Below are 64,422 nucleotides of genomic sequence, written 5' to 3'. Positions count from 1 at the left end.
TGGTGTCAGAAGTGCTGTGTGACTTGTAAGACTCCATACATCTGCCGAGTGTGAGGAGAAGGGGAAGGTGGAAACAAGAGCCGAATGAGACTGTTGATGCATTCGTGACTGCCTTGCATGCATTAGCAGAGCACTGTAACTACGGACCGCTCCACGATGAGCTGATAAGAGACAGAATAGTAGTGGGCTTGGCCGACACGAGGCTGTCTGAGCGCATGCAGATGGAAAAAGACTTGGACTTGGATAAAGCTATAAATATGGCCAGGCAGTCAGAAGAAATCAAAAAGCAACAGTCAGCTTTGAGAAGTGAAACAAATGTAATGCATGTAAATGCGAAAACAGTTGACAGAGTGATACAAAAGCACGACAAAACAAAGTTCAACATGTTCAAAAATAAAACTGTCAAAACACAACAGCAATATAGCAAGAGACAAAGTAAAAATGCTACAAGTGCGGAGGCTCTCCACATCCGAAACCTGAGTGCCCAGCAAATGATGCAAAATGTCATTTATGTGGAAAAAAAGGTCACTACCAGCGAGTCTGCAGACAAAGCAAGACAGTGCAAAGTATTGAGGAGGAAGAGGAGCAAGGTTTCTTCCTAGGCTCAGTTTCCAGTGACGGCCAGGCGTGGACAGCCATCATACAAGTGAAAGATGCAAAAATCACTTTCAAACTGGATACTGGAGCAGATGTGACTGTAATAGCTGACTCGGACTTATCAAAGATTTTTGCTAACGAACACAGACCAGTTCTCCAGCAGCCAGAAAAACCTTTGTTAGGCCCTGGAAAAACACCACTGGACGTTGCAGGTTTTACAAAGCTACAGCTCAACTACGGAGCGAAACAGACAACAGAGAAGGTCTATGTTGTAAGAAACCTGAGCACTCCACTGCTAGGCCTGCCCGCCATTACAGCTCTTGGCCTGCTGGTGCGAGTTGACGCGGTTTCAATGGACACTCTGAAGACTACTTACCCTAAACTTTGCAATGGTCTAGGGAAAGTGCAGCGGGCCTATCACATTAAACTCAAACCGAATGCTGTGCCGTACTCACTCAAAACTCCGCGAAGGCTTCCTCTGCCTCTGATGGGAAGGGTAAAAGAGGAACTCCAACGAATGGAAGAGCTTGGTGTCATTACCCGAGTTGAGGAACCAACGGATTGGTGTGCCGGCATGGTTGTTGTTCCAAAGAAAAACAGCCCTAGGCTAAGACTTTGCGTAGACTTTACCGGACTAAATGAGTATGTGTGCAGGGAAAAATATGTGCTGCCATCGGTTGAACAAAGTCTCGGAATGCTCGCAGGAGCCAAAGTGTTTAGCAAACTGGATGCCAACATGGGCTTCTGGCAGATTCCCCTGTCCGATGAGTCTGCCAAACTCACCACCTTCATCACACCCTTTGGGCGGTTCCACTTTAACCGCCTACCGTTTGGGATCAACTCAGCGCCCGAACACTTTCAGCGCATGATGGCGGAGGTCATCGAGGGTCTCGAAGGAGTGGTGTGTCACATTGACGATGTGTTGGTGTGGGGACGTAACCATCAGGAGCATGATTCCCGTCTCCATGCTACACTGCAAAGACTGGAAAAAGCAGGCATAACGCTGAATGTTGAAAAATGCGAGCTCTCCCAGAGCAAGGTTGCTTTCTTGGGTCACATCATAGCGGATACAGGAATCAGTCCTGACCCGAAGAAAACGGAGGCAATTACAGAAATGACAGAGCCAACTAATGTGTCAGAGTTGCGCAGTTTTCTGGGCATGGTGAATCAAGTGGGCAAGTTCATCCCCCATTTAGCTGAAAAAGACAAAGCCCTGCGAGATCTTCTTTCCAAAAAGAACGCATGGTATTGGGGAACTGACCAAGTGAGAGCTTTCAAAACATTACGAGATGCCCTGACCTCACCCCCAGTGCTCGCAATGTATGACCCCAACAGAGACATTAAAGTATCAGCAGATGCTTCATCCTATGGTCTCGGAGGTGTTCTTTTGCAGCTGTGGGAAGAAGGATGGCGACCAGTGGCGTATGCATCGAGGTCCCTTTCTCCTACAGAACAACGATACGCACAAGTGGAAAAAGAGGCACTGGCATCTACATGGGCGTGTGAGCGTTTTCGTGATTTCCTGATTGGTAAACATTTTTGTCTTGAAACGGACCACAAACCTCTCGTTTCCTTACTGGGAGGACAAGCTCTGGATCTCTTGCCACCCAGGATCCAGCGATTCAGAATGAGACTCATGCGTTACTCGTACACTGTGCAGTACGCCCCAGGGAAATCGCTCTGGACAGCAGATACTTTGTCCCGCTCACCTCTGAAAAAACCAATGAACCTGTCAGACAAAGAGCTAATGGAAAGCACAGACATATATGTCGACAGTATTGTAGCAAACATGCCTGTCAGTTCATCTTATATGCAAACACTGAAGGAACAACTGAAAAGCGACAGTGTGTGTGCTCGCGTCATGGACATGTGCACCGAAGGCTGGCCAGAACATGCAAAACAAGAGCCTTTACTGCGAAATTACTGGCCTGACCGAGCCACGCTCACTGTTGAAGACGGCCTTTTGTTAAAAGACACACGGCTTGTCATTCCTTCAGCAATGAGAAACGAGGTGCTGGAAAAACTACACGAAGGACACCAAGGTGTTGTAAAATGTAAAGCTCGTGCACGCCAAACAGTGTGGTGGCCCGGGCTGAGTCAACAAATCTCTGAGATGGTGCTCAAGTGCAAAACGTGTATTCAAGAAAGACACAATAACAGTGAGCCACTCATGCCAACAGAATACCCTGCCCGCCCATGGCAGAGAGTGGGCACAGATCTTTTCGAGCTGGGAGGGAAAACTTACCTTCTCGCTGTTGACTATCACTCTAGATTTGTTGAGATTGCTTTGTTAAACAGGACAAAATCAAACGATGTCATTACTCACCTGAAATCTTTCTTTGCCCGTCACGGCATCCCAGAGGTCCTCATGTCTGATAATGGGCCACAGTATTCAGGTCAAATCTTTACAGACTTTGCAGCAGCATACGGCTTCAAACACATCACAAGCAGTCCCAAGTTTCCGCAAAGTAATGGAGAAGCAGAACGTGCTGTGCAGACTGTAAAAAATCTTCTGAAAAAAGCAGCTGATCCTTATCTAGCTCTTCTTGCCTATAGAGCTACACCACTGCAGTCCGGATACAGCCCTGCAGAGCTTTTAATGGGCAGACGTCTGCGAACCACACTGCCGATGCTTCCATCGCAGCTGGAGCCCACACTGCCGGACAACGCACTGCTCGCTCAAAAGGAAAGGGAGAAGAGGATGATGGACATGGCAAACTTCAACAGGCGCCACCGCGCAAAACCTTTATGCAGCCTGTCCCCAGGAGAGCAAGTTTGGGTGACTGATGTCAAAACTACAGGCACTGTTATCCAAAATCACTCTACACCCCGATCATACACAGTGGAGTTACCACAAGGGACTGTGAGGCGTAATCGTGTGCATTTGATTCCTTTAAGTTCACCTGTGCATGAACCTGCTAATGTGCCTGTGTTGCAGAAGCCTCAAACACCCAGTGTGATCCCTGCTACACCTGTTAACACTGATGTGGTCAGAACCAAGTCAGGGAGGCCAATAGTTAAACCTAAAAAGTTAGATCTGTAAGAGAAAAAAAAAGTTGTTGTTATATAACTGTGTTATAATGGTTTTGTAGAGCACAGTAAAATAAATCTAAAAAGAGTTGTTCAAAAAAGAAAAGAAAAGAAAAACAAAAGGTTAAAAATGTAATGCAGATTGTTTGCCAGATGTTCTTGTATGGCTTTGAAAAAGAAAAAAAAAGAATCAAGAGGTAGTCTGGTTGGAAGTTCTGTCCTGAGAAAAGTAATATTCTGTTTTTGTTTAAAAGGGGAGATGTGGTGTATTCATAATTGTCTCTGGTACATTTGTTGTATGGGCAGTATGTGTTCATTGTTTGATTGTGTAATTACGTGTTACGCACTGGCAATGCATGCCGGTAGAGGGTAATACAGGAAGTAAAAGAGATGGTCTTACCGCACACAGTGGTCCCGCGTACTTATTCAGATTCAGAGTAAGAATCACACAATGAGTGCCTGTTATTGAAGTCTGACCACCTGTTGAAGGTAACGTGCTAACATGGCTAACGCTAGCATCACCTTATGTAGCCCCGTTATTTTAAGGTCGCAGCTGTACGAGCTAGCTACGTGTTTTGTAAGCTGCTGTGCTCTTCACAAATAAAGCTGGAAGCAGCTCAGACTATTAGAACCAGCACTGAGCCTGTTACATTTATACAGTGTTAGAGCAAGGCTGCAGCCTACAGCCTTTAAACTAGCGATTAAAATGCTGACAGTAAACTCGTCAGTCCAGATGTTACCACATTACTTTATGATACTTAGAGTTAAAACAACTGAGACAGGCTGATTAAAATAACAGCTGTCAGTTCTCTCATTCCTTATATCAAGACTGGAGATCACACTACTGATTTCAGTTCATTTAATATGTGAGTGCACAGATTCATTCTCAACTGGACATAAACGATGATCAAAGGTTGTATATATGATGAATTCATCAAATCCCAGCCTCTAACACAGTGCGCTGAATCTTAGCTTTGAATGTCCAGTATATTCTAATCAGTGCAATTTAAGCATTCACTGAACCTACAGTATCTACACCTGTGTGGCAAAGACACAGATAATGAAATTGAATTATTAATACAATTAGGGCTGGGCGATATGGCCTAAAATCATATGCGATATAATTTGAAGCATGTGCGGTAACGATATATATCGACGATATATTCTTTTCTTCTGTATAACGTATTTTCCACACTATAAGGCACACTTAAAATCCTTTCATTTTCTCAAAAATCAGAGTGTGCCTTATGTATGAATTCTGGTTGTGCTTACTGACCTCGAACCGATTTTGGCGTGCAGAAATCTGTTAAAAAATGTTTTGGTTGATTGTCAGAGCATTACGGCTGCCATAGTGAGAGCTTCGCGAGTAATCTGGGTCCAAAACATGAAAGACAGAAAACTAAACAGCAGTGGCGTTTGCAGGGTTACTGAAGTTGGACTACCTGGTATATAATGTTGTGCTACGTGATTGCTAGCGACACAGCTATGTTAGCATAACATTAGCACTAACTAGATGAACGCAATTTTTTCCACTCGATAAAAGTTAACGTGAGGGATTCTGGTGGTCAGGGACAAATGCAATCGCATAGCAGGATGCTATACACGGGCCAAACTTCAGTCAGGAGAACAACTGAGATTATTCATCCACAATACAGGTTAGTTATTAATATACTGCAACAACATGGGAATAGAACAGCTGCGAGAGAATTCAACATTAATGAATCAATGTTACGGAAGTAACATTGATTCTCCTCCTTGAATCGCTACCTTATCGTGGTGGAGGGGTTTGTGTGTCCCAGGGATCCCAGGGGCTATGTTGTCTGGGGGCTTTTGCCCCCTGGTAGGGTCTCCCATGGCAAATTGGTCCTGGGTGAGGGACCAGACAAAGAGCGATTCAGAAGACCCTTATGAAAAGAACATCGAGGGAACAGTTTACCCTGCCCGGGATAGGGTTACCGGGGCCCCGCCCTGGAGCCAGGCCCGGGGAGGGTGCCCGAGGGCGAGCGTCTGGTGGCCGGGCCTTAGTCCATGGGTCCGGGCCGAGGGACGGGCCATGCAGGCACACCAGGCGCATAGGGGTTGCTTGTAGCCGGGTGGCGGCCAGGAGCGGAGGCCCTGGCGGACTGACCCCCGGCTGCCAAGACTGGCAATAGGGACATGGAATGTCACCTCTCTGGTGGGGAAGGAGCCTGAGTTAGTGCGTTTGAAAAGAAAAATATGAAGACGTAATATTAGCATGAGCTATATGCTAATGTTAGTCACCAGATGTTTGCTTGAGTGATTTGCTGCTTTCTAATATCTGTGTTTATTTCCTGGTATACCTATACCTATGTGTTTAGTATACATGTTACATAAAGGCTGACAAAGGCAGTAAGTATAAATGATCATGAATTAACTGTAAATGACATTGCGGTGAGCTCCATTTATATAGTTGTAACCATGGCCTGCAGAGGGTATATAAATGCTGCACAATGTTCCATTCGTCCCTTTACACTTGCTATTGGACTTGTTTTGACTTGCTCCAACCTCAGCCGGTGGAAAGCTAAGTTTTGGAAAATATTTTTCTGAAAGCGGAGTTTACTTGCAAGCCACAACAAGTACTTCATCTTTGGATTGTTTGTACTCGTTTTTCATCTCAACAGCAAAGCCTGAAAATGGCTTGTCGTGGACCCCGACTCCTAGACAGTCCCCTGGACTTCGCTGCAGGTACTTTTAACATTTCTTCAGTTATTTTAAGAGTCACTAAATGACTGTAATAATTTATAAGTTCGAGTGTGAATGTCACGTTTTAATGTTATCAAAATATGTGTATTCCAAGATTTTTCCCCATAAATTGTTTGTATGCTTTAAATTTTCTGGGAGAGGTGTATAAATTATTAACGACTGGTGTATGAATTTGAAAAAAAGTTGTTAGTTTGATTTGAAGGCTTCAAATTTGACACTTTTTTAATGAAATGGTTAAAAATAGCTTAATGGACAAAAATTTGTAAAATGCCCCAAAATCAGTCTCTGTGGTAACAGCATCTTCAGGATGTCATGACGTCAGAACACACAGGTGTAAACACACCAGATCCCGGTCTTCTCCTAACATCCTGTTCTTCTCCGGATCAAAGGCTTTATTGAAATAAACTATAACTTTTTCCCTGCTACAAAACGTGATGATAAAAAATAATAAAAATAAAAGAATATAAAAAAGAATATGAAAACAGTAATCATAGTATAGTAGTAATAATGGTATTAAGACCTATCTTATGTTATGGTAATACTTTATAATATATCTTATTTTATAGCAGACAGATATATTGTATTACACAGGGATAGCATGTGGTAAAAAGATTTCATGTATCTGTCCTTATGGCAGATACAGTCCTTGTGCACATTCCTAATAATGCAGATTTTGTGTTAAGAGTTTTTATTTGTTTGTTTTTTGCTTGACCATGGTTTTGAGACATACCTGCACAGCTTTGTGTGTTTGCAATTTTTACTTCTGCCAAGGAGGTTATGTTTTTAGTAACTTTTGCTTGCCTGTTATTTTTTTGTAAACATCATAGCTGAAAAAAATTGAATTAACCCTGATCAAACTTTGTAGGGGTGTAGAGTGGGGTTATGTAAATTTAGCTTACATCTTCTTCAAGGTTAACTTTATTATTGGTCAAAAATGAACAAAAACCTTTATAATTTAGAAGCTATGATTCTTAAAAGTGTGGAGTCTGTGGTCAATATATAAAGGTACTGTGTAAAGATTTAAAATATCCCATTACATCTGACCTCTGACCTCTCCTTCAAGGTCAAATGAAGTCAAACTTGTGTCATTCAGTCTGACATAAATGTACCTAAAATGCTTTTCTCTCATCATCTGCTGAAACTAACAGATGTAGCTCTGTTCCTTTAGCACTTGGTGTTTATTACATTCCTAATGTTATTTTAAACTTGTTTCCTCACATGTCGTCTTGACTACGTGGTTGAACATCCTGCAGAAGAAGGCCTTCCTGAAGTCATCAGGATCCTGGATGACAGTCTCCCGAGCACCATCTCTTCTGATGAAGAACAAGACACTGATACCCAGAGTGTCAGTTATGGCGAGTATATCCTTCTCTCATCCTCCCCCTCTTCTCACGAAGCTTCTCCTTCAACCTCAGTTCTCACCTCCTCAGCAAAGAGAAGCAGAGAAGACATCTGCACTGAAGAGGTGCAAGGTAAGTGATGACACGTTCTGTAACCCTTCTACATCATCAGGTTCTTTTGGTGTCAGACGCTTCTGGGAAAGGCCTTTTAACCTTTCACTTGATGACAGTGACTCTGAATAAGTAATGTTAGAACCTGTTTTTAAACGTTAAACGTTTAAGTTGGCCTTTGCGTCTTGCAGTGTTTATAAGACACTTTCTTGCTTTGAGGACAGCTTCTTGTAAATATCCTTTACTTTTTAAATAACTTTGTAATGTTTAAGTTAAGCCTTTGTGTCTTGTGATGTTTGTAACACAGCTAACTAAGAATATCTGACTTTTAAAGAATATTAACTAACACATGTGAAATGTATTGTTTTTTTCTTAATATGTGACATTGCCTGTGCGACTGTAAGGTAGTGTTTTAGGTGTTGTTACTTCTATTTTTGTTAATATCACAGGTAACTGTTTAAATGACTTACATATTTTTTCTCAAGCGCTAGCTCACCATGCAGGACAAAGGTAAGTCCGTACTTAATGTCAACACAAATGAGTAGAAAAGGTTCAAAAATGATGTCGTGAACTGACTGTAGTCTCTTGTTTATACATAAGGTATAGCCTGTGGCTAAGGGATCAGAGGTAAGGTAAAAACACATAACAGAAGAAAAGTAAATCGAACAAATCAGTGATCTGTGAATTCATCCTTTTGTCTTTGTCTTTTTGTCTTCAGGTGCTTTACACTTGTCCTCTCCCAGCATTCTAGACGGCGCTAACACAGAGAGATGCTCCACCCAGAAGACAGCCTTACCCCAACCCGATGAGAAGGATGGATGACCAAATGACAAACTGGAGAGTGGTGCTGTGTTCCAGCTATGTAAGTTATCACCTCACATTGGCTACAAACTGTCTTGAAGACTAAATCCTTCCAATAGCTGGTGTAAATCATCGTCCTACAGTACTGTAGGTTTAAGTTTATTTATAGTTATTGTGTGTATATGTTGAGTGTAAAATAGCATTTTAACAACATGCTGCAGCTACCAACAATGGAAATGCTGTTTTGTGTTAAAATGACGTCTTTCTCGTGTTATTGCTTTGCAGGGCAGCTGAGAGTGGACAGAGCTGCACAGAGGACCAAAGATCCACTCTCAGCACTTCATACCTGACTGGCCACAGCACCACCCCTCTTCACCCAGGGTGAGGAGGGTCCTGACCCCGCCTGCACAGAGGGAGTTGTGAACACCTGTGTGATTCTTACTCTGAATCTGAATAAGTACGCGGGACCACTGTGTGCGGTAAGACCATCTCTTTTACTTCCTGTATTACCCTCTACCGGCATGCATTGCCAGTGCGTAACACGTAATTACACAATCAAACAATGAACACATACTGCCCATACAACAAATGTACCAGAGACAACTATGAATACACCACATCAGTCAGAGGTTGGGCTCTCCGTTGCGCTGCAGGGTCCCTTCATTCTTCACATATCCGTGTCGAGCCGAGTGGTCATCCTGAGGCTGAACGGCCTTTGTACAAGCACACATACTTCTTAGCAGGGCGAAGCTATGAGCTAGAAAAATCCAGGCAGACAGCCTGTATCTGTCCAACCAATCAGAGAGCTCCTTACATCCCATGGTGTGGCTAATTTGAATAGCCGCAAGGAAGTTGTTAATTGAAAAGGTAATCCAGCAGCTAATCCCGGAGCGAACAGGAAAAAGAAATGGATTTTGAAATGCAGTTTATTAAAGTGCAAATGGAAAAAGGGTTTTGAAATGCAGATTATTAAATTGGAATTAAAAAATATATTTTGAAATGCAATTGGAAAAATGATTTTGAAATGCAGTTTATTAAATTGGAATTCAAAAATGAATTTACAAATGCAGAATTTATTCTACAATTCATTATTTAAGCACAGAATTCTTTATTTCGATGCGTGGCTCTTGTGGTCCTCCATACCATAAGGATTAAGTACAGCGCTATAAAAATACAGGCAATTTAATCGAATCAATTATTCCCGTTATTCTGGTACATTTAGGTGTTTTTGGTTAATGTCACATCTGTCTGATTTTATGATGCTATACTGGATAAAAGACGCTGTAGGCTACAGTTACTTTAATTTGCCCGTTTTATTTGGCTTTCATTTTACTTTACAACGTTTGCTGAAAGAAATTTTCAATAAACGCAGCATCTTATTTAGTTTAAATACTAACCTATATAGGTTATTGTAAAATCGTAACCAGTAGCGGTTTTTACACGGTTGCCCAGGGCGGCATCATGGGCATCGGCAAAAAAGGTGCTCATACTTATGCTGCCCCGACATCCTGCCAGCGCATTTTAGGGATGGCAAACCAATAGAAACCAATCGGTTTTCTATCGCCCATTTGCGGGGAGTAAGGGCGCCCTCCGTTTGCGAGGTGCGCCTGCTGCTTGCGGCACAGGGAGGAGAGGGTGGGGCGGCGGGGGATTCACTGGCTGGCTGGAGCAGCATCTAATAACCAGCTCACAAAATAAAACAAAATAAAAACAAAACAACAAACACGAAAACACCAAACATTATGATACAGACTTATAATTTGCACCGATGTTTTTTCGAAATTCTACGCGAAAAGTGAGCGCGAGAGCCCTCGTTGCGACTGCTTGCTGAAGTCAAAGTAAACTTTATTGTCATCTCCGCTACATACAGTCCAGTATATAGAGAGACGAGACGACGAGGCTCCAGTTACAGCAGTGCAAGAAAACAAACAATAAATATAAGAAGAGTAAGAAAATAGACTTTAGGACTCGGGGTAGGGATCAATAACAATTTTAAATTTATAATTTACAGTTTGATGATTTAAAGTCTCGCACACAACCTGTCGACAGGGCAGGGGGGCCGGCTGCTGCCAAATAGAGCATTTCATTCATAACGCTGTAAATCCAAGCCCATTATGTATTCATGATTTGAATCCTGGTTTGTTTGAAATCCCAGAAATAAACCTTAGACAAAGCAAATCTGTGAACTAAGGTGTAGGTCTATTAGGTTATCTTGTGGTGATCCTCGGGTTGGGGGATGGGTGTTCATACTGGAGCGCAAAATTAAAACCAATGGAAGATGGACAAGAAAAGTTCAAAGCCATCAGGTGCTCAGTTTAGAAAAAGGAGAAAACAAGAGGATGAGAAACAAGAAAAAGATACAGGTAAGCGGACGTGTCATTGGATAATGGCAGGTCATCCTGAAACAATCAGAATCAGAATACTTTATTAATCCCTAAGGAAATTATGTGGGTTACAGTTGCTCCAAGACGAAATTGTAAAAATAGTAACAGTAACAGACTAAACTCCAAACAATACATTATGTTACAGATTTTACACATTTAAGAAATAGCACTAATATATACAGATCACTCAGTTATAAATATCAAGGATTAACAGAGGCGATTATAAATAAATATCAAGAAAATTGACAAGAATATTACAGAGTAGGGTGTAACTATTGCAATGTTTACAGTGCATTAGATGGAGGAGTTGTCCAGGGAGATGGCCACAAGCCACAGATTTCCTGTGTTGTTCAGTGGTGCTTTTTGGTAATCTCAGTCTCTCACTGAACATGCTCCTGTGGCTAGCCAGTAGGTCATGGAGTGGGTGGGGGGTATTATCCATGATTGTCCTTATCTTGGACAACATCTGCCTCTCAGACACCACCCTAACCACCCTCCAGAGGGAGTGGCACCAAACAGGCTAGGACCGCGAAGTTTGAAATTCGCGTTTGTAAAATAGTTTAAGGTGTGGTCAGAATCCTCAAAAGTTGCGCATAAATCACTATACACAAGCGTTTGTAACACATGCAGCTAAATTTCACTCTGAACTACAACGGAAAAAGGGCGAAACGTCTTTATCAAAGGTGCAGTTAAATGCTGCGACAATATTTTACAGTACGACAACTTTATTGTATATATTCATTTTTTATTCGTTTTCTGCATGAAGATGATATTTTCTTTAAATATTTTTTAAAAAGTGATCGACTAACGCAATTTGTTTTAACGAAAGAAATAATCAGACTTAATTAACGTGATGAGTTTTCGTTACGATTTTCAGTTATTGATACTTCTTGTTTATAAAGCGATGAATTAATGATTAAAAATACAAATATATATATAAAATATTACAACAATACGTTTTTAAAAAAAAAACGTTTGAATCGAAACTGTGAAACTAAATGAGAAATAATTTTTACGGGAAACTTATTCTGAATAAATAAAGCCGACATGTTTATCACTCCACTTTGCTTGGGTGACACTGGGAGTCAAGGTGATGAGGATGACGTGTTGAGCGGCAGGTATAAAAACAGAAGTCAACAATCGAATGTGACTTTTGTGAGCGCTTCCAGGAGCTTTTTCTACAAGTACTTTGAAAACTCTACACCAACGACTTCCAAAGTTCAGCCGCCTCTTAGCCGCCGCATAACATTTCTTGCGCTTCTACACTAGCCTTTACGGCAGCGCCTTTTCTCCTTTACCGATCGCAGACCCGAGCACACTTACACGCGCGCACACATTGCATTGGGACAGCCTGGTTGCATCACAGGAAAAATTCATTAAAAATCATACTTGATAGTTGACATCAAACTTTCAACACATTCCTCCTCTGGGCCACCTACTGTCCCTCTGAGACAAGTTTCATCTATATCTGCTGTAATATTCCACAAAAAATAAAGGAAAAGTCTGTTCACATTTAACAACTTTGAAGGAGTGTAATAGCGTTTTATTAAAAATATAATAAAAAACATTTGTGATAGTTGACATGAATTTCTCAACAGATTCCTCTTCTTTGACACCTACACAATGCTACACATGCTAAAGTGGCAACTGCTAACAGTACTCAAGCAAATTTAAGTAAATGTAAGTTTTTGGAAAAATGTACTTCCAACAGTACTTTATTGCACCATGTTCATTCACTCATGAGCTGCTGTAATATGAATCAAATGGCTGAATTGCCACCTCAGCATGCAGTCAAGTTCTATACTCTTGCTAATGACCTACTAATTATATTCAGGTGTGTTGCAACAGGCACACATGGTTTCAGAGACTGGAGTTCGAGACCCCTGTTGTCATGTAATGCTTATGTTTTCATTTAAAAAACAGACACAATGAAAATATAAAAAAAAACGACAATTTATTTACTTTGGAGACACAAAAATTGTCTAGTAGAAAATGTTTGCCAGCTGAATGAATTCATTTTTTTATTGTCTTGCCCTTTAATGTACATGCTAGTTTTGTTTTGACAACTACCTATTAAAACTGAGACATTGTGTTCATCTCCTTTAACTCTACAGTTTGCGTTACAGCAGCTTTCTTCATTAAATTTGTCTTCACTAAAGAATTTCTGGTTTGCATTTGCACTGATACTCAGAGACATCTGCTCACACGAGCTCTTTCAGTTTGTGGCGTAAAAGTTGCACATATTACTTATAGAGATTGTTATATGACTCACATCTAATGTTACAATGATAATGATAAGACACAGTTTAATAAGATTGTTAGTCTCTAATGAAATGAAGATATATGGTTCTAGGCTCGGCAAGAACCTGGTTTTACACAGAGAAATAACGTGTTGTTAGGAGAGGGATTTGCATTGGTGAAAGTGTTGAAGTCACTGATGATGAGAACTGTGGATTGCAAATGGAATGATTTTATCCTAGCATGCTTCCTTGAGTCCTACAGTTGTAACATCAGTTGCAATTAAAATAAAGGGTTTTAGACATGTCACTTCTGTCTCCTGTGAACAGTCACAGTGGGTGAGTGTAATCGGTTCTGTCCTCTTCATGGATCTTCAGATGTGTGTTTAATTGGCTCTTCCTTTGAAAAGTTTTCCCACAAAACAAGCACGAATGAGGCCTCTCCCCTGTGTGCGTCACCCTGTGAGTCTCCATGTCACCTTTACGATTGAAGCGCCTGCCGCACTCTGTGCACTGGTAAGGTCGCTCTCCTGTGTGGATTCTCATGTGTAACGTCAGGGCTCCGCTCTGCCTGAAGTTCACGCCGCATTCCTTACAGCGGTAAGGCTTCTCTCCTGTGTGGATCCTCACGTGATCTTTCAAATGACTCGACTCTTTAAAACGCTTAGCACAAATGGGGCATGTGTGCCTTCTCTCCCTTATGAAATGATTTCCATCTTCTTCCATACTGTCTCCGTCCTTGGAGTTCAACTCAGAGATTTGTCTTTTCTGTTGTCTTGTTCCCGATGGTTTGAGCAGCTTAATCCCCACACCCTCTATGTTTTTAGTATGCTCACTCTGACCAACAAGCTGCTCTGGCTCTACAGAGTGGACAGACTGAGACTCTCCAGACAGTGTACAGCCTTCAACATCTGTCCTGTTTTCTGTAGTAAGTGCATTGTTGCTCAGACTGCATTTGGGGCTCAGGGTTAGAGAAGGAGCCTCATTATAATCATCTACTGGCTGATGAGGTAGTGTACAGTCACAGTCCGCCTCTTCCTGAGGTTTAGATGATGTAAACGCCTGCACTTTTATGATCTGAGATGTATGACGGTTGTAGCGGTGCTGATACTGGCTCTGGTCTTGTTGAGTCCCATGATTCTTAGAATAAGTGATCTCCAGTGGATCTAAAAAAATATTATATTATTATTATAAAATATTATATTAAAATATTAATAATAATTTGCCATCATTTTTAATTATTTATATCTAATTAGTACCACGGTTATCAGTATATTTGAACATGAGAGACGGCTGCGTTTGACATTTCCTTTCACCTTTCTGTTTAACATTGAAACACAACATGAATGTAAAGGAAATCTGTCGTTTACTGCAGTGATACACTTGAGATTTGGTCACTCAGACAGGTATTAGCTCATGAATGTAAACAAACCTGCTCATTATGGGAAGCATCTCCAGCTCATGCAATGAAAAACACACTATTTTTCTCATTCCAGCACTCGGACTGATATAAGAACAAAATAACTGATGCCAGCTTTTGCTGGATGTGCTTTTACTCAGTCCTCTCCTCACCTTCTGGGTTAAGTTGTTGAACTTCTGACTCCACGTTTATTCCGCAGGTAGATGTTAAACACTCATCTCCGTGTGGCTCAGCTTTGATAGCTGCTGCCTGCTCAACAGTTAATACAGTGTATAGGTGCAAGGGTGGATCCTCGTGATCTCCTCTTGTCACAACCTCAGGTGACACTGTGGCATCACTCTGCTGCCTACAGGAGGCTCCTTGCTGAGCATCCCTTTGATCATGCTCCTCTTTAATGTGCAGGATGCTCTGGGGCTTTGGGCTCACGTGTGAGCCCTCAGGAGGAGCCTCTTCATCACTGCGGGCACTCAAAAGATGATCTGCTGAATGGTACGACAAAAGTCTAGAGGTGAAACAGCTGCAGCCTTTAACATAAAGTAATGAGTATTACATTTACACACCTGATCTGTGTAGCCTGACTTCAGGCCAGGAGAGCAGTGATCGCAGCTGATTTATCTCCTGCTTGGATCGGCTGATCTCTCCCTGGTAGTCTATTAAGGTTTTCTCCACAGCCCCGAAAATCTCCACCGCCGCCGCGGTGAGCCGCTCGGTGATGAGCGCGTTTAGGTGGTGCAGTGTGCCCATGTCTGGTCTGATCCGGTGGAGGTTTCACTGATCAGCTCCAGACATTGGCTTCCTCGTCGGTGTCAGCGACAAGCGTTAAGCTGTTGGGATATCTCCCTCTGCTGGTCACACGCGATGTTTTCTGCACCACATGCTCGCAGTGGAAAAGCAAGTCACAGCTGACTTGTAGCCATGTTAGCGCAGATAACTGCAAAAGCCCTGTTTTTTTTTTTTTTTTTACATGTAATTAAAATTACTTATTGGGAAGAAAAAGCAAAGTAAAGTGTGTTTTTAGATGACACAGACTATATTAGACACACAAATAAGAAAACAAATACTGCAAATCTTGAATTAGGAGTATAACTTATGAAGAAAAGCAAGAGTTCAAACAAACTACTGCGGTTTTAATTTTCATTTTAATATATTCCTGGTCTTAGTGGAAACTCCTGCATCATTTGGAGGGGAGTGAGTGACCTTTTAGAGAGAGAGACCTTTAAAAATGCACAGGCTTACATTTCAAAATACTGTTGAGACAATTCATTTTATTATTGATGCGCAAATTCCTGAGACATAGACTATGATGTTATAATTCTGTATTCATTTGGATTTTAAGATTTGGACTTTAGGCCACTGAGTGCTACAAAGGAAAACACACTAAATCATGAGGAGTCAAAGGAGCTTGGAAAGAAAAGCGTCTGGACTTCTTTAAGTTGCTTGAAGACATTTTCTTTCCAAGCTCCTTTGACTACGATGACCTGGATGACTGAGAACCTTCACAGACATAAATCATGAGGACACATTACTGTTATTACTATTACTGTACATAAAACTATTTAAATACACATTTTTTTAAGTAAACATTATGAAGACACCAAAACATTCAGAAATCAATTTCTAGGAATTTCAGAGTGGTATGATGAAATCCATGTATGTGTTTATTGCTCTTTGCTTTATTTTCTATAGTGTAGTTCAGAAAGTGAATAAGGTACGGTAAAAGATGAACTGTTACACTCCAAAACCTACACGCAGAGACACCACATACATTTGTGTCTCAGTTTGCGTTTCTTATGTCAAACAGAAAGACAGCCGTGTGTCCTTGCTTTGTTCTTGGGAAATCAAGGAAAAGGGTCAGAGGTTACAGATCAAATCAAGATATCAGAACAGATGAAGAAGTCGTTTATGGACAAATTTATACATTTTTATTAGGATGAATTCCTGAATTCCTGACCTGTACACAGTCATCAAGGATGCCAGATTATTATACAGTGCATGGATGTTCAGTCTACTTTATTACACTGATGCAAGCCACATGCTTAGAAGTTCAAAGAACAGGGTTGCACAAGTCTCATTAATGTAAACAAACAGCAACCACGCATTATCCTTTGATTTTGACTTTACCATACACACAGTCACACCTCTGTGGTGCAGAAAGGAACTGTGATTTTTAAAGTAAACTAAAGCTCAGTAGCCGTTATATACAGATGAATCTAATATTCACTAGTCTTCTGTTGTCACTATAGCTTTTTTGCTGGGCTTTATTAGTGTGTGTGGATGCTCTGGTCATGCTTTAGAGAGGTGGAACTTGGATATGGAATTACTCATCAGTCTGACGATGGCATAGGAAGCAGTCCCAGGCATTTGTAGCAGGAGCAGCCACTTGCAAACAATAAGGGGAGACAAACTCCCTCTTTACAAATAAAATGCCAATGTGATGCTGCCTGTGCAGAAGAAATGAAAATGAAGGGAACAGAAACTACATGCTGCAATGGTTGCATATACAATTTGGTTTTCTTGCACATTCCCTGTATGTTTTGCAGAATGAAGTTATTGCCTTAGTTTTTGAAGACTTTTTGACATCGTCAGTAGCCAGTGTTAGAATGAAGCTGGAATGCGTTTGTGTCACAGACAAATCACTGAATTTATTCTGAATTGATATGTGAATTCCCATTATCAAAATATATTTCTTATTAGATTAAAAAGAAATTACACTTGTAGTAATACTTAACTGATGAACGTCTAGTAATCAGTCAGGGTGTAAACTTTCAGAGATAAAATGCATGTCTCCCCCACCCCCCTTTGTTTCACAGAAAGCGTATTAGAACACATAAAACATCATGCACTTGGAAACTTTGGAGTATACAAACACGGAGTACTTTTTCCTTCCACAACAGAATGCAAACCACTTTGGAAAAGACATCCAATCAAAACATTGTATGTCAATTACTGAGCACAGAGAGAGAGAGAAACTGTTACTAATGTGTTTCAGACTACAAGAAATACAGCATTCAGCAAACAACACCTCTGAAAGAGAAGGAGTAAAAGACTATATCTAATAACTTTACCCAACAACACTTGTATCTACAATGAGTGTACTTGGACACACTGACATTGGTTTTATGACCACCGTTTTGCATTCTGCACAGACAAACTTCACTTCCGTCTTCTTCTATCACGCCTGATTGCCCTGCTTAAAGACGCTGAGGTGCTACTTGCAAAATGAAAAGAGACAATTACATTTGACTGGGGTAGGAAGTGGGCCCTCCCACCTGGCTATACTCAGATGGCTGACCCATATTGCCCTGGGTGTTGTAGCTCCCTGACTGGTCAAAACTTCCCTGGTTGTATGACTGCTGGCTAAATGTGCCGCCCTGCTTCTCAGACGCCCCGGCTGCAAATCTTGAAGCACCCTTGTGCCAGCCGGTCTCCTTGAAGACAAACCAGATGTTTCCAGCCCATAGAACAAAGTTGAGAAACCCAAAAACCTGAAGAGACAGTGAAAGAAACAAATTTACAATAAACATCAAAACATTCAAATAATCTTGGCATAACTGCCCCCACATATTCATTCAGCTTGAACCACAATTTCTGCCTTTTTCACTGGTTACATCTCCCATACACTACCATAACATCAGTCGTTCACACTGTTCAGCTATTTCAGGTTCCACACATCAGTTTAAACATGTTCAGAAAACTGAGCTTTTCTAGTTGATCTTTTCATGCATTTCCACATCTTTTATACCTACCACTGAGGTGTTGAGTCCAGACCAGCGAGGTCCATGCAAAGATCCACATTTGTTGGTCTGGTCTTTGCAGGCAGAGATGAGGAGCTGCACCTCATCTGGATCGGTGGCCACTTTGACATCGGACAGGGCCTTGGCCCAAGCGGAGGAACTGACCAGCCACAAGAAGGAGAACACTACTGTCACTACAAAATCCTGGAAGAAACGAGAGCGATCATGTCCATGAGAATTCAGCGCAATAAAACTATAGCATTACTTTAAATGCTTACTTTAAATGAGTGAATAGTTAGTTTGTGAGTCAATGGAAGACGTCAACCTGGAAGAATAGAGGGTCAGACTATGTGCATAACGTACTCTTGATAAACTACCTAATAAGGACTGAGAAAGTGTTTCATCGACTGTACTCACAATGAGTGGTGCTCGGCTGTTTTCGTGGTACTTGTTTAAAAAGAAGATGTAGATAATGGCAGCCGTGAGGGAATAAAGGAAGGCGAAGACTGCAATGGTGACAAAGAACTCAGCAGAGGATGAATAGTCTCCGGTCAGGAAAACACGCTCCCTCCTCATGGCTTCACACATGGGTGCTTCAAAGGACACCTGGTGCAACCTGGTGCACACACGCACGCATGCACGGGTCAAGTACAAAAGCAATGAACAATTAACTTTCACTGTCAGCAGTTCATACATTTCATATAAAGCTCTTAGATCCCAAAATGTCAGCAGGCTGTCAGACACATGAAGGCCAATCACCTGAAAGGATAACCAAAGTCAATGCCAATGCTGAGGTTGCTGCTGGCCTTCTCCATGCAGTCCACGCTAACCTGCAGCTGCCCAGTATAACCGCCACATGTTGCAAATGCGAAGATGGAAAAGAGCTGCAGAAACACAAAGAAAAAAGCATCACATGCTCATCCAAAAAAGATACTACAAGTAATATAAAGGGGACACTCTGAGAAGAGAACAATCAATTTTCTTCAAACACATTAACAAAGGCCTCAGTACAGGGTTGGGCAGATGAGCAGGCTCACCCGGATGAGCTGGAGGAAGTGGCTGAGGAGAGGGAGTTCTGGGCTCCACTTAGGGTGCTGCCACCACGGCCCAACCCCCCAAGCAGTAGAAAATGGATGGACGGTTGGGTAACGTTTACTTTTTCCTTCTCAGCTTGATAACAATCATTTACCAAAAACTTAAAGTTACAGTTTTACATAGAAGAAAGTTCCAATGTGAAGGAGACTCAGTTTGACTCATCTGCTGCATTCTATCACTCCACACTACTGTTGTTTTTACTTTGCAGGCTATTGTGTGACTCAAGTCCAGCTAAACTTTACACAGGTTAACACTGATTAGCAGTAATTGAAATCATGGCTGGGGAAAAGCCACATTGCAGATTTGTTAGGACTTTATTTTTAATTTGTTTGCCATTTGGGGGCAGCAGAACACCATTTAAGTACCAGAGACTGTATCATCACTTTATGGTCTGCTGTCTGTTTAGACATATTTTATAATCTCACCACTATCTCATAATGCCTGCAGATACCTATCTGGGGAATCAGGGTTAGAAGAAGCATTATCTAAATTAACTTTAATTCCACTGGTCACTGGGGGAAAAAAACAACAAAAAAAAAACTACATGCATACAAACAAGTGGACAAAGGAAAATCTACTCAAAGATGGTTTGGGAAGCATTTGAATATCCTTTATAGTGAAATGCTATTGTGTGTGAAATGTGTCCCTCAAAAACAGAAAAGTAGTTGATCAGTGCAAATGACTTTGTCTTATGGATATGTATATATGAGTCATATATAACATTTTCTTTTGTTCTTCAGGTGTCCTGTCTAGCAAAAAGATTAATTGCATAATTGTGCTGGCAGCCCTTTGATCTTTTAGTGGTATCTGTAGTTGGCTGGACACTTGTGTTAACAGCATGACAGGAACAGGTGTTGAATGGCATTAGGCCCTGAGAAACACAAGAAAATTGTGACAGAGTGATGCATATATAGTTATACATATATAGTCACAAAACATGCATAGAGAGGAAAAAAAATCAGACTTATAACAAGTTTTCTCTTTAAATCTAAACTCAGATGTTTCGCTAAACCTAATCTAAACCTAAAGTTATATTTCTGTGCAGAAAAAGTATTTGTGAGTTATAAGTCATTATAGCAAAAATAAAGTATGTAAGTTTCCTCCACTTTTCTCTAGATGATGGTGGAAAACAATATTCCAAAATGTCGAACTTTTGTACAAGGAAGGGACAATTTTATAAGGAATGGCCCTCTCGAAAGGATACAGAATTAACAAGAAGCAAATGTGGTACTTGACAAAAAAATTTACTACGAAAATGTTAAGCCACAAGTCATACTGATATTTTTAGGAAGCCATAGAACTGGCAAACTCTCGCACTATGTCAGCTGGGACCAGCTCAAGTCCCTTGCGTACAATGAGATCAATAAAAGGCTAAAGAAATGAATAAATGGATGGATAATACTACAGTTTATCATCTTGAATATTTGAGGGGCTAGTCTTTCTTACAAGTTTCTTTCACTAAATACTCCTGAAGAGTTTCAGTCAGGTTTCAGAGCTCATCACAGCACAGAAACAGCTTTAGTGAAGGTTACAAATGATCTTCTTATGGCCTCTGACAGTGGACTCATCTCTGTGCTTGTCCTGCTAGACCTCAGTGCAGCGTTCGATACTGTCGACCATAATATCCTATTAGAGCGATTAGAACATGCTGTAGGTATTACAGGTACTGCACTGCAGTGGTTTGTATCATATCTATCTAATAGACTCCAGTTTGTGCATGTAAATGGAGAGTCCTCTTCACACACTGAGGTTAATTATGGAGTTCCACAGGGTTCAGTGCTAGGACCAATTCTGTTTACATTATACATGCTTCCCTTAGGCAGATCATTAGAAGACATAGCATACATTTTCACTGCTATGCTGATGACACCCAGCTCTATCTGTCCATGAAGCCAGATAGACACACACCAATTAGTTAAACTGCAGGAATGTCTTAAAGACATAAAGACCTGGATGGCCGCTAACTTTCTGCTTCTTAATTCAGATAAAACTGAGGTTATTGTACTCGGCCCTGAAAAGCTTAGAAATATGGTATCTAACCAGATTCTTACTCTGGATGGCATTACCTTGGCCTCCAGTAACGCTGTGAGGAACCTTGGAGTCATTTTTGACCAGGACATGTCCTTCAACGCACATATTAAACAAATATGTAAGACTGCTTTCTTCCATTTGCGCAACATCTCTAAAGTTAGAAATATCCTGTCTCAGAGTGACGCTGAAAAACTAGTTCATGCATTTATTACTTCCAGGCTGGACGACTGTAATTCATTATTATCAGGATGTCCAAAAAACTCGCTGAAAAGCCTTCAGCTAATCCAAAATGCTGCAGCAAGAGTCCTGACAGGGACTAGAAAGAGAGAGCATATTTCTCCTGTTTTGGCTTCCCTTCATTGGCTTCCTGTTAAATCCAGAATTGAATTCAAAATCCTGCTCCTCACATACAAGGTCTTAAATAATCAGGCCCCATCTTATCTTAATGACCTTGTAGTACCATATCACCCTATTAGAGCACTTCGCTCTCGCTCTGCAGGCCTACTTGTTGTTCCTAGAGTATTTAAAAGTAGAATGGGAGGGAGAGCCTTCAGTTTTCAGGCCCCTCTTCTGTGGCCGCTTCCTTTCCAGTCACCTTTTCACTCACTATGTGTTAATAGACCTCTCTGCATTGAATCATACTTGTTATTAATCTCTGTCTCTCTTCCACAGCATGTCTTTATCCTGTCTTCCTTCTCTCACCCCAACCGGTCGCAGCAGATGGCCCCGCCCCTCCCTGAGCCTGGTTCTGCTGGAGGTTTCTTCCTGTTAAAAGGGAGTTTTTCCTTCCCACTGTCGCCAAAGTGCTTGCTCATAGGGGGTCATATGATTGTTGGGTTTTTCTCTGTATGTATTATTGTAGGGTCTACCTTACAATATAAAGCGCCTTGAGGTGACTGTAGTTGTGATTTGGCGCTTTATAAAAAAAATTGAATTGAATTGAATTGTGTCAAATTCCACTTACTACAGTACCTCAGTGGTTCTGCTCTATGTGCCTGGGGCTTTCATGACTGGGGATTAAAAAAGGTTGCTGACACGACACCGCTTCCATTGTGAATAAGTCCAAATGCATAAAACACACATGAAGTGAAAACAAGCTGCTCATTACAGTCACCAAACATGAACGTGCAGCGAGCACATAATCATAGTCACACACTTCCCCTGCCCTTAACATCTTTCCTCCCCTAGCCCAGTTGTCCATATAAAGCTCTCATAGCCTCAAGAGTTCTCACAACCATAATCACCATAATCAGACCTGACGCCTGGTTAGCATTAGCCTCCCCTCTCCCATATTACAGGCAGCTGGACATGCAGCTTGCCAGCAGCTGTGGAGGTTATGCAGCATCTCTGCTTGTCTGAAAGAATGTCAGCCTCTGGAGGGCACTATCAGATCACTGAGCTGGACTATGCCACACTGAATGGATGCTTTCATGTTCGTGAAGGGAACAGGGGCTAAGCACACACATGTCATCTTGCAAAGAAAAGATTTATGGGTCATGCAATGAGAAATCAGTGAGTGCGTCCCAGATGAGCCGCTAAAATTCAGCAGATATTTGCAAATGAAACTGTAGACATTAAATGAAGGTGTCAAAATGTTTTAATTGATGTCATTTTTTTAGTATTTCTGAGTCCCCCTAACTTTATAAGTACTAGAAAAGTTGTATGAATTTTATTTTACATTTCATTTACACCCCCACCCTTCATTCACTGCTTCTGCTGTGTTATTGTTCAAATTTATAATGTAGCCATAAGCTTCATTTCTTTCATTTGGTTTGTAGTTTATAAGCAGCTATTTATCATTTTCTACCAGTAGAAACTGAAGTAACAAAACTGAGTAGCACTGAGACCGTTTGATAGGCTAAATTTTTGTGTCATAATGCTTTAAAAAAAACAACAACAAGATTTTTAGTATCATTTTCTTCTTTTTGCATTTTTTCAACATTAATTTTCTGTTTATACACCAGAATGCAGTTACAGGTGGAGTTATATTTACTTATAAGTCATGAATAAACACATTTACTGATCATAAACTGATACAGCGACACTTGACCTTCTTTTTCTTAAGAAGAACTTTTTTCATAGTCCTTGGAGGAAGTCCTTCCTGTGGTTCTGCACAGCAAAACTGGGGACGGCTACAGTTCCTGGAAACCCGTTTTGGGGTCTATTTCAGCATCTACTTAAGTTTAGGTATTCTTCAACACAAGAACCTTTGAGTGACATAAGTGCACTGTGAGTCATTTAGACACAAGCTTATACTGTTGCGGCATGAGTAATCAAAAGGAAAATGAAATATGGATATGGGGAAGTTAAAGATCACACAGTGTGAGAGAAGAGCTACACCGACAATGCTTCACTGTCCACACGTGGCACACAGCTAGCGTGATATTGGGTGAATAGCCCTACAAACCACTGGTCGCATTGTTGTCTATTTAGCTGTTGTTATATCAAACACTGGGTTACTGTATCATTTTATTATTATATTTTGGTTGTTTGAAAATAAATAGGAATAAGCCCTTTAATGCACGTAGTATAGGAGGGAACTCATTAATGGGCAGTTTCTTACAAAAGGTCCCTAACACACTCCAGTCCAGAAACATTACAGCTGACAGTGGCAGCAACGTAAACTACAACCAGAACCAGTCGTTATGATACCTTTTGATATCATAACTCTGAAATGCAACAGTTACAGTGTTGGTAGCACCGTATGTACTGTAGGGAGTGTATCTTACCAAGGCTGCAGTTCCTCCACAACTGCTGCCAAGTGGTTTGTCATTTCTGGTGTTTTTCTGTTTCTATTGTTATTCACAACCTGTGTTTTATTCTTTATGTATATGTTGTAATTGAGTTCTCGTTAGTTTTATTGTTTGGTACTTGAATTTAATTCTTGTCCCTTTTCCTTCCCATTACTGTTCATAATTCTAAAAAAGTGTTTCCCTCTGTCGAGCTAGTTCTCATTTTTGTAATCAGGTATCTTTAGCGTCTTGTATTTACCTTTACTTCTGCCCCCGGCTGATTGTCCTTGTTTACATCTGTGTCTGGTTATGCTCCTGTGTCCAACCCTCTGATGTGTATAAAAGTCTTCTCTTCACTGCAGCCTTTGGTGGATTGTCTGTTTTGTTGTTATCCCTGTGTCCGACATGCTTGTTTAAGGCAAAAGAGTCAAGTGATAGCTGACTTGCAGAAGGCAATATGCAAATTGTGCTTTTCAGAGCAAGCGAGGAAATACAAAAGAGCAGCATCCAGGTCTGTTCAATGACTGAGTGACTGACTGACTGAGTGACTGACCGAGTTTTCAGTTCAATATCCAAAGTGTTATCCCTGTTATGTTATCCTGAAAAACACATTATCATTTGTTTAAAAAAGCGGCCATTGCCACGGTGGTGTGAATAATATTCCATTTGCAATAGCTAACATTAAATAAACCACTGACTGTAGAAAATGTTCTACTATCATTTATATAAATGCATTGATATAAATGTACACCAACATAATGTATCTAATGTTATACCTTTATACCTGTCAACAGACGTTAACATGTTTACGAATAACAAGTATACTGGATCATCTTTTTCTGGTAGCAAATTTGGTGTCGAGAATTCTGTTATTTTAATGGTATTGGTATTTGCTACATTTCTAGTATGCTGACATGCCTGATGAAAACCATCAATAGATTCAATGAAATTGTAGAAAAGTGAAGTTATTCTCCAAGTTTCCCTAGTTGTATAATCTGATCTTTAAGGCTAAGTGGCAACAGTGAGCTCACAGGGGCATAAATGCACAATACTAGATGCTGCTTTGCCAAGCTAATCAGGGTCACAAAGGACCCAGCTTGGTTTGGCAGGTTCAGGTGAACCGAGATTACAGCCAGATGATAAACAGGGGACTCCACTTTCCACTTGCAGCTTCAGGCCTCAGGTGATGGCTGACTGCTGCTTACCTAGCTGTCATGGTGCACAGCTGCAACCTCTCTTGGAAATCCCTCCACTGAAGTGTTTGTTAGTGCATCACTGTCTTTAGCTTTGTTCTGTTCTGAAATTTGCCGGCCTATAAACAAACATGCCCCCCCCCCCCCAAAAAAAAAAAAAAACCCCAACCAAACAAACAAACACACGTTTAACTAATGTGCATGTGCTGCTTAATCATATGCACCTCAAAGTGTTGACAGATATTGTACTTGCTGAGTAGCGTATGTGCATTTCTGGGTAAACAAACAGTAGAAAAAACAAGTGACCAGGGGAGAGACAGAGTAAATGCTCCATCGTAATTATCAAAGACAGCCCCAGATAAACATCACTCTCTGCCTGTCTCTCTGCTTGTGTATATACGTACTCCTACAGCTGCCTCCCCTGCTTGTGATTTTCAGCTCGGGTTTAGCCCCTCTCATTTCTGGCTGGGGCCTTTGAACAGGAGAGCGTGGCATTGTGGAAGTAGGGTGGATGCTAAGCCTCGCGCTCCCATGTGTTTATCTGCCTCTCCCAGCTGGGCTCCTCAGGGAACAAGAGATAGAGAGAAGGGGAATGAGAGAGGAGGGGAGAGAGGGAAAGCAAAAAGGGAGAGACGGATACAAAGAGAAGAAGAGAGAAAAGCCAGGGCGCAGGAATGAAACCCGCCTGCAATGCAAACAAAGCCTTTAAACATCTCCGTGTTTGCCGCCATCTCCTCTACCCAAAAAGGTACTGAAAAGCACTAATGTGAATATTTTAATTTGCATTCAAACCAGTGTTAAGACATATTTGCACTTCAAATAAGAATTAAGAAAAAGCAACTGTGATATTATCTACAGTTTTAAACGAGCGGTAGTGGATAAGAGTGCAATGGTTTTGTCTGAGAGTGTAGCTCGAGCAGTGTTGGGGGCTTAAATGGAGATGTGAGCAAGCACTGTGAAGGAGCGTAGGCTGGCTGAGGATTATGAAACTGATACACTGGCTTCAGGCTTGACCACCAGCAATTCGACCCACTGTCCAGTAGACATACTCTCTGTTGTGAAAAACAGGAAAATAACTAGGGAGCAGCAAAAAGATGAACCAAACATGCAACAAAATCAGGGGTGGATAATATTTAAAAGAATGGTATCTGTGGATGCAAATGAAAAAAATGAGGAGAATTACGTGAGAAAATGAAGGAGCTGCTTCAACACAAGGACCTGATAAGAGCGGCAGAGGAAGTGACACTGAGTGGGGGAGGTGAGGATCGGAAAAATGAGCTGAAACATGAGTTCGCTGATGAGCTGCACTTGACATTTTCACAAACCTCGGCACAGATGCAACACATACAGTCATACACAATCCACCTGCTCCATTCAAGTCAATAGGAGTCGGTGCAGTGTAAAGTGGCTGCCTCAGGAGGAGGAAAAACGAAATGATGAAATAAAATACAGTGGAGTTTGGGTTCAAAGTCGGGACAGTTTGATACGTCCTAAGAGTACAGTAAAAACATCTTAAGCCACCACTCATTTCTTGAAATTTTGCTTTCAAGCAACCAGACTTTATTTTTAAAGTAGTCTTGAACAGTAATTCTCTAAGACAGCGGTCCCCAACCTTTCTTGCGACAGGGACCGGTTTATGTCCGACAATATTTTCAGGCCTTTAAGATGTCGCAGATAAATACAACAAAATAAAACCAGTACCAAAAAAAGAAGATTTATTCATAACGGGAAAAGGCCCAGGGAAACTGAGTTAACGATAAAAATGATAAAAACCCTGAAAACCATAAATTTCACACATGAGCCTCAACTCTCGTGGCCCGGTACCAAATGATTTACGGACCAGTGGGTTGGTGGGTTGGGAGGTTGGGGAGCGCTGCTCCTCTAAGATATCATAAGAACTTTCAAAATCTTTCTTTGGGGGCTTTTTCCACTTATTTTTAGTCCAGTGCTGGAAGCCATGTCCTTAAGAAAAAAGAAATAGTCCACCAAAGACCTGACAGAACCTGAAAAATGCATCTGGCCCTCCATTTACAGAAATAGTCTTAGTCGTAGGGTGGCTGTCGAAAAGAAAAGGAAACAGGGAATTTTTTTTGGTTCAGATCATTGTAACTATGTGCAGAGAATGCCAGGAGAAAGATACAACAGTGAGTGTCTACAGCCATCTGTGAAACACAGTGGAGGCTGCATTTCAGCCAGTGGTGTTGGAAATCTTATCAAAATTGATGGAATTATGAACACGGAAGTCCAATTTTAATCCAACATGATACACCTTATGGAAAGCATGTGATTTGAAATGAAATGGAACAGTTTCCATCATGGATAAGCGTCCCCAGAGCCCAGACCTCAACATTATTGAAGTGTTAGATCATGTTGACAGAGCACCAAACAAAGGCAGTCAACATCCAAAGAAGAGCTTTGAATGTCCTTCGAGAAGCCTGCAGAACTATCCCTGAAGACTACTTTAAGAAATAAGAAGAAAGTTTGCCTAAGAGATTTCAGGCTGTGAGCAAAGGTGGTCAAACCAAATATCAACTTTCCCACTGCTTAGAACGTTTGCTTATGTACAATTTCTGTGTAGGTCTATTCATATTTCATTAAATTACTACCTATTTCTCATTTTCCTAGAAAAAATGTAAAGAACAATAGGGGTGGCTCAAGATCTTTTTACAGTATTATATTTTATATTTCAATCATAGAAATGTATCTGGGACAAATATAACACTTTCAAATGAAAGTTATACTTCTCACTAATAATATCATTTGCTTATCTTTGAGTCAAACCAAAGTTAGCCTCATCCATGTAAACAAAACAGCATGTGCAAATGAATAGCCATCTTTTGCTTATGTGACAAGTTTCCTTGAAAGTTATTCCCAGTGGCGTTAGCTAGTTCAGCTATCGTTCAGCTAGCTAGTACAAAAGCTAGTTCAGCTAATGTAGCTAATGGTTTTTCCTTTAAATATAGTTGGAAAAATGTACTGGATCAAAGACCATTTGAAGAGATGGCAGCAAAAATGTTTTGGATCTGAGAGCTGAAACACCAATTACATCGTGTAACCTGTTCCAGAATGTCCCAGACAATCAGGAAGTCTCCAAATCTATCCACAGGTCTGACTTTCTCATCTGTTTTCTATTTTCTTGTGTATTTATACAGTATTTCCAGTTATTTAGAACTCCATGTCTGCATGTGCATGGCTCCACATGCGACTCCAAATTAGCATAATCACTCCATGGGCATGTGTGTCAGAGTGTTTGCCTAGATGGGTCTAGATGTGAGCATGCAATGTGTATGTATGTTAACACAGAGTAAAAATATCTCACTCTCTCCAGTCAGGCAGAAGCATTGGTTAGCATCTATGCACACACCAACACAAACACACATACTTTCACTTGCTCTCAGTACTGCAGCTTGCCAGTGTGCAAACATGAGCAATTTTATGGCAGCTAGTTAAGTACAAAACAAAATTACAAACATGTAACAAAAATAGAAGCACATTTGAGGAAGCAGACAGACACATATGTGAACTTTTACGCAACACTTGATGATGGCTATCACTCAAAATGACATTCCAGTGCAAAAAGGTAACATAAATCTAATTTTTCTGATTTATTTGTTTTTAATTTGCAACAAAGACTCTCTCTCTCTCTAATAAGACTTTTCGGTTGATGGCACTGATGTGTGACTTGAGCACTATAAATGCTGCAGAGCAGAGCTGAATGTTTTCTATCACATTACATACATACATGCTTTTTTCTACCAAAAAAACCCACGTGATTATACTTCATTTATTGTGATTTTCACAACTGCATTACAAAAAAGACCCACCTTCTTCACTTACTAAGGATCAGGTCACACTAAGAAGCAAAGACTGCAAGCCCTCAGTGAATCACTGTCTGATCTTCAATAGCAGCACCACAGAACAAAATCAGTAGCTCATTTAGCAGTGGCCGATCCCCCTCCTGCACAGGGAGTGCTTTGTGCCAACCACAGATCCACCCAGATTCATCTTTCTTTTTATCTCTCTCCTCTCCGGCTCTGTAAGCTTGACTGACCACAAGAAAATTTCAATTTTTTTTTTTTAACAATGTCTCTTCGTGGTGTTCTTCGTGTCTCTCCATGGCTACTCAGTCAGGTGATCAACTGGAACCTGGTGCCGTATCCTAGGGCGACACTTACTGTCCCTTTGAAGACGGGGTTGCCCAATGAAAATGTATCATAAACCCACAGTTTGATTCTGTCTTCAAATATTATGGTAGCCCTATATGATTAAAATGAGTAGGACCAGGGATTACAACCTTATGAAACTGACTTCTTCAAAGTATCCAATTACACTACAAGGCAGAGATGTTTTCAATGGCAAGACTTCATGGCACAGAGAAAAGCCTGTTGGGGGAAATAAGGGTCAGACCATCAATCAGTGCAAACCTTGTGACCTATTAGGGCAAGAAGAACATATATTTATATGTGTATGTGGGCGTATAAAAATGTAGTTTAATTAATCATGATTTGGATTTGAAGTCATATTGTCCAGCCTTAACACATGTAGTTAGCATGTCTGGCTACAGGAGACGACAGGTTAACCTTTTCCTGTCTGAGTCACAGATGGCAGACCACCTTCACAGGGTTAAAGAGTACAGCGGTCCAGCTCCGACCTGATGGGTTAGAAAAGGCCACATCATATCTAAAAGCTCCCCAAATCTTACAACCCAATGAGCTTTAATTAAGATCACTTCATAATTACAGTGTCTTTCAGATATAATCATACGTTGTAACGTCAAAACAGTTTTTTTTCTTATTCTTGTTTTGTTCTATGTGGATGTATCGGCACATGAAATATTCAGGTTAAACCTTTTCCCTATGAAATCTGTTTAATATTGAATTTGACAGAAGATGTTTCAAAACTAAAGATGAGATTTATAGTTTTATTTCCCAAAGTAAAAGCAAAACAAAACATTTTCTATAGATACCCTGATGGGGTCCTGCTTTAATCCCCATCACCACTGGGGGCCTGTACATAACTAAAGCATGTTCAGTTCTTTCAAATGATCTCTCCTAATTGAAATCAGGTGCTCGGGTATAGCTTCACTGATCAACATAAAAAAAAGAGAAAAAAAACTTTAAAAAAACCCTATTTTTGCATAACTACTTAATGCTAATGGTGCCAATCTTATGTCAATATATCAACACACATAAAAAAAACAACGTAAGTTAAGAAATTTTCACTCATTTCACTTCTCCAGAGAGTACACAGACCGAACAAAAGAGCAGTCCAGCTTGTTATCAGTCACTCATAGATTTACTGTTACCAAACAGCATATCTACTCCAATGAAAATGTCAGGCCCGTCTCATCTTTAAGTCCTCAGGCAAAATCTGGCCTACAAATTTTCACATTTAACCGCACTGTGGCTGTTATGGGCTAATGTTGGTCATCAGCTTATACAATTATCTGTGTGGAACCACTGAGTTTTCCATGCATACATTTCTTACTACTATATTATACATCTTAATCCGAGTGGACACATTTTTTCTCGTAGCCTTGTGTCCCCTTGTCAAAAGCAACTGAGTTTTTTAGTGCTGAAAAACAGATCTTTGACCTGGCAAATCTCTAGTGATAACTGTCAGCAGCTGTCACCAATCTCACTCCATTTCACATTCATATATTTTCCTTTGAGGTATGTGTGTGTGTATGTGTGTGTGGGGGGGGGGTGCTTTTACAATGTTACTTTGTGGAGACATACTCTCAAATCCTTACAATGTAAATTATTTGATTGTAATGTGAAAACGTTGAGTCTCCAGGACATTCTTTGAGTTGCTGTAATGCTCTCTGAAATTACAGACACAGTGTGTGAGAGAACTTATGACCCTGCAAAAATGTTTGTCCTAAGGATTGTACAACTGTCTGTCAAGGCCTTCCTTGTGACATATTACTGATGTGACAGGTCAACAAAGAATGAACGATTAGAGAAAAAGAGAGATACTGAAATGTGCGATGCATCTAATTTTGTCCCAACTCTGTTTAGTCACATGCTTTTTACTCATATGGGGATTTGCATTACAACATAAATCCTAGCTAATCTCAAGTGTTCAGTTGGCATCATCTGAAGATGAGAATTCTTACAATGGCCAGCACACTGTATATACATGACAGCTCAGACTCTGGGAACCAATTATATCTCTGGTAAATTTGGCCTGTAAATTAGCAAATTTCCATTTAACGTAATTATATGTAATAACCTCTATTTCCACCTTGCTGGTTTTGGCTTTTCAGCTGCAGTGCTGAAACAAACCAAGCACTGGCATTAACAATTAAACAAACACCAAAACTTGCTTTTTCTTGGTTTTTGGTATTAAATGTTAATATGAACAATCAAACCCCCAGACTGTGGTATGTTATCCTTTGCTACACTGCACTCAAGTCAGCATTGTCTCTTATAGCCAAATTCAGCTTTTTGACAGTTCAACAATTAAATTTATGTTGCCTGGTTTCAGATAAATATTGTACCGTTTATCTATAATCCATCTGCTGTAGAATACCTCCCTCCTTTTAGTACTACTACTTTATTTACATGTTGTCATGGTTTCTGTTGTACAGGGTGTGTCCAAACAACACAATTTCATTGCAAAACATGTAACAGACATGCCGTGCCACCATTTCTGCATGTGTGTCTGTTGGGTCTGTGTTTCCACAGGCCCTGCTAGTTTAGAGACTTTTTCGTCATGAAGAACGAAACCAAGACAGAACATCTTCAACCGGTCTTTTACTCGCTAACGAGGGAAGCTTTGGTCAGAACCAGGCGGTGGAGAATAATGCTCATCACCTGTCTCTAGCCCAAATCCTTCAACGAGCAACTCTCCTCGCAGCAATTTATTCCCATGACAGTTACAGTTTACACAATACAACAGAACACCTCCCACTGTAAAAAAAACCCCCAGTGGTTACAAAAGGCAAGGCACTATATGTGTGTGTGTGTGTGTGTGTGCGTGCGTGCGTGCGTGCGTGCGTGCGTGTGTGTGTTATGGGGGTGCGTTTGTGTGACCTCCTGCTCAGTACAAGGATCATAAAAGCAGGACGCTTACAACACAAGAAACAGATCTTTCAGATAGAGTGTATCTACAATAAAACCCATGTCAGCCTCCCCCAGCACCAAATTGGCTGGAGAGGTGGTCAGGATCAAAGGAATGGCTTTGATCCTACTGTTTGAACTAAGACTTTACAAATTTAAGAAACACAATGACAACATTCAACAATTTGATTTAACAGTGTCCATTTCACGTTTTAATGAGGCAAAGTGTGAAATGGACATACATGCTGAAGTTGCTTTCCCAGCAGGGGGAGCTAATATATTTAAAGGTGAGAACTCGGTAGTGAGCAGAAAGGTAAGTAGTATATTCCAGGGTCCTTAATCTGCAAAAATGATTAAGCTGGGTGGCTAAAATGGAGTGAATGAAGTGTTAAATGGACAAAGTGGACCTGTCTATTACACACTTTACTGTGATACTGAGTTGGTCCAAAGGATAAATTAGGGTGGTACTGTTGACCCCCAAAATATGATTGCACTGCCTGGTGATCCCAACACTAATGCTACAGGGCTACAGTGGACCAGGTGGATGCAACGTGTTGTATTTACCCAAACACTTCAGTGAAGTGCAATGTAATGGATGTATTTCTGTTGCTGCTCTAAACTTCTATATACTTGCTGTACAAATATGTACTAATTATGACTCGGAAATATGCAAGTAATTAAATTCATCTCCAGCTCTGACAAAGGAATCAACAGTTTTGACCCAATGTGATGTATATGTGCCTTAATTATCAGTGGTTATTACTATTAAATTACATAAGTAAGATAATGACTTTTAGTTAATTAAGCTTGAAAATCATGCCCACTTTTTTCAAGAATTTTATGTGCTGTATTTTATTTTTTAACAAACACTGATTCCACATGCACCTATTTCTTATTTTTTCTCTTCTTGTTTCCTTTTTTTAAGTTCCTCTTTTTGTGTCATCCAGTTTTTTCAGTGTAGGTTTTAGCTTTTACTGTTTTATTTTGAAGGTACTCTGTTGTATACTTTTCACTTCCTCTCTTTGACATCGTGCTTGTTTTGGTCATGAGAGAAGCTGGAATTCAAAAGCTCAAATTTAGCTGTAAATGAAATTGTCTCGTCAAAAATTGTGTTGTATATTAAAAATGATTTTTTAAAGAAGAAAATGACCTTATTGTGAATAAAGTACTTGAAAGTGGTGGAGTGTTGAGCCAACTGTAACATAAAAATGAAATCCAAAGTGCCTTGAGGCGACTGCTGTTGTGATTTGGCGCTATATAAATAAAAGTGAATTGAATTGAATTGTTCTCTTCCTGCGTGCGCACACACACACACACACACACACACATGCACGCACACACATGTGCACTGACCACTCAAGGCAAACTAAACTGCCTACTGTAAGGTACTAATGATGGCATCATAGAACAGTGGGTCAGTCAATGTTTTTGGATGAGAAGACAATCCTTCTTAATAAATTAGAATCATGCTGCAGGCTACTCATCAGCATGAGTTTAGTTTTTTCTACAGTAAAGGAAACCAATGAGTTAACAGAATACTGGTAAAACTGCTCTGTGTTCAGTGGCACAACAACCCATCGACGCTTCAGTGCATTGCAAAACACACATTTACCATTTACATCATGTGCTCAAGCAACTGTACAATTTTGCTCTCTCTTGGCATCCTCTCGTCTCTCCACCAAATGCATACACATAAGCATGAAGACGCACACAGTGAAGAGTTTGGGCACATCTCAAAGGACAGCTTCTGCATGAGTTGGTCCACGGTGGAGAGGAGGGGACCTTACAGCTGTTTGGAGCAGAATATGCCAGCCCCTGACAGTGTGCCAAACGGGCCAAGAGCCTGCATGCACAGACGCACACAGAGTGGTAAAACCATCCTGAAGACATGACTGATTATAAATGCTTAATCTTGTGCAGATCCAGCACAGACTAATAATATGGTAAACCTACGAGTGTCCTGCAACTAAGGTTAACTTATCCTTTATACAACCCTCTATTTGTCAAAGGTTTATCATTCACTAAGTAAATGTCAATTTCTGCCCAGCAGAATGGCTTCAGTGCCTTGGGGTGTGTAAACAAATCAAAGTGACGCACATGTTTCTGCTGGTATCATAAATAGTGTGGGAAGAAATTTAAAAGAAGCTTTTAGATGATGACGCATGATTATCAAACACAGAAAAGTACTGCGGTTGCCAATATTCTTGTGGTTTTGCAGATGCTTCCATGCTTCGACCTGAGGGGAAGAACAGCTCAGCATCCAGGAATTTCATGCTTACTGGACAATACTGCATCTAACGGGGTGCATTATCATATGTGGAAAACCAGAATTTACTTCCCATCTCAGACCTGCACTTAAAGCGAGCCTCAGTGTTACTACGTCCCTAACCTTAGCAAATGCTTTCAGTCATTCAACCCCAAACACACCCACAGTACTGTGGCCATAGACACTGCCTTTACATGACCTTAACATTGCAGTTGTTGAAAGTAAGACTTTAAGTACTTTGGTTACAGTTGTACACACACAAAAAAATCTTGGTTAACTGCTCAAATTCTATGCCTGGTGAGCATTACAGTGATTTGCAAAGACATGGAAATATTGAACAAACACGTTAAGGATGTGCATTTGTCTGCGCAAACATATAAATGGCTTCATTTCCACTGCACAGCTGCCTTAGCGGTTGCTGTTACAAATGCCAAGCATGACCAAGTAGCAACACCATAACAACAATGTGCTGGTCAGCTAAAATAATATAGTGTGATATCAGCACACTAAGAGGTTGAAAGGCATCCACAATGCACTATTTATTTATTTCCATGTGATAATACTCATCCCATTGTTTATACCTGTATAATCCAGTGATGCTGAGCAGCATCATGTCTCAGCTGGAAGTCACTTGGTGGGCGACAGTGGGAAACAGTCCCTGCAGGCTTCTCACTTCTTACATCCAACTGGGACCTCGGATAAATCGCTACTAGTTGCATATACTAGTTTACATATTTTACAAATACATTCACTATTTTCTTTAAAAATATGAGAATAAATACACTTAATTAAACAATACTTATATTTTTTGGTTACCATGATGTGGTGGCTTTTTTTATATTCAGACTTTCTCTGAGTAGTTGGAAAAGGGTGGCAAGATCTTTACACATTTATAAGGACTCCCTGCAGTACGATGAAAAACTTACTACTGGAATAAGACCTGGTGGTGAACTGTAGGTGCTGCAGAATAAACCAGAATACTCAGGTCATAATTTGAATTGTTTGCATGTTTATGAGCCCACTGGCCAACAGAAACACTGGAAAAACTGCCCTCAAAACAGCTCTCACGTGCTCAGCTAAAGAGAAAGAGAAAAAAAAAGGTGCAGGAGAGAAAAGGTCACTTTTATAATGTTGTCATGGGGTGTATGTGTGTGTGTATGTGTGTGAAATGCAAAGATTTACTGTGGCTTGCGTAAGATGGTTAATACATCTAAGCAAACATAACCAGGTAGCCAGTGGATCAATATGTCAGCATGTATGGATGCAACAAAAATGTGTGCAGTCATGCTCACAAAACAACACGTGATTCCTTCCACACACAGACACCCACACACGCAAACAGTTACACAAAGACCCACACGGGGAACTATGACAGTGCGCTATCTTCATCATACAGATGGTGCTTTGGCTCTGGCCCCCAAATATCACAGTTAGGTCACTACAAACAGCCAAAAGGGATGCACTTGAAAACTCACCTCACTGACAGACATCTGTGTTATCTCAGCTTAAGTGTCTCTTGAAAGTGAGTTTACTTTATTTGCATGCAAAAGAAAAACAGCTTGTATTTTATTTTTTTCTAGAGTGAAGACTGCTGCTCGAGGACTCTCTGCACTTTTGATGGCATTTGCAAAATTGAGAAAGACAAGCTTCCGCACGCACATATCCTATCTGAGCAAAAGCTGAATACCCTTATGGCTACAGTAATTTCTCCAAACTCACATCAAAGAAATTCACTTAATCCTTTTTTTCTCCTTTCTTTCTTTGTGGCTCTGGGCTTCACTGCACTGTACAACAAATAAAAGAAGCTACAACCGGCGCCTAGACAGAAAAGGGTAAAGCTTTAATTCAGTCAGAGCTAGGACACCCCATTGGTATTCTGGATTTCTGTTATATCATCTCACTTTGGGTAAAATGGGGCATTTTTTGTTTGTTTGGTTTTTTGCAGGGACTAGCGCAAAATGCACAGGGCTGGCACCAAGTAGGCATAATTGAAAAGATAGTGGTTTCCCCTGGCATGTAGTTCTCACGGAGCTATAAATCCTCACATAAACTTAAGCCTTTTAGTCACAGTGGAAAGCATCATAGCAGAGTAGATTGCGGGTAAGGTGTGGGAGACATGAAAAACAGCAGCATTCACACAGGAACACTTAACAAATGCGGTGAAGTTTAAGTTCCGTCCTACAGATGCAGGAATTTCTTCACAACCAGATGTTTACTGAGTGTAGAAAAATGTGGGCTTTAGCGATAAAGCTCACAAACCCTACATTATGTAACTAATCATGTTTTTTTTCTAATTGAAATGGCCAAAAGGGGGTTAATGTAAGTAGTGCAAAAAAAAAAAAAATGGATCCAACTCACCCATTCCAAAACACGGATAAATCCCAGAGGTAATTTAAGTACTTGAAACGTCCCCGCAGAAACGAGCTGCGCGAAGACAAGGCGGGAGAATAAAAAGATTCCAATTTCCATCATCAATTAAACACACACTGATCAGCTGAGCAGCAGTCAAACACATTCCTGTGGCTTTAATTTACTCACCTGGTTGGCGGTGTCCATTTCAAAATCAGGGTACTTTGGGCTCTTTTTGTTTTTGTTTTTCTACTAGCGTGAGTATATGAGCAACCGAGAACCGAGAACCAGGACCCGATTGATGCGTCTGTGGCGATAACAGCGAGGCGCTCTGAGCTCTGATTCCGAGTCCGACCGGAAAAAACCGACCCACAGTCGAGGATTTTTCTTTTCCTTTTGCCATGGAGACAAGCAGGGATTGGCCCCCAGAAAGAAGAGCGTTTGCTTTGTTTTTGTCATTGGCTGGAAGTTTATCGATATTTTTGCAAATTCCTCTCGATGTATGAATTTCCATTAATCGCGCATTAATGGGAATAAATTACAGCAAGGGCAGTGAACAAGCTGAAAGACGATTTTTCCTAAATAAATGAGCTAGTAGCAAAAAAAAAAAAAAAGCTCTCTAGGTAAAGTCATTTTAAACTTTTATGGGACAAATCATCCACAGTTCATGAAATTAATTGACTTAAGAATACAGACAAACAACAAAACGCCAAAAAAAATGCATTGTTAATGTATGCAGTAGTATTGTCAACTGACAAACCTGACATAATTAAAAGGTACACATTATTATTATTATTATTATTATTATTAGTAGTAGTAGTAGTAGTAGTAGTAGTAATAATAATAATAATAATAATAATAATAATAATAATAATAATAATAATAATTTCTACACCAGGTGCAACAGTTCTTAAAGTGATGTGAAGTTTTCAGTTACTCAAGCTACCATGTACCACGAGCATGGTTACCGCGCTGCATTTATAAACTGAAGCCCAGCACAGATATGTGCTAATTAGTGCTAAGTAACAGACAAAATACCAGCCATGCCTTTGATGAGCTAAACAACACAGCAGCGCATTTTTTTTGTGCTGCACTTATTTTCCTGTTACTGCTTTTAAAGACACCAATGGCACAAACATTGTTAAAATGTTCCACTTTACTTAGCTGAAATAGTGGCAGTGAGCAGACAGCAATTGTCCATAGCTCCCTGCGTCAGTACATTTGTCAAGCAAAGCACTCACTCCCCTAACTTTAAGTCTCACCCGCATCACTCTGAAATTAAAAAAAATAATAAGTTATACAATGTAGCATTGTTATGAAGGGAAATCCATGGAGACCCGGAGAGCTATTTTCTTGAACTAGACTGTAAACATACTTTTTAATACTTTTTTAATGCCAGCGTCAAGTGGCCAGTAGAGGAACTGCGGTTTTTGGCACTTCTGTATTGGCTTTATTTGTCACACATGGAGGTTGCTGCTTGGCTTTGAAATGCTGGTAGTTAACACCTGGATGTCTTATGCAATAGGCTAATTTTTTTCTAGGTCTAGCTTGATTTTAACTCCATGCCATCCATTTTCTTAAGTGCTGATACAGTTCAGGGTCATTGGGGGACTGGAGTCTGTCCCAGCTGTCTATAGGGGGAGACCAATATTAAGTGTGCCGGCACAGTAAAATTTCATGGTCTAACCTTTGAAGAGAAATGAAAAACTATAATGTCCTGAAACAAAACAAAATAAAAGCAAACAAATACAACTATTTGCAGGTCCACTTGATATCTCCCAGACTTTGGAATAATTGTTCAGAAGCTGTAGTCCCATAAAATAAAGTCACATCACTTATCCACTGGAAACGTGACTCACTGTTTAGAGATTGTGGACATTATGTAATCCGAGATAACCAGGCACAAACCAGGGCATCATTCATGCGAGTTTTCTTTCATACGCGCGCATGCAGGTGACTTTGTGCGATTTCCTTCGGCTGTCTGAATGCCATTTTGTTCAACTCCATGAGAAGCTGGAGCAGTTTGTCACTAATGAGTTTGCCACAGCAGAGAGAGGGAAAAGTGAGGGAGAAAGCCAGAGTCCCACTGCAGGCAAGATGATCGAGAGCAAGGAGGACTTCCCTGAGTCTGCTACACTGATGACATTTCCTTTAAAACCAAGTGCAAACTGCTCTGACAGCGTGGCTAATTTTACAAGATCTCTTCTATCGTCCCTTCCCCTTTCATTTTCTCCCTCCACTGTCTCTTTCTCCCTCTTCTTCTCTCGCCAACATCCACATAGCTAAACACATACTCGCGCACACGCACACTCTGCCTCAAGGGTTCTGTCCTTGCGATTGGGGAATCGCTGGATCTGATTGGCTAATATTCTCACCATAGGAAATCAAAAAAATCTGAACAAGAGGAATGAAGTCTCCCATGTGTACTTTATCCTTGTAGTTAAGATCTGTTTGATATAGCAAGCTAATGCTATGGGCTTTCATGAAGGCTTGCTATTTCACTGCAGAGTGTGTGATCACAGAATTATTACTTGGAACCATGGACTCTAGTTAAACAAAGACAGCAAGAGAGTCTCACATCAACAATTTGAGGCAGTTTTGGCAGTGTGATTTAACCCACAATGTACCTAGACTAGCTAACTACACTTTTTTACATAAATTTTTATTTTGCTACCATGTTTCAACAAAGTATCTGATTACATGAGCAGCTAAATAATCTTTATTGTTCTTAATGTTAGTATTTAATGAAATATAATATAACAGATCTGCAGGAAAAAAGGATGCTATTGCTTTCTATTGTGGTTTAATCTGTCAAGGACAAAAACGTATAGAAAATTCTGCATCAAGCCTTGAAATCGTAGCTTTCCTACTTTGGTTAAGCCTGGATTGGTGGCATGGTGGTTAGCGCTGTTGCCTCACAGCAAGAATGTCTTGGGTTCAAATCCACAAATCCACAATTTGGCTAGTTTGCACTGGTTTCTCTCTGGGTATTCTGATTTCCTCCCACAGTTAAAAGTCCTGCAGTTGTTAGAGTTAAGTTAGGTTAATTGGTGATTCTAAACTACCCATGAATCTAAGTGCAAGTGGTTGTTTGTCTCTATGTGATAGACTGGTGAGCTGTACAGGGTTTACTCTGCCTCGTAACCTATCACTTCTGGGTTATGCCCCAGCCCCCCTGCAAAGATAGGAGGATGGTAGTTGTTCAATAGATCCATTCAATTCTCATGTTAACCGGACTATAGACTTTGTTGAACATTATGTAATATAAAGACAACATGTAGTAATTAAGTGACCAAGAAGTACTGGGCTAAAAGTTATTGAATAGTGTTGAAATAAAATGACAAAATTGCGAAGGATTAAAATATTCCAAGAGCTCACTTTACTTCATCTAAACATGTTTCAATATGAAAAAGTTGTGTTGATTTAACTCAGTTGTTTAAGTTTCTGCCAAAGCAAAACAGTTGTGTGCAACCAATGTCCATTATTGAATTAAGTAAATAAAGTAAATTTTTTCAGTGTAGGATTCCAGTCTGGTACAACATAGGATAATTTGGAAAGATTTAGGAAAAGACCATGGCTAGGGTTAGGGATGGATATTGATAAGATTTACCAATTCCATTTCCATTATTGATATCACTTATCGAATTGATTATTTATCAAGTCTTTTTAGATTCTCATCGGCTCTTTGAGATTAACCACTAGTGCTAAGCAGAAATAAAAAAAATTACATTCATGCAAATTAATTGTATGCTTTGGGTCAAATGTTTGTGCTTGTTTGCTGAGGTATTTCTCCTCTTTGTTGTGATCATTACTCAAAAAATAGCTGAAACACATTCATAATCATCATTTAACAATATAAATCTGAGAAATTGCCAACACTTTCATCCTGGGTTCTTGACTAGTTTAGCATTAGCATGCTCTCTGTGGATGCTTGCAAAGAACCAAAGTTGTGTTAGCAGCACAATGCGGTTGTCTCTGCCCTGGATGCAGTTTTCCACTTTACCGTTTATCTCGTCCTTTTGTGCAGTAAAAATAAATGTCCATATCCATTAGACTGCGTTGCTATTTTCCTCCTTGGACATGCAACCTGAAATCAGCTGATTGTAGCGCGAGTGCAAGAACCGATAAGTAGGAACGATAGGCAGGCAGACTAACAATTCCAAGGAATTGGACTACTGGGAACCAATTCTTTACAAGAACCGGTTCTTGATTCCCACCCCTAGTTAAGGTTGAAACAGACCTTTGTAAAACCATTACATTACAGCCTTCACATACAGAAAAGGCGTGACACTATAGCAGCAATATCAATAAATATATATTTTAAGTTAGAAGTATTTGGAAATTTCACCATCAAATGTATTATGGGATAACATACATGGCTTGTTTGGAACAACTGCCAAGAGAAAGTCTCTTCTCAAACCAACAAACAAAAAAACATGGCAGCACGTCTTGCAAAGTTGCATGTGCACAAACCACAAGACTTTTGAAAGAATGTCATTTGGACAGAAAAGACCAAAGTGGTGATGTTTGACTGCAAAAAGAAGCATATTTAGGGAAACCCAAGCAGTGGTAGAGGGGCAGGGGAGGAGCTACAGGGGGGCATGGGGCAGCAACTGCAATTGCCCCCCAGCTCTTATGCATATGTTAAATACATAAACAGATACAAAAAAAATTTTTGTGGAGGGTTCTCCCTCCACAGAGTTTTTCCTTCCCACTGTTGCCAAGTGCTTGAACATATGGGGGTCGTTGGTTTGTTGTTGTTTTCTCTGTATAGTTGCAGTTACTTTAAAATATTAAGTACCTTAAGGTGTGTGCTGTTGTGATTTGGTGCTATATAAATAGAGTGAATAATGAAACTGTGTAGTACCATGTGACACTGTTGGATTTACTTAATTGGAAGGCCTGGTAAGGACTAGATGATATTTAATTCAGTCCTTATAGTGTATTCTCTTTTTTCACAAAACTGTTTTGCTGTCTTGCTACAGTAATATGAAAGATATTGCCATATTAGGCCACAGCTGCTGAGATTAGCTCCGCAAAGCACAAAGACAAACTGTCTAAGGTAAATAAATTCATAAACGGACGCCCCTGAAATTCACCACTAAACAACATATATCTCAAGTATATGTATTTATTGTAAGTGTTTGTGCTCAGCTTATATCTCAAGCTTTCTCACCCTGATTACTATACAGAATCTTCTGGTAAATGTGTTTGGGTTTTTTTTTTTTCATGTGAAACAACTTCTCTATTCTCGTCAACTGGAGCAGACATTTTGACCTGCCTGGAACGGTTCAGTCTTCTTGAAGCTCTAGTTACTGACAGCACACCCATGTTGAAGAACTGCTGCTGTCTTTAAACATGCAGGGACACAACAACCTACAAATAGACACACAGTACCCGAGGGGATCCCAGATGTAGCCAATCATCTCTCAATTTTCTCACAGCATGTCACTGTAATATTTGGAATAGAGTTACAAATTAGAACTGGTAGCATTAGCGTGGACAACAAGCCACATGGTTGGCTATAAAATCAGCTCTTCATTCCTTCCCATTGTGAGCTTTACTGTATGTGTGCTGAAACAACCTCATTTCATTGCCTGAGGGGGGAAAACAAAGAATAACCTGTCACACACACTGACAGGTGTCTAAACGCATCTTAGGAAACTGGAAGTTTATTGTGCAGACCCAGAGAGAAAACACACCTGGGTACAGTAGCTAAAGGCCAGCGTGTGTGTATTTAGTGTGTGTGGGTGTGTGTGCCAGAGAAAGCAGGACATGGAGGAAGATAATGATTGTAGAGAAAGAATTGGGGGTATGACAGCATAAATGTGAAATGGCATATCCACAGTGTGCATTTAACTACAAACCTCCTTGAACAAGTGAGTGTGTTAAAACCACAGACTGCACATTTCTGTACACATTTGATGGTTACAGCACCACTTAACAGGTGACCCTGACAACTTCACATTAATCTGGTAGCACTGTGCGCATCGGTCTGTGCTATGATAAGTTATGTATTGGCCGGATTGGAGTGAAACGGATGGAGCTAAGCAGGTAGCTGCTGTCTGAGGAGAAGAGAAAAGCAGTGCGAAACAGCAGAGAGAAGCAGCAAAGCAACAGTAGGAACAATCACCATTCTTCTCCTCTGCTTAAGCCTCTTTCATATTGTGACACACAGAGGAATTATAGCGCAGAGACTAGGTCAGCCACTTATCCATCTCATCCAACACAGCAACAAGCCGCAGCTCCACAGCAATTACTACTTGGCTGAAACCGCTGCCAGAACACGTTCACATCTCTGGTGCTGATGCAGACATAAGCGCGATAATAAAGCTGTGGTGCACAGCAGGTGAAAACATCCATGACTTTTGAAAGGCAATAGAGGAAATTTGTTGATTTTCATCTGAAGAGTATGAAGAGATATATGGTTTTTTATTTTATTTTATTTAAACAAACAAAAATCCAATAACAATGCTAAAAATTTGGGGATAACAGTCACTACAAATACAGACAAAAAACAGCAAAATAAAGAAAAGAAAAAAACTGAGTTGTTCGCCTGAGGTTAAAGCTGACTGCTCAGTTTCTGCGGTGAAATGTCCCAGTCAGCCAAATTTGGTTGGATTTATATATTTCACACTCACTTGTTAATTAAACCTATCCTCATATGCCTGTGACAACACAAAGCAGTGAAACGTGATTAGATGCTGGAACAAAAGACAGGCTTTGGAAGCGTTTCTGTGTAAAATGGCATTAGGCTGGGTCTCATTTTGCACCAGTTAGATGGCGTACATAATCAGGATTAACTTTAGCACGAGGGGAGAGGGAAGCAGCGACACAGAGTGAGAAATGGGGGTCATGAGCAGAGAGGATTCACCCTCAAAGTCACTCGTTTAGCTGGCAGAGAGTCAAACTGGTGTAGTTATTGCCATATAATGAATATATGAAAAGCGAGGTTTCTATGGGAACGGTGGTTTAGGTGCACATAAGTGTTTCCCTTGTGTAAACATCCAGGCAAAAAGAAACATCCAAAACGTAATCCGTGTTTTATATTTTTGTGCCATTTTTGTTGAATTTTCTGCTGAAGGCAGAGGACACATGAGCGACAATAAATTGCACTTGTTGGATATGATCATTATATGAGCTCAGTCATCATCATTGTAAAGATTTTCTGATTGTTTACCGTTCTGCTTATAAACATAAAACATTTCTGTATAAATATAATTTCCATTTCCCCGCTAATAACAACTGGGAGGTTTGGGAGACTTTGATAGACTAGGAAAAAGGGTCAGTCTGCTGTTGCGAAGGACAGACGGGATTTCTTCACGCTCTCACACTTTGGTATCTGCTGTAAAGTGAGAATGCACTCAAGCTGACCAGGGTTTAAATAACTTCTCTGTGTAGTGAAATGTAACCGCTTTCAGCAAAGCAAAGTGAGTTATTTAAAAAACACCACTATCCTAAGCTTAATTATTAATATCACAGCTACATGAGAGATACAAGGATACTGTGAGGTGTTAATTTTTGTGGCATGACACCACACTCAGGATGTAAGAGGTGCACACCTCTCTACCCAGAGTGCCTGCCCCCTTTCCCATCGTAGTTGGAGTAAAGGCAACAAATGAACAACATGATAACAGATTGATCCTATGTGTTGCTAGGCAACCTATCTAGCAGGCATGGAGTAACGGCGGCTGTATACTGTGGCAATGACGGCCAATTATCAGCTGCCTATCTCGTAAAGAAAGCTCAGTGCACTTTTTACCCGACATGCTGCAGTGCGTCTGCACAATGTTTACTGATGCTTGGTGTTCACTGGGTGTGTGGTGAGTGGAAATATCACTTTTTGAATGCCTCGTCTTCAACATTCACCGACAGGATCCATAACACCAAATCAATCCCTTTAAGCATACCCCATACCTCAGTGCGTGAGAGCAGAGTGGGCCGGTGTTCTGGGAATCCATCCTACCTCAAAAAACATCCTACCCAATGTTTTCAACTGCCCCTCCGACAGCCAAACTCATCTGTTCTCTGATTGGATAGTTAAATTTGTGATTGACATGACATTGGCCAATCAGATGAAAGGAAGAAAAACGGGATCAAAATTCGTACTTGTAACTTGAAACTTGAGTGCAGAGTTTCACACGTATATTTTGGCTAAGTCCACACACAAATCTTTTTTACACACACACAAATTACTTTTACACATACAAATCCTGATTTAGAAGTACAAAATATTTATGACCACAATTTGAGCCCATAGTTATGGTTATGGTTAGGGGTAGGGTTAGGTTTAGTCACAAGTCACCGTAAAATTATAAAACAGGTAGGACGATTTGTCAGAGTAGGATGGTTTCTCAGAACACCGGTGTTATATATCTTACAGCTCCCTCTGTTGTCCTCTTTAAGCATTGCACCTTGCAACTGCAGGCTTTTGCTGCATAGTAAAGCTGCTGCTGTGGATGAAGCACCTTTATACATTTCTACTTGGGCAGAGCTTAGTTATACACAAATTTTACAGTTGACATTATAATCTAAAAACAATTATATACACATATATAATGGGTTATTTATAGGGACAGATGACTATGAAACAGACGGATGACCAGGATGACTTTTGTCATTGCCGTTACAAACATTTATCATTTGAAGTCGAAGCTTGAGCAGCTGAAGTGTTATTCCATCACAGTGAGGATCTGCTAATTGGTGTTTAGTTTACATCATAAAGCAAACATTCATGAGTGAATGATAACTGAATTGTGTGTTCCAGTGGCACACTGAGTAACCTAATGCTGACAGCACTAGAAATTCAGTTTTCCAGTAATATTAGCACAGCTTAAAATTTGCTTATTCATGTGAATGGATCTTATTGTTCTTAGAATTGTGGGATGGAGGCTATTCCACGTGGTGTTTTTGATAAATTTAATATTTCATTTTATACAAACAAGAAGAAGAAAAAAAAAAGTATTTGCTTAGCTGACCCTAAACTTTAAATTTAATATATCTTCCCCATATAGCTACTCGCCTGCTACACAGTGAACACTGGAAAAACTAAAATGCTGTGTAAGTTAATGTCTTCCTTTTAAATAAAACTGAGACATTACAATACAGAAAGGGTAGGTCTTTAATTCTTACATAAATATATCACAGAGAGATCTTGCACAAATATTTAATCAGTAACAAGCTCATTTCTTTACATCTTAAAGTGCAGCGCAGTACAAACCAAATGAAAGAATGTAGCTGATGTATGATGCATCCTGGGATGTTTAGATTTGGAACAATAGTTTCAAACGATAAATCCCACTGAATCACAGAGCCCTGAAAATTCCCGCTGCACTGCGACGTCAGTGCCTTGCAGACCTCAGTTTTGCATGATTTAGAGTTCAGAATAATATCTTATACTGGGTCTTGTACAGCCCCTCAGCTTATCATTTGTCTCAAGCAAGCTGCTGTTCTAGCTGCTCTCCGGTCTACTCTACTTAGCAGACTAGCGAGAGAGAAGGCCCCGTCCTTTCTGATTTGATGTCCCTCATGATCCAGGTGGTAGAAATATGATTCAGTTGAGTAAAAGTCACTTAAGTTCACTGGGTAGCTGATCCGGCAATGCTGTGTGACATGACATGCTCACTGCTCCATGTCGTTATCATTCTGGAGCGTTTTCATTGCTAGGCCCCACAGAGTTACACTAGAGATAAACTGGCCTTCACTGGACCTATAGGGCCTGCTTGTCCCTGTGAGGGAACTGCAGTAATTGTCTGTAGGAGGCAGGTAGGGCCTCCCCGCTGGGCCTCTATCCATTGGCATGTTCCCGTTCTCGACATACGGACCATATGACGCTTCCTGCAATACGTGGGGTTTGGCCAGCTTCGTACGATCTGTGGCAGATAGGGTTGCAGTTCTTTCCTGGTGGCCGGATGAAAGGAGGTGATGGGGAACCAGGGAGCGCAGCTCTGGAAGCGGGGTAGATCCTGGGCTCAGTTGAATGCTGGGAGGTGAAGTCTCTATATGTGGTGTTGCTTGTGATGGCGAAGGAGCCGGCGCTGAGGATTTCTCTAACTCTGTGTGGGGCATCATAGCAGAGAAATGCTGCTCACTGGCAGCAGCAGGTTTACTGTGGCTGACAGCTTTGGGTAATGACGTGCCGCCATCTGCGCTATGTGTCTGCTCAGAGTTGACAGTGACCTGACTCTCAACTGGAGGCCCCTTGCAGTGCATGTTGCTATGTCTTCTCAACATGGCAGACCGGGTGAAGCTCTTTCCACAGGTATTACAGATGTAAGGTTTCTCACCAGTGTGTGACCGTATGTGACGCTGTAGGTCTCCTGAGCCAATGAAACACTTCCCTGTATTAATTCATAAGAAATCTCAAATGAATAACACCGTGTGCACATCATGTTTAAACAATGACAGCATGGGGGAAAAAAATGCTGTTATAGATAAACAAGCTTTAAGAGCCTTAAAGAATATGCAGGTAAATGCCATTTACGCTTTTGGCTTTCCATTGCATTCCAAGACCAGCTGGACTTGTTAGCTAATGTAATAATATTGCAACAACCTTGGTTGTAGTGTCGATTCCGAGTGTGTCAGTACAAATTGTTGTAAAACGTGGCTCTATAAGACTGAAACAATATCTGTGAAGGAAACAGAGACAGCTGCTGTTTTGGTGTTGGGTCTACCTTTGTGGCAAAACTGTACATTGTTAATGGTAATTACATCCATCAAGGAACCTACGTTATGTTATGCATTAAAATTATGCTTACTTCCACAAAGGTCTTTAAGGTCAACTGAATGATTTGTTGGTTGAAAATGTATAAAAAGACTTATAACTAGTTTGGTGGGTATAGTCAGCATATAGATGAACAATAACAGTATTGAAAATATCATATCATAGCTGACCTCTGACCTCTCCTTTAAGGTCAAAAGATTAATCTATGTCAAAGGTCAAAGTGATAATAATAAGGCTACTTAAAACTATGTTTCTTATAGCCATTGTTTGTATTGATGATATTTAGGAAATCATACGGGTAAATGGGGATTCTAAATATCACATTAAAGTTTGCATCCAAATATGGTGTCAAATTAGACCTCTGATCTCACATTCACATTAACTATTTAACCAACCAGTGTCGAGCTCCACCCAACAGTTTGGCTGCTAGGAAGTTTCTAGTCCAGACTTTTTTTTATTCCGACTTGAGAATTGATTTGATTTTCCATTACTAAAATACTGCTGAAAGTTATGTTAAATAACTGGGCCTGTTGTAGACTCTTAAAAATATATTTTTTAAATAGATTGTGACATTATAACTTACCACAGGTGGCGCAGCTATGAGGTTTTTCCCCAGCATGCCGGGCCTTGTGCTTCAGAAGCTTTCTGTGCGTGTTGAAGGACTTTCCACACTGGTCACAGGTGAACGTCTTGTCTGTCGCGTGAGTCCTTTTGTGCTCCTTTAGATTGCTCAAGTTGTTAAATCCTGAACAATTAACAAGGAACAAGAAATGCATTTCTCAATAAAAGCAGTTCAAGTTACTATTAAACATCAGCAGGAGCTCACTTTAGCAGCAAGACATTACAAATTCTCAGATTGTTGTATTATCAAATGACTGACTGAGATTATTGCTCGTGCTGAGAGTTGCCACAAACCTCGGCCACATATGTCACACAGATGTGGCTTCTCTCCTGTGTGCACCACTTTGTGACGTTGGACATCCCCTGATGCAGTAAAGCTGGAAAACACAGATGAATAATAAAGGACAGTAAAGAAATCATCAGTTCTGATATCTCTATATCTCTATATGGTAAGTGGAAAATATCATATCATATATTTGTTGGATATTATAGTATATTATGTGCTAGGCAAGAAAATTATATTTTCTTTCACTTTGTTAATTACTCACAGCAGTTCCTCATTAGTGTGTTATTATGCAACTACAATTATTTATGTGTGAAGTTGAACAAGTGATAGAATAATATTAACAAGCCTGGGAAAACTTTGGAAGCACTTTTTGTCTTAGTAAAGGCAAACTCAGTTAAACCAAGAAAATGCTTAAAGTAGAGACAGGGAGATGGCAAAAGAAGACAAATGAAAATCAATCCAATTCACTTTACCTTTTCCCGCACAGCTCACAGATGTATGGTTTTTCCCCAGAATGACGCCGCAAATGTGTCTGTAAATTTCCAGCCTGTAAGACAGAATCCGTCTGACATCTGAGTTTAATATGAACATCTAAGAATAACTATTACATTAGAAGAGCACAAAAGAAAATACCTGTGAGAAGTTTCTTCCACAAACGTTGCACTGAAAGGGCTTCTCGCCTATAACAGAACAGATCAGTTTATGCATAAGAGCATTATAATTCATTCCTATAATTCAACCTTAAATGTGTGATTCTAGAGCCGTTAAAATCAGGAAATACCGGTATGCGAGCGCTTGTGCAGCTCCAGGTTGCTCGGGTGTTTGAAGATCTTCCCACACACCTCACAGCAGTACTGCTTGTGTCCCGATTGCTGAGCTGTCTCCGGCACAGGCTTTAGATTTTGCTCCTCTTCATTCACAGGTGGAGGACTGGGAAGCTGTGCATCTGCAGCTGTGTCTGCAACCTCATCTCTGGCTGCAGTGCTATCTTCTACAGGAGCTTCTGGTGCTTGAACCTGGACCACTGTCTCTCCTTGAAGGCTCTCCTTTGAACAGCTAAGGACAGGTTCAATGACTGATTCAGTGCACATCTCCTCCAAAGCCTTCTGAGACCGAAGATAGTTATATTTCTTCAGGTAGACGGCCTTCTTTGGGCGCATTGGCTTGTTCATTGAGGAGTCTGGGTTAGGAGTGTTTAGATTATCTGAGGGTGTGAGAGAAGAGTCAGGGTTCCTGTCCACACTCACTGATATGGAAGACTGATTAGGCTGAACTGTGTTTCCTGAGTTCACGGGGGTGCTGTTGCCTGCCTGGTTTATCGCAAGTTGACACTGCTGCTCTTCCACCACTGAAGGGCCCTGGCTTGAATTTGCACTATTGCTCTGTATTGCACTTTGTTTAAAGTACTGCTTACTGTAGAAGTTGCGGAGCTTGTACCCATGAACTAGCTGCTTTTCTACTGGTGCCTGAGAGCTGCTACCCATTTCACAGTGTGAGCTGCTGTTAGGCACAGAAATTGGCATCCTCCTGGTGTGGTCCATGTCACTGCTGAAGCCAGGCCTCTGGGATTCAGAGGGACAGGGCAGGTCAACATCGTTAGGAAGATTGCTTCCAAGCAGGCAGTCATGCTCTGAACCCAACATGCCTGAGAGCGAAAATGAAGGCATTTCCACTGGTGGAGGACAGGGCTTGAGGAAAGCATTGCACATGCTCTGCACATTCAGAACCTGCAAACACTGTGCGATATCTAGGAGTGCTTGCACATTATCTTGGTTAATATCAAGATGGGAGGTATACATGTAGTCCAATATCTGGCCAATGCCACTGACATCCTGGATAACTAGGTTGAACACGTCATTCTTCTGACTGGGGGAATTTTGGAACAAGGACCTGAAAAGATCAGAGTAATACTTAATGCATCTGGAAACCTTGAAGCAACTCGGTATGATTAACGTTTATTACAAACGAGATAATGGCACCTGAAATAGGAGCTGAAGGCGGCCAGGACGTTTTTGTGGGCTTTGAAGCAAACCCCTTTGACCACCAGCATGCAGTCACAGAGCAGACCCTGAATCCTCTGCTCCTGAAGCTGCTGGAGGAGGTAGGAGCTGTGGCTGGACAAACTGTCCATGGTTACTCAGCGGCTCCACCACTCACTCAAGTCTTCATCAAAAAGCGAGCTAAGGTGACACAAGTTTAAAAACAACAACGAGTGATTAACCAGAGATGTCATTTCTCCTGCCAGCGAGCCAGGAAGCGCTAAGAGCAGTTTCGAACATATGGGATTCAACAGCCGCGCAGAATCCAGTGTGTCTCTGCAGCAAGACCACCCATGCAAAAATTGGACACAAACTGCTAAGCTTTACAAAGCTACGCTAGCCACCCATGTTATTAAGCGGCGTAAATCGATTGAGCACAAAATCCCGAATGCATTACATTTGCAACCGAGAACTGCTCCTCGGTACTGTGACTTATATATTATCTTAGCCCATAAAGATGGGGGTCAAACTTACATTAAAGGATCCCAACTTTTATTTGGATGATAGGTCACTTTTCGACAGGCATGATAATACGTCACTTCCTGGTGTAGCTTGCATTTCGAGTTGCTAAACGCTAATAAATACCGCTAACCATATACAGATATACCGTGTTAAATAATGGAACGGGTAAAGTCACTGTAAGGAGAGGACATGCTAAAAGTAACCACGTGGTTCATACTTGTAAAAAAAGCTTACATGAGGCTCGTTTCCAGCCTGCTCGGAACTTTTCTTTGGTTGCATTTGCACAGGGAAGACTAATAATGTAGCGACCAAACGGTCCGGTGGTTTTTTGTTGTTTTTTTTGTTGTTGTTTTTTATTAGCAAAATCAACATACAAACAAAACGCACCATATATTATACATTCAGAAAATACAATTTTCAACCTTTGTAAGAAGAAAAAGAAGACATAAAGACGGGGTCATAAAAGTTAACAGAATATTAATTCACTAAATCAAAATCTTCCAAAAGGGAAACAAAAAATGCAGCCTTTTTCTTTTTAACGAAAGTCAAAGATTTAGATAACAGGTTCAGGTCGTTTTTCCAGTGAAGTAAGGTTGGTTTGGTCTTAAAAAATGACATTTATGTATATATTGCTTACACAAGATTTATAGAACATTAACACCACAATTGACTTTCTTTTCCTTCAGAAACATTCCAAACAATATCATATTTAAGGTAAATGGGATAATTTGAATCCCTCCATTCATCCATGTACACAGATTTCCTACACAGACAGACCTGTTGTTCCATATAGGGGTATTGTGAGTAAAGTTATGTTTATAAATTAATTTCCAATAAAGAAGGACCTGCTGAAGGAAAGCTGAGAGTTTAACAGGTAACGAACTGCAAACAAAGTAACAAAAAGTCTGTTCCACCCATTTCGCCAAAAATCATATTGGGTATAATGTTCCAAAAGGAATTTTTGTTCCCAATGAAAGATCTTAACCATTTCAATTTTAGTACACCATTCATAACATCAAAGTCAATGGCATTAGCCCCACCCTTTTCATAGTTTTTAATCATATCATTTTTCTTTATATAATGACATTTGTTCCTCCATATGAACCTAAAATTAAGATTTATAGATTTAATTCGTTTTGGAGATGTGGACAGAGAAAAGGCTGGATAGATTAGGCTGGGTAGACTGTCCATTTTGGTTAGCAGAATCCTCCCAAACAAAGTTATGTCCCTCTGCAACCACCTGTTTAAAATTGACTTACGTTTTTCTATATTGGTACAGATATTCTTATTTTCTGTTAATAACGTATCCTTGGAAATTACGATGCCCAGATACTTCACCTCTTTTTTGATCTGTATATTACTTGTTGACTGCAGGGGACACTCATGCAGAGCCAGTATCTCACATTTATAAATATTCATCTGTAGGCCAGAAGCTTTGGAGAAGCTGTAAGGCTAAAGGAATCTAGTCCTCATTTTTTAAAAACAGGTTGGTATCATCTGCCACCTGACTGATTATTATCTGTTCACCCATCACAGTTAACCGTCAATGTGACTGTTTTAATCAGAATAGACAACAGTTCAGCAACCATGATGAACAGAAGTGGTGAGCTGCTACATCCCTGCCTTATTCCTCTATTGACCTCAAACATTGAACACGTACCATGTTCTAGCAAAACAGAGTTGTTGTTGTTGTCATTATATAACATCTCTATAACATTCATAAATTCCTCTCCAAAACCAAAAAGACTGCTTTTTTAATATGAACATATGTTCAACTGAGTCAAATACTTTATAAAAATCCAAGAACAGGATGTATCCCCTCTCTTGAATTTTTTCACTTTACTCAAGGAGGTCCAAAACCAGGCTAATATTGTTATGAATTAGTCTTCCTTTCAAAAGACCTAATTGTGTTTCACTGATAATGTTTGAGATGCCTTTCTTTAGCCTCTCAGATACAGCTCCAGATAGGATCTTATAGTCAGTGTTTAGTAAGGTGATGGGTCTTAAATTGTCTAAAACCGTGGCTCAGGGGGTTGGGAATCGCATCTGTAACCGGAAGGTCGCCGGTTCGATCCCTGGGCTCTCTGTCCTGGTCGTTGTGTCCCTGGGCAAGACACTTTACCCTACTTGCCTACTGGTGTTGGCCAGAGGGGCCGATGGCGCGATATGGCAGCCTTGCTTCTGTCAGTCTGCCCAGGGCAGCTGTGGCTACAACTGTAGCTTGCCTCCACCAGTGTATGATTGTGAGAGTGAATGAATAGTGGTATTGTAAAGCGCTTTGGGTGCCTTGAAAAGCGCTATATAAATCCAATCCATTATTAAAATTCTTTTGTCCTTACCCGATTTAGGGACCAGGGTAATCAACCCTTGTTTCATGCTTGGCATCAGTTCTTTCTTCTCTATAGATTCTTTTAATGCATCAAATAATAGGGTTCTTAGGTCCTTCCAGAAGAATTGATAAAAATTGGCAGTGAGTCCATCTGTCCCTGGGGACTTTTTTTAATGCTATTTTCATGACCACTAAATCCAGTTCCTCAATTTTAAGCTCTGAATCACACAGATCTTTAAAAGGTTTGTCAATACATGGGATAAGCTTATGAATCTTATTAAAGAAACTATCAGCATCAGCTGCTGAATATTCTGAGGAGTACAGCTCGGAATAGAAAGTGAAGACTTCCCTTTCATTCCCTCTGAAATCTTAACATTCAGTCCAATTTATCAACAAGCTTGTGATTAAATTTCTCTGCTGTCTACATTTTTCCAGCTTACCGGTACTAAAATATGATGAGTTTTTTTTTCACCTGCCTCAATCCATTTTGCTCTCGATCTTATAATGGCACCCTGGGCTTTCTCAAGGTAAAGATCACCTGATTTAGTTTGTAACTCCATCAATTTATTTTTCTATCTTATGTTTAGTTTTTCTTTACTACAGCACTGAGTTATTTCATGAAGTAAATTACTTTCATATTCTCATTTTTCTCTGTTCAACCATTTCTTTCAGTGGTTCACTGATGAACCTTTAAAGTTGCCCCAAAGAACCATCAAGAAATGGTTCTTTGGGGCACCTTTAAAGGTTTTTCAAAGAACCTTTTTTTTAAAACGGTTCTTTTAAAAACATTTTAAGGAACCGTTTTTGAGTAATTCTTTAATGAACCATTTTAAATCTTTCAAAATAGAATGTATGATAAATTAAATTTGAGTAGGGTAAAATAAATATGAGCACATAGACATATATTAATGGTTTATTGCCATTTCATAGTATACCAAAAAAGGCATTTTAAACCGCAGCACAACATCACTACTAATACATGTCACATATTAGTCATTTAAACAGTAATAATTAAATATATGTTTACTAGACTATAAATAAATACATATAAAAACTATACTAAGATAACACAACAATTAATACATGTAATTTTTAATTAATAAAACATCAGAAAGTGATAAAAACACTTTAGAAATAGCAATAGCTTCATAACAGACGAATAAATCAACACATTTTCATCAGCAGATGTTTGCATGTTCAGTAAAAATATTTCAACAACAAGTTTTTGATTAAAATTATCAATGAACTTCAGCCTCACCTTATGTAAGGTAAGTTTCATGTTGGACTCATGATCCTTTGTTAGTCCAGTTTAGGATATCTCTGACGTATGTATCATATCAAACATATGTCATATCAAAACAACCCCCACACCTGCAGTTGTCTCAGTTTTTCACAGGTGTTTCCTGTCAGCTGGTCAACCTCACTCAGGTGGTCATGCATATCAGCCAACCAAAGGACAAGCTCCTCTCTTTGTGCTTCAAATCCCTCCCACTTTGAGACAAGGAGTTGAGAGAGAGAGAAAAGAGTCAATGAAAAGAAGAGAGAAAAGTGAAACACTCCTCAGAAGGTTTGACTCACATGCAGTCGACCTGTGATGGACTCCAGTTTGGCGTTCACATCATCCCAGCAGCGGCTGCACTCCCTCGACAATGGCAGCAGCCGAGCCTGCAGGGTGCCCCGGAAGAGCCAGGGTAATGTTCGACTCCTCCTGGTCAGGCTCTCCGGCTGAGCCAAGGTCTCGCCTCCCGCCGCAGCCTCTGAACAAACAAACAAAAATTCCATCTGAAGCAGGAGGTGCAGATTTTTTTTGCTGTTCTTTTCTAAATCCAGGCTTGATCACGTGGAGGTATTTGGAAAACTTTTTTGGCCAGCAGATGACTGTTGTCTTGCAGAAATAAGAACTGCAACCCAAATCAAATGTATGCGATACACAATCAATTCACAAGAACACATTATAAAAGAAAGTCCTGTTGTTGCCTGATTTTAACTGAATTCTTCATCAAAACAGGGTGACAGAATTAAAACGAGTGTTTGCAGCAAATGTGAGCACAAAGCCTCACTTTGTACAAGTCTGCTATTAAAGTTATTAAAGACGACTTTCCTGTTTTCAAGGTACAACTTGGACCTACTGCACGAATCTCATGGATACACACTAAATGAAACAATAGTGTGCACGACTCGAGATTCTGATCCCTCGTTCTCTCCTGGACTGAGACAGCTCTGAATAGCTGGAGTTTAATCTGGTGACAGCAGGTTTGTAAATAAGGTAATCAGGAATATTTTGATAAATGAAAATTGTCCTAATCCAGTTAAAAGAAATTATATTCTTATAGAATTTGAGACCATGGAAGCTAAAGTAAAAGAGGTTAACTTTAAAATCATAAATGAGATTTACCCAACCCAATGAATTTTTAAGACGGAAATTTAACTTAGATGTGTGTACATTTTGTGGAAATGACACTGAAAGTCTGGATCACTTGTTTTTCTACTGTGAATCAGTGCACTGCTTCTGGAATGACATGTGGAGCTGGCTACAGTCCAGGGGAATTCAGTTACCCCATTTGACGGTGACTGTAATAAAATTTTAAATGCTTGCTGAGAATGCAGATTTTGACTTGATGATTAGAACGGTTTTGTTACTGGGAATTTTTTTTATTCACAAATGCAGATACTTTAAAGCTAAACCATGTATAAACGGATGGCTGAGTGACATTAAACTTTGGGCTAAGTCGCTGAAACTTGTGAATAACAAGTAAGCCTGTAAAATTGTTGTATTATTTAAAAAGTTTAATGTATGTTAGAAGGATACCTCCCTATTTAATGATCATGATTGCCCCTTTTTCATTCATATTATTTGTGCCTTTGGTTTCAAATCCTACAATGACAGTTTTTTAAAAAAAAATAAATAAATAAAAATTTCCTTTTATCTTCATTGTTTTCTCTTATCTCGTTGTACCGCTCAACCGAGGATATTTGGATGCTTCACATGTTATATTGCTGTTTATAAATAAAGTTCATTTTAAAAAAAAGAAAAAAGACAGCTCTGCCTCTTTTTCGACTGCCCGGGACATTTAAACAATGGATACCTCCGTATATAAACAAATTCTTGCTTTTCTCCCTTTCTTGAATAACAGCACGGTAAAATAAGAAGAATGGCGCCTAATTAATTACAGACTTAATAATACAGATTTAATAATATGTCACGTGAAGATTAATCAGACAGATTAACTGTATAGTGACAATTGACAGTGATGGCGGACATCATCATCACTATTCCAATCAATCCTCTCCACACAGACAATCATAAACACACTCGACTACCACTAAATCAAATTTAACATACACAAACACGATTTGTAACAGAGGTGTGGACTCGAGTCACATGACTTGGACTCGAGTCAGACTCGAGTCATTAATTTTATGACTTTAGACTTGACTTGAAAAAATGTTCTAAGACTTGTGACTTGACTTGGACTTTTACACCAATGACTTGGGACTTGAATTGGACTTGAACCGGTTTACTTGAAAAGACTTGATATTTTACCCCAAATATAAAATTTAACATGCATATTATATAGAGATTGAAAATGTGACGTCATTCACGGGTAGAACCGCAAAGGATTCTGGGAACTCGTGGCAAGCGGTACTAGCGCACGCAGGCTTTCAATTAAAATCAGTTATACAGCGATAAAAAGAAACACAAAAATGTCAAGAAGCTGTTGTATTATTAACTGCAATAGCCGGTCGCATGACAGCCACGGGAAGCCGACGGGTAAAGAGATCGGTTGTTATCGGATTACGTCGTTGAAGAGAAATTGTTCAAGCCATGTTTCCGAAGTAACAAAGAGGCGACGGATGGCCTGGATTGCAGCCATTCAAAGATCAAATATAACGTCCCAGAACCCTCCAGCTCACAGGTTAGTCTGCTCCAAGCATTTACACGAAGGTCAGTGTTTTTTAGTAGTTAATACGTCATTTTCATAACATAATTAGTGTATATACAAGCAAGTCTGGCGCTGAACAGAAATTGTCGCGCTATGCTCCTTTATTTATTGTGCATAAATAGTGAATTGTCCTGACACAATATTGCGTTTCGCTTCTGTTATTATGGTACATTGACAAAAACATATACTTTTATTCACAGGATAAAACAGTTTTTTGTATCACTAATTGCCCAGTCGATTACAGCATACAATATTGATTGTCACTGCTACATTTCTGTGATGCGGTACCAGAAATTATTTCCACTACTAATTAATTACCGTTGAGCTCAAAGGTCCTATTAATAAACGGTTAACGAATGTGTATTTATGAGACGATTTGTGAGACTGGTAAACTTATGATATGTACGATGGTCTTTCGTTCTACACGGTGCATTTCAAGGTCCTGCACCCATCCGTCGGTAAACTGTACCTGGGCTTGTTGCAGTGACCTGAAGTTACTAAACTTCATGAGTGTATGCACTCACTCCAAGAACCGTATAATTATAAATATGCATATAAATATGCTACGATGAGATAGCTGACTTCATCTAACTAGCAAATGTTGTCCAGGCTACGTTGGTGATGCAGTTTTTTTTAATGTGTATGATATTTTTGTCATGCGATTTTAAAGCCGGTCCTACAACCGCATCCAAGAATAACATGCAGCTTATCTCAGAACTGTCGGTGAAAATTATTCTTGGAGCTAGGTTTAATTGAGCTGCATTTTAAAGAGGTGCAATTTCACAATTTGTGTATATTTTCTAAGTTCACTATTTTGTCATGTGTTGAGAAAAACACAGATTTTAAAATTACATGGTCTAATATTTACATTTAGCATAACTGCAACATTATTTTTTCGTTTTTTTTTTTTAAAGACTCGAAAGGACTTGAAATTCAAAGTTTCAGACTTGTGACTTGACTCGGACTTTTACACCAGTGACTTGAGACTCGACTCTGACTTGCCTGACATTACTTGAGACTTGACTTGAGACTAAAGACTTGAGACTTACTTGAGACTTGCAAAACAATGACTTGGTCCCACCTCTGATTTGTAATGACGCTGGTTCAGTTTACAATAGTGCTCATTCGCTCGGTCAGCAAGTGGTGGTATCCTCGTACACTGGGGAGTAAACTGCCATTAAACGAAACAGGAGAAGAAGAGAACATCTGCACATGCGCGGTACGGATCGGGGAGTCCTGATCCGTAACTATCTTTTTTTTTTTTTAGTTTTTGTCTACATTATATCGAAATGTTTCATCACTGAAAACATTTTAAAAGATACTTATTATTGTTAACATCTTAACATATATTCCGTAGCTATCGTAAAATGCTTCGAGCGGAAGTAGTAGCCTTTCGCACATGCGTGGTACCGATCAGGTTTCCGGTACGGGTAGTGGTACCCTAATGTGTGTTTGGAAAAGTTTGGAATATAACGAATCCGCTTAACGTTTGCGCTCAAATACGATTTTGAGGCAACTGATTTAATCCGTCGGCTCACACCGTTTTGACCTCCACTTTTCCCAGGAGAGGGTTTGATTTTGTAGTGTTTTACAGTTTTAGGGGACCCGGGTCTGCCGCCGTTCTTTGGCTAACGTTAGCTCGTATCAGCGCTGTCACATGCGTTCAGCTTTCGCATGAGAGTTTAACCGACTCCGGTTTATAGGTCGGTGCCGCAGAGTCTAGGCCGGTTCAGTTTTGACCGTTATCGCTGCACTCTAGCCAAACAAGAGAGTCTTTGAATATGGTGTTTTTCACCTGCAACGCTTGTGGGGAGTCCCTGAAAAAAGCTCAGGTTGATAAACATGTAAATATCTGCCGTGGCTGCCAGGTCCTGTCCTGTATTGACTGTGGAAAAGACTTCTGGTAATTAATGACTGTTTACTGCTAGCCCAGGCTAACAGGCGCTAGATCAGCCTCGGTGCTAACGATTTGTGTGTGTTTGTCTACTAGGGGCGATGATTACAAAACCCACATTAAATGCATCAGTGAAGATCAGAAGTATGGAGGCAAAGGCTACGAGGCGAAAACAAACAAAGGAGATGTGAAACAGCAGCAGTGGATCCAGGTAAGATTCAGGGAAGAAAAAGAAAAACTCTGTAAAGCTTTTGGATCACTTAGGAAAGCCAACTGTTCTGCCTTTATGTCCTTTTACTGAAGAAAGTCCACGAAGCCATGAACAAACCTGGAGTCAGTGCAAAGCTAAGAGATGTCCTCCAGCAAGTCAGTACTTACGATAACGTACCGAGAAAGAAGGCTAAGTTTCAGGTTAGTATTACTTAAAACTGTACAAAGTAATCAGTTTTCACGTTAATGTTGATTCACTGTCACATTTTTCTTTTCCCATCAGAACTGGATGAAAAATAGTCTCAAAATACCAAACCCCAGTCTGCAGGAGGAAGTGTGGAATATACTTGCTGCAGCTGATAACGTAAGTTAGGCTTGTTAGCTCTCATGTTTTTAGTTTTTTCTGTGAATGTGTGCTTATTAAATTTGAATGTTACCAGGAAATGAGTGGAAGCAAACTGCTCCTTTTAACATCAAGTCTGCCATAAAAATAAAGAATCTAGCATGTTTACAATAGCTGTAGTGATTGTCTTTAACTGCCACTGTCTGACAGGCTTCAGAGCCCCCACAGCCAGCTCAGCAGACAGAGGCTGAAGTCAAAGTACACACTAATGGAAAAGAAGAGCCGAATGGCCACCCAAGTGATGAGGGAGAGAAGAAGAAAAAACTGAACAAACGGGAACGCAAAGAGGCCCGACAGCAGAAGAATGGGAAAGCTACAAAAGGTGCTGAAAATACAGTCACACAAGAGCTGGAGAAAGAAATGGTGGGCAAAAAGAAAAAGGACAGAAAGAGAAAACAGCTCTCTGAAGAACCCAGTGATGATGATAACAGCTATGGCACTGAAAATGAGACATCAAGCAAGAAAACAAAGGGTGAGTCAAGATTTCTGAAGTGCTAGACATTATCTGTTACTGTCATGGTTAAACTGAGTTTAGGTATTCTCTAACACTCAAGCATTGGGGATGTTTACATCAGCAGCTTTGTGAAGTCTGGTCAGATTTATGTTTTTTTTAAGTGTGTGTATTTCAACATTTATTAGATAACTCTGTTATCATCCTTTTCCAGTTGATGAAGAAACTGAGGATGCTGATGATCAAGAGGAGACTGAGGATCGAGCTGCTACTAAAGGTACGGTGGAGCTAGCAATGACTGCCCTCCTTTATTAAATGATTAGTCAGTGATTAGGCAGCAGAGGTCAGTGTTGCCTCTTTTGTTCAGAGTGAGAAAGTGACCCTTGGTGATTAGTGTCTGTACTGAAAGCTGATTTCTGTTTCTGATCAGGTAAATTTAACTGGAAGGGGAACATCAAGGCAGTACTGAGAGAGTCACCTGACCAGGAAATGTCAGTGAAAAAACTCAGAAAGAAGGTGAGCCATGAAGTGTTTTCATTGCTATATGAAATGAGGATGTAGTTGTTTATGGTAAATGGCCTGTATTTGTATAGCGCTTTACTAGTCCCTCAGGACCCCAAAGCGCGTTACACATTCAGTCATCCACCCATTCACACACACATTCACACATTATTTGTATATCAAACTCTTAAAGTTTCAAAGATCTATAATCTTTTATTAACACTAAAGTAAAAGCTTGCTCATGTTTTTCAGATTTTGGCTGCCTACTATTCCTACACTGGTGATAGGAATTTTAAGAAGGAGGAAGAAGTGCTAGCACTTTTCAACAACAAGATCAACAAAAATCCAAAGCTTAGAGTTTTGAAAGATAGAGTTAGACTTGTAAAGTAGACTCCTTTTGACATATTGCATAGATTTTTTTTAATTTCAAAGCCATCATTGTCTTATTGTTGTCTTTTAATACAGTTGACATGATGTTGAAGATAAAATGCTTTTACCACCGATTTAAGTGTCCGGTTCCTGTTTGACTTAAAAATTTTAGTACTGTTTAATGTATGACAATTGTGATAGATGGCTGCTCTGTTACGCATTCCAAGCTCGCGGTAAGGCTGGGAAATGGCACCTTATCTGTGGGATTGGATGTTCGAGTGGGGGAAGGGTAACGGGAGAGGTGCACCTGAGGTGAATTAGACTCTCACACGGGACGAAGTTAATGCACATTCCTCGGCACCCCGAACGGGGCTCACTTGGCCAGGGATACAGAAGCCCCATAGAGGCAAGACGTTTGGTGTCAGCCTCAGGTGAAGTTTTAATGCTGTCTGATTTTGCACGACTAGAATGAGCAGTCTCTTTACCCTGTACGCACACGCAGACACACAGACGCGCACACACAAACAGGAGGAAATCTGCCCAGCTTTATGAAGCTCAGCTAATCCCAGCAGGTTTAACACTGATGCTCATTCATCACACTGCTTACCTTGTAATTGTATATTACATACTTTGGGCTTTAGTCAAGCTGTAACTGAAGTTTGGTAGTATTAAAATGATGTTTTCTAGTCTACCTGGGCTCAGCTGAACTTAATTCTGTTGATTTAATCCAGACCCCCCAGAATGCTGAAACTACATCTTCACTGCAAAACAAATGCATTCATTCAAGCCTTAATCTGCTGTATATGATTAATAACATGCCGTTGGTATCAAAGTGAAATTATGAAACGTACAGCTCTGTGTAAAATGTTATTTATATTTTACTTACAAAGAGCCAGACTTCCTCAAAAAAAATATTTTTTTTAAGTGGTCTTGAGCAATAGTTCTTACAGTTTTAGTTTTTCTTTGGACATTCACTGCATTTCACTTATTTTCAGTCTAGTCTGTATAGCTCTCCATTTTCTTTCACTGATCTATGAATTATTCAAGCGTAGAAAAGCTACCTAACTCAAGGAATTTCCAGATGTTGTGCCTGCACAGGCAGCTTAAAAAGCAACCGATTTTTATATTGTGTCTTTGGGGACTTTGTAATCAGCAGGCTGACCAGAAAAACCCAATATAATCCATCCCTGGTTATGTTATCTACAAAATGCAGAAAATAACAAGGTTTCAAAGACAAAATAACATTTTTGCATGAATAAAGTGTTTGCCTGAAAGAAAAGTTGGCATAGATTGACATGGTGTGCGATGTAGCTCAAGGATTTTAATATACTGGAATAGAAAATAAAATGGCATCTGTTACAGATGTGAAAGCCACCCTTAAGAATGAGAAAAAAAACCCCCAGCAAAGACTTGACACAGGAGCGAAAAGATGCATCTGGCCTTGTAGTTTTTGTTGAAGCCTCATCACAAATGGTCACTAAACGGCTCTGTCATGATTTGGGGCTCCATTTCAGCCAGCCTTGTTTGGAGATCGTTTAAAATTATTGGATTTAAGAGCATAGAATAGTACCATCAGATTTTGATCCACCAGGCAGTACAATTTGGAAAGTATCTGATTAGAAAAGGTTTAATTTTGCAGCATGAAAATGATCCCAGACACACTGCCAATGCAGTAAAAGCAGACCGGGAAAGAAAAAAACAAAAACCAGTGAAACACTATCAGTCATGGATTGGCCTCTTCAGATAGATTGGGTGGCTCAAGAGTTTTGCACAGAACTAAGTTCTTTTTTTTTTTTTTTAACTTATTTATTTTTGGTTCATAAAATTGTGATATAAGCGTCACATCCATACGAAGTTCAGCACTGTTACAGTTTTATTTCAGTGAGGTATTTTAATATATTTTAATAAGAGGAGTCATTTCATTTTCCCTAAAGATGACGAAATGCAGGAGTTGTGCAGTTATGTGATTTAAATAATTAGAATTTTAGCAACATGTCAGTCCAATCGTCATATATTACAAAAATAATAAAAACATTCCAACAAAAAGCTGGACTCTGGGATTTATAGCTGCTAAACTGGGTGATAGACAAACCATTAAGTATAAAAAAAAATCTGTCTCAAGTCTCAACAGAAAAAATTTAGGGCTCAGAATTACAAGCAACAATAAGAGAAGTGTCAGATTGCTGCCAGAGCTATGTAAATGTATACATTCACATTCAAGATTAGGCTTGGAGTAAAGCCAGCGACTATGTATTCTGCAAATGTTATGAGGGTTGGCATCAGAAGTATCCCATCAGACCACCCTCCCCTTAATCCTCAGTTACACTAGACGTGCATTTCTTTCCAGACCAGTGGTCCAGTTTGGTTGTTGCTCTACCTTTCCAGCTGCTCCTTAATAAAAGACGGGCACAAAATGTTTTTTATAGATATTCTTTTTAAAACGACAGAAAATTTCTGAACGGCCCATTCCTCTTTGCCAAATTCTATTTTTATACGTGTAAAGATATAAGAAAAAACAGTCGTATCTGTCACTTGAGTTAAAAGATTGAAGAGACTGAGAATACTTTATGATTAAGCATTCTATCTTAGAAAGATCCAATTTAATATATACCTGACGTTAACCTTTCTGAAAGTATTCTACGTTTTTACGTTTTACTTCAGCTATTTTATAATCGCTTTAAAGTCAAATGATTAAACATTTAGTTATTCTTATCATTTTATTATAGAATGGGTCTTAAAACTACAACCGTCTCGTTCAAGTGCGTCATAAATAAGCGACTCAGTGTGTCACAGGAAGTGCCTTCTGATACCCAGCTAGCTAACATTTAATGTTCATGTTAAGTTAATGGTAGCGTCAGTAAAATGCTGAACGACAGTGAACTTGCAAACTTACGGAATCGATTTAGAAGAGATGCAGAATTGCTTATGCGACCAGCAGATTCGGGTACCGAAGATGAAAAGAGTAAGGTTTAGAAAATGTATGCTGGCTAACGTTATTAGCCAGTTTTAACTAATATTTCTTCTTCGTCTTCTTCTTCTGAACGAACCATTTACGCTGGAAGGCACCGTCACTGTTATCCAC

General features: G+C 40.1%; 5 protein-coding genes and 1 long non-coding RNA gene across 10 annotated transcripts in view; 3 read left to right on the top strand and 3 right to left on the bottom strand.

The window, feature by feature from the left end:
- The first annotated feature begins 7,054 nt into the window (after window positions 1-7,054).
- On the top strand, window positions 7,055-9,011 carry LOC102289112. 2 transcript variants are annotated; one of them, XR_006054240.1, is made up of 3 exons: window positions 7,055-8,429; window positions 8,521-8,664; window positions 8,889-9,011. It is a non-coding gene; the product is annotated as an uncharacterized LOC102289112 (long non-coding RNA). The 2 variants fall into 2 exon arrangements; XR_006054241.1 differs by having other exon boundaries at window positions 7,087-7,823; window positions 8,546-8,664.
- A 2,984-nt stretch (window positions 9,012-11,995) lies between these two features.
- On the bottom strand, window positions 11,996-15,466 carry LOC102296848 (zinc finger protein 182). 2 transcript variants are annotated; one of them, XM_042219431.1, is made up of 3 exons: window positions 15,205-15,466; window positions 14,797-15,126; window positions 11,996-14,390 (listed from the first exon to the last, which is right to left on the bottom strand). In XM_042219431.1, the coding sequence occupies exons 1-3, from the start codon at window positions 15,386-15,388 to the stop codon at window positions 13,555-13,557; spliced, it is 1,350 nt and encodes a 449-aa protein (XP_042075365.1). In that variant the 5' UTR covers window positions 15,389-15,466; the 3' UTR covers window positions 11,996-13,554. The 2 variants fall into 2 exon arrangements, with proteins under 2 accessions (XP_042075365.1, XP_005918772.1); XM_005918710.2 differs by having other exon boundaries at window positions 14,797-15,123; window positions 15,205-15,465.
- A 1,077-nt stretch (window positions 15,467-16,543) lies between these two features.
- LOC102296541 (synaptoporin) lies at window positions 16,544-37,470 on the bottom strand. Its single transcript, XM_005918709.2, has 6 exons — window positions 37,298-37,470; window positions 37,118-37,183; window positions 19,138-19,262; window positions 18,796-18,994; window positions 18,391-18,582; window positions 16,544-18,129 (listed from the first exon to the last, which is right to left on the bottom strand). Exons 1-6 carry the CDS (start codon window positions 37,313-37,315, stop codon window positions 17,878-17,880), a joined length of 852 nt encoding a protein of 283 aa, XP_005918771.1. The 5' UTR covers window positions 37,316-37,470; the 3' UTR covers window positions 16,544-17,877.
- A 7,913-nt stretch (window positions 37,471-45,383) lies between these two features.
- On the bottom strand, window positions 45,384-51,431 carry zbtb49 (zinc finger and BTB domain containing 49). Of its 3 annotated transcripts, none has more exons than XM_005918707.3 (8): window positions 51,252-51,431; window positions 50,718-50,918; window positions 49,520-50,628; window positions 49,372-49,418; window positions 49,212-49,303; window positions 48,747-48,829; window positions 48,415-48,576; window positions 45,384-47,448 (listed from the first exon to the last, which is right to left on the bottom strand). In XM_005918707.3, exons 2-8 carry the CDS (start codon window positions 50,867-50,869, stop codon window positions 46,730-46,732), a joined length of 2,364 nt encoding a protein of 787 aa, XP_005918769.1. In that variant the 5' UTR covers window positions 50,870-50,918; window positions 51,252-51,431; the 3' UTR covers window positions 45,384-46,729. The 3 variants fall into 3 exon arrangements, with proteins under 3 accessions (XP_005918769.1, XP_042075364.1, XP_005918770.1); XM_005918708.3 differs by having other exon boundaries at window positions 45,385-47,448; window positions 49,212-49,285; window positions 51,252-51,430; XM_042219430.1 differs by lacking the exon at window positions 51,252-51,431 and having other exon boundaries at window positions 50,718-51,245.
- A 7,466-nt stretch (window positions 51,432-58,897) lies between these two features.
- Window positions 58,898-61,474, top strand: lyar (Ly1 antibody reactive homolog (mouse)). The gene is made up of 8 exons (XM_005918706.2): window positions 58,898-59,415; window positions 59,503-59,617; window positions 59,710-59,817; window positions 59,900-59,980; window positions 60,170-60,491; window positions 60,685-60,747; window positions 60,901-60,986; window positions 61,224-61,474. Exons 1-8 carry the CDS (start codon window positions 59,294-59,296, stop codon window positions 61,359-61,361), a joined length of 1,035 nt encoding a protein of 344 aa, XP_005918768.1. The 5' UTR covers window positions 58,898-59,293; the 3' UTR covers window positions 61,362-61,474.
- Window positions 61,475-64,096: 2,622 nt separating this feature from the next.
- tmem128 (transmembrane protein 128) overlaps window positions 64,097-64,422 on the top strand; it is a 13,017-nt gene continuing 12,691 nt past the window's right edge. The window contains exon 1 of the mRNA XM_005918705.2: window positions 64,097-64,302. Coding sequence (XP_005918767.1) covers window positions 64,203-64,302 — 100 coding nt within the window. The 5' untranslated portion in view covers window positions 64,097-64,202. The remainder of the gene's footprint in view (window positions 64,303-64,422) is intronic.

This window comes from Haplochromis burtoni, unplaced genomic scaffold, assembly GCF_018398535.1.
Source record: "Haplochromis burtoni strain Fernald_Lab_line unplaced genomic scaffold, NCSU_Asbu1 Contig_32, whole genome shotgun sequence".
Classification (NCBI taxonomy): Eukaryota; Metazoa; Chordata; class Actinopteri; order Cichliformes; family Cichlidae; genus Haplochromis; species Haplochromis burtoni.
This window is presented reverse-complemented; position numbering and strand designations above follow the sequence as displayed.

Excerpts from the sequence above, each read along its gene's own strand:
- LOC102296848 (XM_042219431.1), bottom strand. The coding sequence starts at position 15,388 with ATGGGCACACTGCACCACCTAAACGCGCTCATCACCGAGCGGCTCACC. Across the intron at positions 15,127-15,204 it reads AGTCAGGCTACACAGATCAG|CAGATCATCTTTTGAGTGCC; the intron begins GTGTGTAAATGT and ends CGTACCATTCAG. Across the intron at positions 14,391-14,796 it reads TCAACAACTTAACCCAGAAG|ATCCACTGGAGATCACTTAT; the intron begins GTGAGGAGAGGA and ends ATATTTTTTTAG.
- lyar (XM_005918706.2), top strand. The coding sequence starts at position 59,294 with ATGGTGTTTTTCACCTGCAACGCTTGTGGGGAGTCCCTGAAAAAAGCT. Across the intron at positions 59,618-59,709 it reads AACAGCAGCAGTGGATCCAG|AAAGTCCACGAAGCCATGAA; the intron begins GTAAGATTCAGG and ends CTTTTACTGAAG. Across the intron at positions 60,987-61,223 it reads TGAAAAAACTCAGAAAGAAG|ATTTTGGCTGCCTACTATTC; the intron begins GTGAGCCATGAA and ends CATGTTTTTCAG.
- zbtb49 (XM_005918707.3), bottom strand. The coding sequence starts at position 50,869 with ATGGACAGTTTGTCCAGCCACAGCTCCTACCTCCTCCAGCAGCTTCAG. Across the intron at positions 48,830-49,211 it reads TGTGAGCTGTGCGGGAAAAG|CTTTACTGCATCAGGGGATG; the intron begins GTAAAGTGAATT and ends TGTGTTTTCCAG. Across the intron at positions 48,577-48,746 it reads GTGTGACATATGTGGCCGAG|GATTTAACAACTTGAGCAAT; the intron begins GTTTGTGGCAAC and ends TTAATTGTTCAG.
- LOC102296541 (XM_005918709.2), bottom strand. Across the intron at positions 18,995-19,137 it reads GACTTTGGTTATCCTTTCAG|GTTGCACCAGGTGTCCTTTG; the intron begins GTGATTGGCCTT and ends TGTGTGCACCAG. Across the intron at positions 18,130-18,390 it reads CTGGACTCAACACCTCAGTG|GTTTTTGGGTTTCTCAACTT; the intron begins GTAGGTATAAAA and ends CTGTCTCTTCAG.